Here is a 72,089-nt window from a genome sequence, read left to right as displayed (position 1 = left end):
TCCAGATGAAAATTTGCAAATTAACTAAATTTCAAGATGATGGAGTTACTTGTTTGGATAATTTTAATGACTTTGTAGGAAATTACTTGGAAGTTTTACATCTACTTCTTATCTTTAGAAATGATCAATATTTGCTTTACTGCATTTTTCTGAAATAAGCAGTTTGAATATCCATTCACGGTCTGAAAATGTTTGCTTGAAAATGAGAAATTTATATATTTCCAAATTAGGTTTAGGTATTCTAAATTTGTCTCTACACTTTTAGATTACACCTCTCCAATATAGTATGTGTATATTTATTGAAGTATAGAGTGTATACATGAACTTCTGTACTAATAGATTATATATCTAATAAGGCATTCACATAAACATAAATTAGTAAGATATCAGTCTAATAATAGTGGCATAAAATTAATGATAGCTAATTTCCCAAAGAAAAATATACATTTTAAGGTAAGGCTATTAATGTCCATGAGTGTAAATCTAATTTTCAAAACTATATTTCTGATAAAATTAAATTTTATTTATAAAAGTTATTAGATACAGTTATGCCACGAATGTTTTACCTCAGAATGAGGCAGACAAAGATAGCTTTGAGCAGTAAATTGTCTACTCCAACTATAATCTTGTTTTCTGCCTGTGCTTAAATCCTTGAGATTATTAACAACCCATATGTTGTAGAAATCTTTTTTAACTTACTTGTCCATTTTATGTGGGTTAGTTTAGTTAAAACTGAGTGATTAACTCTTACATCTATTAATTATGGAACTATACATGAAATATTCCTCAGTACCTGAAGCCCGTGAAGATGCTCCTTCAGCTCTTCTACGTTGAAGAAATTCTGCTTTTCTGCCAAATCCTCCATCATAAAGGCAACAACTGATGTGAAATAGACCAGAGTAATATTGACATGTCAATTAGTGCACTAAAGCCTTAAACAACTCAATGGTTATATTTTAAAAATAAAAATAAGTAGAAATAGACATTCTAACACTTTCTTTATAAGTCTATGTAGTTTGCTTTGCACAACCCCTGGAATGTTTTAATTCTGCTTTGAAATGAAATCATCGGATGCTTCTATTTGAATGCTGAGGTTCAATTTTCTTTGTCCAGATACCAGAACACAATACAAGAATTCTTACCCCTGGGAGAATGATCTTCCTCATTCATTGTTAACATGTTCAAACGCCTTGGCATTGCAGTTCTGTGTATCCAGTTATTTCAGTTCCCACTGCAATCATATTCCAGGGAAGCTGCCAACCAGAAGAGTCCTGACTCAGAACTGGTTACTTGCTTGAAACCTTAAAGGGTTTTGTTTCTCCCTTGGAGAATCACATCTAGCTTTTTTTTTTTTAAGTAAGATTGCACATGTATAATTCTGTAACAAATCTGCACGTTCTGCACATGTATCCCAGAAATTTAAGTAAAATTTTTTTAAAAAGTTTTTTTATTATCTCAATGATTTAAGAGTAAATATCCTGAAGTGTACCATGTTCTTAGAATAAATTCAATTGATTCTAGGAAGGCAGAGACAGAAGGTGAATGAGGTTAGGAATTTGATAGAGTAAGATGCTGGCTTCTTTAGAGTGAGAGAGTAAGACTTTTCCCCTTCAAAGTACAGCTGGGATTTCTCTGTTGGTCACATGGGATTGTAGAGGAGTAGGCTAAATGAATGCAATGGAAGAAAAGAGATTTCACAATTAATCACACTTAAAAGCAACATTAGGTCTTTGTAAACCCATGTTTTACTAGAAGAGAATGTGTATTTTATTTATTTGTGTTATTACTAGTGAAAATGAGTTGGCCTTAAAATGTATAGCTTCTAGAAGAAAGACCGCTTGCATATTAGCAAATTGTGAAAGATCCAAACCAGAGTAGCCCAACTATACCTGGCAATTTATGTGGTGCCCTTCTGTGCACAGACTGAGATTTACTTTCAAAGATTATTTGTATAGTTTGCCTCACATCACTTTTTAATAATTAAAACAAAGGTTCTTTTTATCTTCAGTTCCATTCCATTCCTATTTAGAACCAAGGAAAGACTCCTTAAATTACTCAAAGCGTGTAATATATGCTTCCAATTGATCCTCCACTTTCCTACTCAAAAGACCCCATTCTATGAATTCAATGGTTACATTTTTTGTTTGTTTGCTTGTTTGTTTTGTAGTTGTCATTGTTAAAGGGAAGATCTTCTAAATGATTCCAATATGTCACTACACTAAGGTGGCACATGAAGGATCATTGGTCATCAGAGGATGCTCTTTATGTATCCTCCCTCAGGGAAACTGTCCTTAGTGAGTACAAAATTATATTGTATCATATACTCATAAACGAGTACAAATGTGATTTCTGGAAGAATCAATATAGGAGAAAGAGAATCCAAGAAAGGTTTTTGTCATCACATAGGGCAACAGTGACAATCTAGAGACCAGGATAACCTACACATTTGACCCATATGTATGACCCTTTGCTCCACAAGACATTTTCTTTATTCTAAGACTATGGAAAAGGTTGAAAGGCTGGGTATAAAGCTTCTGAAAGTCAAAGCAAAATCTCCTAGAGTATAAAAGATAGGTGTTTAAAAACCAAAGATCCACTGTTGCAATTGGTGGGGGGAATGAAGACCTTAAACAAAGATGATTTTAAAGTCCTAGACTCTGAGGAACTATAGTCACTTTTCCCCTGGAGGTAACTTCCTGATTCCATGTGTATGTAGAGATCAAGAATCAAGACTTGGTCTCTGACAGAAGAGGGACTGATAAATCAGCAGAGATTTTGCATTTTCTCATGTTTACAGAAATAAAATTTGTGACTGAATTGGCCAGAAACATGTGGCACATCTGTTAATCAAGATATTTGCCAAATTTTGAAGATGAACTAAACTGAAAACTTCTTGAAGACATAACTGAATATCTTATTGTCTTTCCAGGGCAAGGAAACAAAATAATAGCAATTTCTAGGAACAGAAATAAACGACTGCAATCCAGTGTCAATCCACCAATATCATTGATTAGGTTGAGAATATCAATTTAATACTTTTTTTAAAAGTCTAAAACCAAATGGATAATGATGGACTTGAGACAATTTTTCTGGTTTTAGCCTATTATCTGAGATAGGTGGGAGACATTGGAGACTTCTTACCAAATAACTCAATAGATGAAATAGGAAAAATAATTCACCTGCAGGAATAATTATTGGAGATATTTATTCATGTTACCCTTGGATATTAGTAGATATTTTTCAAAGTCCTATAATCATTAATATATAAAAGAGTAATTAAATAGTATCACCAAAAATACCAACAATAGATGAATTTACAGTTATACTTTAGCAAATATTCAAGAGCTAGGTCATTTTACTTTTCAGACAAAATTATACACAAATGCTCAAAAAACAAAGCGAAGGATTAACTTCTAAATCTCTTTATGCTACCTGAATCCAACAAGAGTAATACAAGAAAAAAAAGGATCAATTTCCGCTTATACCAATCACATTTTCTATATTCTCTTTCAAGGATTTAGAGCCTAGAAGTGATGCAAGATTTTTCTTGGCCACTTTGCCAGCCGGGAACCTCCACTGCTGGTGACACCCCCCATCCAGGCCTCACTTGGTCCAGGACCTGCCCAGGAGGTGCTCACCCAATCGGCTCACCAGGCTGCACCTGGATCATGCACTGGCTCAGCCTGCAACTGGGCTGGGTGTGCACTCATACCCGGGTTTGGGGGTTCCCGAGTTCTTTTCTCACATCCAAGAAGAATGAGATTACACTGACGATTGAAGGGTAATGAGGACAGAGAAGAATTTTATTGAGTGATGGAACAGCACTCAGTGGAGAGGGAACACACCAGTGGTTCCCTACCCGAAGTTTGGTGGTCTCTCTCTGCGTATGACTGGGTCCAGGGCTTTTAACGGGGGAGTGCAGGCTGATTGATTTGTGAGTATGCAAAAAAAAAAAAAAAGGCTGAAACAAAGGCACCACTTAAAGGTGGGCATGGCAGTATAAAAATCCAAATTAGGGAAGAGTTTTAAAGATTGGGTTTCACTGGGGACTCACTCCTGTCTGCCTAGGATTTGTCCGCCTACTGCCACTGTCATAATTATAATGGTATCGTAAAACAAACGTATATGAAAGCCAGTGGTATGGTTTGCCTGAGTCCCTACCCAGGTCTCTTCTTGAATTGTAGCTGCCATAATTCTCATGTGTTGTGGGAGGGAGTCAGCAGGAAATAATTGAATTGTGAGAGCAGTTTCTCTCATACTATTCTCCTGGTAATGAATTAATCTCGTGAGATCTGATGGTTTTATAAGGGGAAACCCTTTTGCTTGGCTCTCATTCTGTCTTGCATGCTGCCATGTAAGACATTCCTTTCACCTTCCACCAAGATTTTGAGCCACCCCACTCCAGCCACATGGAACTGTGAGTCCATTAAACCTCTTTTTCTTTATAAATTACCCAGTCTCAGGTATGTCTTTATCAGCAGTGTGAAAATGGACTAATGCAGTAAACTGGTAGAATGGGCTGCTGCTGTAAAGATACCTGAAAATATGGAAGCAATTTTGGAACTGGGTAACAAGCAGAGGTGGGAATAGTTTGGAGGGCTCAGAAGAAGACAGGAAAATGTGGGAAAGTTTCGAACTTCCTAGCGACTTGTTGAATGGCTTTGACCAAAATGCTGATAATGATATAGACAATGAAATCCAGGCTGAGGTGGTCTCAGATGGAGATGAGGAACTTGTTGGAAACCGGAGTAAATATGACCCTTGCTATGTTGTAGCAAAGAGAATGGCAGCATTTTGCCTCTGCCCTAGAGATTTGTGGAACTTTCAACATGAGGGAGATGATTTAGGATATCTGGTGGAAGAAATTTCTAAGCTGCAAAGCATTCAATGGTGACTTAGATGCTGTTAAAAAGCATTCAGTTTTAAAAGGAAAACAGGGCATAAAAGTTCAATAAATTTGCCGCCCGATGATGCGATAGAAAAGAAAACATTTTCTGAGGAGAAATTCAAGCTGGTTGCAGAAATTTGCATAAGTAGCCAGGAACCAAATGTTAATCACCAAGACAATGGGGAAAATGTCTCCAGGACATGTCAGAGATCTTTGCAGCAGCCCCTCCCATCACTGGTCCAGAGGTCTAGGGGGAGAGAATAGTTTTGTGAGCCAGGCCCAGGGCCCCACTGCTTTGTGCAGCCTAGGGACTTGGTGCCTTACGTCCCATCCACTCTAGCCATGGCAAAAGGATCCAGGGTACTGCTTGGGCCATGGCTTCAATGGGTACAAGCCCCAAGCCTTGGCAGCTTCCACATGGTGTTGAGCCTGCAGGTGCACAAAATTCATGAAATGAGGTTTGGAACCTCTGCCTGGATTTCAGAGGATGTGTGGAAATGCTTGGATGTCCAGGCAGAAGTTTGCTCCATGGGCAGGGACCTCATGGAGAACCTAAGCTAGGGCAGTGCAGAAGGGAAATGTGAGGTTGAAGCCCTCACGCTGAATCCTCACTGAGGCACTACCCAGTGGAGCTATGAGAAGACGGCCACCTTTCTCCTGACACCAGAATGGTAGATCCACTGCTAGCTTGCAGTATAAGCCTGGAAAAGCCACAGACACTTAATGCCAGCCTGTGAAAGCAGCCAGGAGGGAGGCTGTATTCTGCAAAGCCACAGAAGCAGAGCAGCCCAAGACCTTGGGACCCACCTCTTGGATCAACGTGACTTGGATGTGAGACATGGACTCAAAGGAGATCATTTTGGAGCTTAAGATTTGACTGCCCCACTGGATTTTGTACTTGCATGGAGTCTGTGGCCCCTTCATTTTAGTCAATTTCTCCCATTTGGAATGTGTGTATTTATCCAATGCCTGTATCCCATAGTATCTGGGAAGTAACTAACTTACTTTTGATTTTATAGTCTCATAGGTGGTAAGGACTGGACTTGTCTCAGATGAGGCTTTGGACTGTGGACTTTTGAGTTAATGCTGAAATAAGACTTTGGGGGACTGTTGGGAAGACATGATTGGTTTTTAAATGTAAGGACATGAGATTTGGAAGGGGCCAGGGGTGAAATGATATGGTTTTGCTGTGTCCCCACCAAAATCTCACCTTGAATTGTAGCTATCATATTTTCCACATATTGTGGGAGGGATCCAGTGGGAGATAATTGAATCATGGAGGTGGTTCTCCCATACTGTTCTCCTGGTAGTACATAAATCTCATGAGATCTGGTGATTTTATAAGGGGTTTCCCCATTTGCTTGGCTCTCATTATCTCTTGTGTGCTGCCATGTAAGATGTTCCTTTTGCCTTCTGCCGTTATTGTGAGACCTCCCCAGCCACGTGGAACTGTGAGTCCATTAAACCTCTTTTTCTTTATTAGCCAGTCTCAGATATGTCTTTATCAGCAGCATGAAAATGGACTAATACAGCCAGCTTGTAGTTACAGATTGTCTAAATATTCCAAAGATTTGTTCCTGTCCACCTTGTTTCAAAGTCGGAAATAGCACAAAATATTTTTTATCTCTCGTTAATCGATTTTTCAGAGGATATAAATAACCCTTTGATGTCCTAGTTTTATAGAGATGTCTCCTATTAGAGATTTCATCTTATTTAGGTCTGGGGATTTATTTCTTTTTCCCCTGTAGTCTTTAAAATAATAATCAAAACAGAAGCTCAGGTTCTCCAGTATACATCAGATACCCTCAGATCGCATAATTATGATAAAAAGTAGTTTTGGTTCTTATTGGACTTTCAAGGTTCCCCTTTAGAGAGCTCTACATAGATCTTACTTTTTTTTTGGTCAAGCTACCAATTTTATTTATATGTAAAAATTTTTGAGTATCTTTTTCGGAATTTGTTTTCAATGTGGAGAGTAACATGAGATATGTAATCTCTCAACTAGGTATTATACACGAAGCTGGGATTTGAAGCCACTAAAAGTCCCAAGAACAAAAACAGTAGACTGTATCAGTACAGAGAAAAAAAACTTGTACTTTTAAACTAATTCAACACATTTTAAAACTGTATCACATAATATTTTTTAAGGATCATTTTAAACTTTTCAGTGGTAATTCAAATTTGGCAAAGTATCAGATTATTACATTCGACTCAATTTGCCTAATTAAATCGACCCACTTGCCTTACTTCTTTTACACACAAAGTTTTTCTATTTATATAATGTAACAAGATAGTATATTTCTATTAAAACAACAGATAACTGCATTTAACATGTATTAATTATATCAAAATGCCTTCTGAAACTGATTTTTATTTCCTAGCTGAAGCATTTAAGAAGCACCTGTTTTGGGGTTCTTTCTCTTTTGTCTTAATTTTACTAATCAATTCTCTGTGGTTTATGATAAACCAGAGTGTTTCTCTAATTAATGAAAATAATTGTTTTCATTCATCAATGCATATAGATTATATGACATTTAAAAATTGAAAAAATTGTTTTTAATATTATCATTTTATTGTACTTCCAAAGTCATCTACCAACAAACTGGCAATTTTCTTCTTTGAGCATGGATGATAGGAGTCAAAAGAGGAATGTTTGTCATTAATATAAACCAGATATTTCAATTCTCTAGCAACTGAGTACATGGTAAAGATTGCATTTCCTTGTCTCTTTCCATGGGCAGAGACTTTTGAGTTATTTTGGTGAACAAATTTTGAGCTGCAATAACGTGTGTCACTTCTGGGATAGAGTTTCCCTTTCCTGGTGTAGAAACCCAAACCCCACAAGTACTTTTTACTATCTCATAGCAACAAGCAATGAGATAATAGCTCTGTGTCACACTGCGTCACAGAGTGATGTAGCATTTGAATGAAATAAATCTTAAATTTAGGGCTTCTTTGGTATGACAGCATAACCTGGCTGATATGGAGGCCATTACAGCCTAAGAGATCAATTTTGTTGTTGTTGTTGAGACAGAGTCTCAGTCTCACTGTGTTGCCAGGCTGGAGTACAGTGGCACAATCTTGGTTCACTGCAACCTCCACCTCCCAGGTTTAAGCAATTCTCCTGCCTCAGCCTCCCGAGTAGCTGGGACTACAGGCGTGCACCAGCACACCCAGCTAATTTTTGTATTTTTAGTAGAGACGGGGTTTCTCCATGTTGGCCAGGATAGTCTTGATCTCTTGACCGCATGATCTGCCCGCCTCGGCCTCCCAAAATGCTGGGATTACAGGCGTGAGCCCCCACACCCGGCCAATAGATCAAATTTTATATCAAACCAATGCTTCAAGTATTATTGATTGAGGTAGGTAGAATAATGTCCTTTCTTCTTTAGTCCCAACCCTTCAATAAAAATGCTCATGTTCTATTCCCTGGAAACTCTGAGGCTGGAAACTGCAGCTAAAACCTATTAGGTCACATGGCAAAGAGGAATTAAGGTAGCAGATACAATTAATTTTGCTAATCAGTTGAATGTAAGATGGAGATATTTCTTGGAATTACACAACCAGGCCTAATGCAATCATAAGTGTCCTTAAAAATGGAAGAGGTGGCAGGAGGAGAAAAATAAGAGGAAATGATGACCGTAGCACATTGGAAAAGGAGATGCAATGTTAGCTTTGAAGATGGAGGAAGGGTGCTATGATCAAAGGACTGCAGGTGGCTGCTAGAAGCTGGAAAAGGAAAAGAAATAGAATCTTTCCTACAGCCCCCAGAGAAAGCTGCTCTGTGGATACCTTGATTTTAGGCAAGAGTTATCTGTGATAGACTTCTGACCTCCAGAACTATGAGGTAATACATTTAAATTGGTTATTTTAAGCCATTAATTTTGTGGTAACCAGTGACATTTACTGGTGTTCTTTGTAAAACTTATACTTTCTGTATTTTACATATTTTAACAGCATTATACAGAAATGTATTAACAAACATTTATAGAGTAACCATTGTGATACTAGATTCAAAACACTTAGCTGTAAATTAAAGGTACAATAGTGAATAAGACATACCTACTCCTTATAATCATAGAATAAATAATAATATAGAATTTCCAGTATATAAGCTTTATTATTAACCATAAAAGCAAGTTCATTGAAAATACTATTCAACGTAAAAAGATGACAGTAACGTCTCCAAAATAAGCCATTTAATTTATAAAATTTTGTTTATCTAAAGAAGATTTATTGGAGCAAATCCAAGGATGCTAGGCAGCAAACTCTTTGTCACACTGAAGTTTAATTGCAAAGTAGGCCTATTTGCATATTGTTCATCACGCTACATTTCATTCGCTGTCCTAGTTAGGTTCTCCAAATAAATGATACTGTGGGCTGGTGTGGTGGCTCATGACTGTAATCTCAGAATTTTGAAAGCCCAAGGAGGGAGGATGAGAACAATGGTTCAAGACCAGTTGGGCAAAAGAGTGAGAGCCAGAAAAAGAAAAGAAAGAAAGAAAGAAGAAAAGAAAGAAAGAAAGAAAAAAAGAAAGAAAGAAAGAGAAAGAAAAAGAAAGAAAGAAAGAAAAAGAGAGAGAGAAAGGAAAGGAAAGGAAAGGAAAGGAAAGGAAAGGAAAGGAAAGGAAAGGAAAAGAAAAGAAAGGAGGGAGGGAGGGAGGGGAGGGATGCAGGGAGGGGAGGAAGGAAGAGAAAATAAATTAACTGGGCATAATGGTGTGCACCTGTAGTCCCAGTTATTTGGGAGGCTGAGGCAGGAGAATCCCTTGAGCTCAGGAGTTCAATGCTGCAGTAAGCTGTGATCACGCCACTGTACTGCAGTCCTTTTATGTTCTGTTCCGTTTGTTTGATATGCTTCTTACTTGGCAATCTCTTATGCATTCTTCTTTTCCATTTCTACTCATATTTCACTTCTTCTAAGAGACTTCCCTGACCCTCTTAGTAGCTTAGCTTATCTAGTTAGGTTTATGTTCCGGTTTTTGATGCTCACAACTACCACATTTCAAAATAACATTAAAACAAAACATTTTTATGTGATATATAATAGAAAACAGGTACAAAAATAAGTGGGAGACATAAGTGAGTATTCAGAACATACACAGGAATATAAGATAATTGGTTCATGATTAAATCGGATATAAAGACCATATTTAAAAACATTTATGACATTGTATAACATGTGTTAAAGTATGCCAAAGGGAGGATAATTAGATAAAAGAATTTTCTTGGGAGTAATGTTGACATTCTCTGATGCTGAGACCATCTCTCAAACCCAGGAAGAAAGATAGAAGTTGCTATCCTCCTACCCAAGAACAGTGAGAGATTTTCTTTTAGGAGACCACTCAGGGAAATTGACATGCATCCCCTGGAGCCGAGGCACTCTGCAGGCTGGTGCCTCACTCATGCTTAAGCCAGCCTGTGTGGCCTATGTGGTGGCTGAATGGGCAGGTGGATGCTAAGTTTGGCTATAGTATATTTCTATCAGTGATGAAGCAAGGGACTCTGGAACCATAACAAGTTCTTTCTCTGGGTGACCACGTATTTATTGCCTTTTGTCTTTACTAACTCCTAACTCCATCTCTCCAGTAGAATCCTGTAGATATGTAGCTGTACCATATGACTGACACATAGTGAGCACACAATAAGTTGGACATTGAAGAATGAATTAATGTAAGAGGAGTTGACAAATTGATTTTAATCCAGAAAAATAAAGTAATCAAAAATAGGTGTTTTTTTTTAAGCCAGAGACTTACAAAGCAATCATAGATAACATATTTTTTCTAATTTTCCTAATACTTATATTAAGTAGATTAGTCATATTATTAGCACTGTGTCTCAAATCAGATAAACAGCTTAGAAAGAAATAACAATGTGTCTAGTAACAACAGGATTTTTCTATTTTTTTGTGTTTTCCTCCTTTATTACATCATGCTGACTTAAAACATCATTTGAATTAAGTGATATAAAGGTCACTATTTTGTGTACACGGAAGTACTAGAGGAAGCTTTTTTGAAAATTGGCATCTTTCCTTAATTATTCTTATTATTAATTGACATAGATGTGTGTATATCCATATAATCTATTGATAGAAAGTTGAAAACAATTAATTAAAAGCTGAAAACTTAATTTATCAGTCATAATATCACAAAAATACACATGACTGATAAAGCCCCACTTTAAATATTGTTTTCCATATTTTTTTTCATTAAAAGCATAGCTAATTTAATAGCCACACCTTGACCATGCAGCTTTTTTATGGAATCCGCTTTCATTACTAGTCACAGTTTTGCCAAGTAAGCTTCAGGGGGAAGTAATTAAATTTAATAGAAGCCACCTTCATTTTGAATCTGCCGTCAATTTAAAGGCATGGGGAAATGTAATTACATTTAATAGACACCATAGCTTCTAGACGAAGATGTACGGTATATGACGTTAATCATTAGCCCAACAGTCTGAAAAGTAAAAAATCACTTAGAACAAACTCCTTACAAGTAAACTAGACCACCCTTTTCCTTTTCAACTTATTAGAAGTAAAAAATGATGCTTATTTGGTTCTTAAATATGTTATTGAAATTTTATTCTGAAGATCCAGTTCATTGATTTCAAGCAATGAAATGAAGGTAGATAGCATTTATGAATCCCATTGCAGTATTATTAACTCTTAAGGAAATGTATTGATATACTCTTTATCAAATATTCTTTAGGCTCAATAACATCTTTCTCCTTTCTAATTGCCGAGACTGGCACAATAGAATAAACTGCTTTTTAAATCCATTCTTATATTAGTTTTTTTTAAAAAATGCTGTGCTTTATGTAAATTAAAGATGTTTGCTGAGTTTCAGTATATAGGAGTTTTAAATCAGTGAAAGATCATAATAAATATGAAAGCAGAACATTCCCTTTTGGTAAACACATCTACAAGCCTGACTGCATTTCACTAAGCATTTTATAGGTTCATTATGCCATTTGGCTCACATTGAAGTCACCTTAGGTTTAATTTTTATTTTTTTCTTCATGGTGTATGAATAATTTTTGGCTTCTGTTTAGACATTTGATTTTAGAAATAGTTTTTGAATCAGATTTGGATAATGAGCTCATATAAAGTTCTCATAAAATTAGAAGGAATTTCCCAAGGGTTCATGAAATTAAAGGTGCACCTAGAATTAGTAAAATTTACAACACTGTTTTAGAAACCTAGGATTATTACTTTCCATTGTCACTTCTATTCAACATGTTGTTACTTGTATACATTCTGGCTAACACACAGAGGGAGGCAAGGAACAGGGAGGTAAGCGAATGAATGAGAATTTTTTTTAGGATTACAGACAAGGCAAACGTTTCAATCAAAAATAAAATTAATCCAAGTAACATTTTTCCACTTACCTAAAGCATACTAATAAAGATAAATATTCACCAATTATTTAAGTAAATTGCAAAGGCATTCTTTTGTAGAAATAAAATACTGTAGACAGCATTTTAAGAAAATTATTTAAAATAATACATTCACCATGTTTTAAATTCATTTTTTTACATCTATACCTCCCAGTTATTCTTCTAACTATCAGTCTTTTATGAAATACCAATGTCGACTTCATGCAGTTATCAAGTACATATTCAGAATCTATTGGTTAATTATCTTTAATAATGTCACTTACAGCTCTCAAGGGATATATTTATAAGAGTCTCTCTAAGACTGTAACAAACAGTTATTGAAGGTCAGGTTTTACTGGATTTTTAAAAACATTCATCATCACGTTTAGTGAAGTAAATAGTTAAGATTAATCACATCTGTTGCATTGGTTAGGTATCTATTGACATCCCTCAAATTTTCTAAAAAAGACATCCAAATAATGTGCTTCACATTTTCAAAAATTTCTAAATTTTCAGTATTTCGTTTACCCAAAAGAACAAAATCTGAACAATTAAAAACAAACCCTCTGGTTTTCTCTTTAAATGTAAACATTACTTGTCCTACATGTTTGCAACAGCCCAAGGAATCATTAGAAATCCGTACATATTTAGTAGTAGTAAAATAATTCTATTCAGCAAACTTTCTAGAAATCAAATTATGTAATCTATGCATAAAGGGGAATTTTACGTTACTATTTAAAAGTTACTGTTTAAAAGTCTTTAAAACTTGTTCATATTTAAAAAGCTTTGTGTAAAACAAGAATTATATTTAAACATATAATTGAATATTTTTTCATTTAACTCACTATACACAGACTTTTCCAATTTTCAAATATTGGAAGATAATACACTTGTTGAATGATAGCTATCTCAGAACGACTCTTAACAGTTAAAAGCTTACCCTTATTTATTGTATTTTATTTTTGCTTTTCCCAAATACTCTGTGAAGAAATTGCTATTAAAAACAAATAAAGAACCACCAAAAATGATTTGTTAACCACATGCATTTATGAAATCCCTTCGATTTAAAATAAAGATGACAAAACAGATTATTTCTACTAAAATTACACAATGATAATTTAGGAAAAACAGTAATATTTTAGAAGAGCATTGTTGGTAATTACTTTTTGGTATCAACAGATATTGCTTAAAAACCAACATTCAAATAAGGCATCTAATATCATTATATGATAAAGATATATTTTACTTCTAGTGCTTTGCATAAATCCTTGACACCTGAAGCAAGTGCATCCAAGGTGCCTCATATGTTCTTAAGTTAGTTAGCTTATGAGTATATTGGAACTGAATAAAAGAAAAAATATAAATTTGCTAATGTTTAGCCCATACCTGCTCATATTCTTCCTTAGTGTTAAATATTTTCTGCTATCATTTCTATGTGAATATTGTCTTTACTCTAAGATGTCTGCCTACTATGTCATGAAACTCTGATACATTTCATTAGTGCTTTGCATGTATCTCCATTGGTCATATACCTCATATTTATTCACTTCACAAATTTTTATTAAAGACCTATTGTAAGCAGGAACTCTCACAGCTATTGACTACTACAATGAACAAAATAAAATCCATTCTCACATGGATCACATAAGTATTTTAATACTTTTTATGCCTCTGTTCAACTCATTCTTTGAAGGCTAATCTATCTTTGACTGCTATCTTGTTTATCTATTGTATTCATTTTTGACATGATTACCCATCAATTATCCATATATAAGTTAGTATACAGCATAATGTAAATGGGTACCACAAAGAGCTCCAAGAATAAAGTGCTCAGAGGAGACAGTAGTTTATTTCCCTGTTAAGTAATAGTGGAAAGGACAATGGGCAATTCTTGGCAAGTAGGAGATTTTGCTCCACAAGACTATCCAGAGACCCAAACTCTACATATACTGTTGCTACGCTATTCTATAGAGCATCAAACATCTAATGCAAGGCATAAATGCAAGCCAAATATGAAATCATAAATTTTTCTAGTAACCACATTTTAAAAAGTAAAGAGGTAACATTGTAATAATATGTTTTATTTATCCTCATGTATCCAAAATATTATAATTTCAATATATAGCAAATATAAATGGAATTATTTTACCTTTTTTATACTGTGGTACCAAAACTGAGTATATATTTTACACTTACAATCTTTGTAAATCTGAACTAGCCACTCAGTTCAGACTCGTGTCTGCCATATTGGAAAATGCAGTCATGGACCATTGCCCTTATCTCCTTTGTTGAATCTGGCTCGTTATCACTGTGTTTAGTGACACCTTAGATCCGGGCAAGAGGGGATGCTTTGTTGGGCTCTGGGTTTTAGCGGGTTTTGCTCTGGACTTCATTACTCTATGCTCCTGAGCACACGGAAGCAAACCCAAAACCAGTATCCCCAACTGAAATCTCTCCTCCTAATTTGACATTACTGTTAGAGTACTTGGGACCTCAGAACTCCCTGCCAAAAACTGTCTAAAACTGTCCAAAGCTGTCATTTTGAGGGTAGATTAGACACCAATGTGTGTATCAAAAAAACCAAGGATGACCATTTACTTGGGTTGTAGATGGGGCTTGGATATGTGATCTGGGACATCCTTGCATGTTTGGGACAGATTTCGCTGTGTAGAACAAAAAAATGAGGCAGAAATAGGATAATAATTATAGGCCTTGGGCTACATGCCAGGTTTTCTAATATTCTCATGTTCTTATGTAGAACTCATATGAGTCTGAAAAATTCTAAATTTAAACCTAGCCTTCCAGGTTGTTGGAAAGGTAAAATTGTCAAGGTAGGAAGATAGAGCACATAACTTTGTTATCTTGATTTATATCTTTTAAATATTTATACATGTTATGTGCATCTCCATTTGTATTCTTATCCCTGCTCCTACAAGTGTTAAGAAGTGTTTGGCTGCATTTGCATTAAGTAGGCAGAAGAGGGACAGAAAAAGAGACAAATGCATCCTCAATCATGTTAAGTATAATATCTGGAAATTTCACCTATGATTCCTACTCAAAACTCATGATAAAAAGCTCAATTACATAGCTTCATTTAACTGTGAAAGAGTAGAAAATATAGTATCCAGGTGAGAAGGCATGTGCCCAGTTAAAATATCTGTAAATGCATTACTAAATGCATACAAAGAAAATGAATACTGAGGGACAGTTAGAGGTATCGGCCATAGCCCACTATGTACTTTATATAGCACCAGACAAACCATGATAGAAAAGATATCATTAATGCCCTTAAAAAGTTTAAAAGCCTAGTGTGGACAACTAAATAAGCCATTATATTATAGCATAATAATTTTTAAAATAGGGTTACCATAATACAAGCTTCTTTGAAGGGCCAGTAAGAACAGCAGCCAATATGTTGTTGGCAGGGGAAAAATATGTCTAACTATGTTGTTATAAACACATTGCTGTACTCAATGAGTATTTTATGGGTAAGTTAGCTCTAATCGGACCGATTAAAAAATATGCTATACCTTTTTGTTTTTGCATTAAGTCATTTAGTCATAGATTCTCAGAACATGTTGAAAATTGAAGAGACATCCATGAAATAAAATATACATTACCTCACAGTTATAATCTTAACCAAAAGATAATTTTTCTCTATAGTGTTTGTTATATGTCCACTAAATTTTGTTTTAATTTCTCCAAACACTTTTATAAAGTGCATTCTTTTATTGATTATTCTGTGTTCTCAGAGTGTTTTGTATATTCTGCTAAGAGAGACACATTGTGTTGTAACACACTTAGCTCTCCGAACATCTGTTTTCCTTGCTTATGGAAAATTTGAGAACAGAGCTATATCCTATTCATTTTTATTTTCCTAGCATATTTCCCTTACTAACTACCTAGCATATTTATTTAAATAATCCATAACAGATAGATCTTTCACATCTGAGGGTGTGAAGGGTCTGATATATATCGTACTTGCACCCTAACAAATTATCCTACAGAACATCAACTTCTGCATAAGAAAGGAGAACTCACAAAGCAATCTTTTCTTTTTTCTTTCTAAATATTTATGAAGTGTTTGCTATAGGTCAGGTGACAAACTTTGCAATATAATAACAAACAAAACATATCTTTCCTCTCAATTAGTTGTATGTTGCCAATAACATTTCTGTGATCTTTTATTTTTCACGTGCCTTTTTATGAACAACATGGACTTCCCTTTTTTATTTCTGTCAAAACTGAAATATCTTTTAATTGGGGAGTTTAGATCATTTACATTTATTAAGATGACTGATACATTTGGTTTTATGTTGCTGTAACAGAATATCCAAGACTGGGTAATGTATCAAGAAAAGAGGTTTCTTTTGACTCACAGCTCAGGTGGTGGGGATGTTCAAGATTGGGCAGTCACATCTGGTTAACTTCTGGTGAGGGCCTCTTGCTGAGGAATTAGAGGAACAAAAATGGTCCTAGTAAGACTGCTTTGTGATAACATCTAAATTCCCATGGGACAATGTGAAGAGGGCAGATAGCACATGTTTGTGCATGGGTCGAATCATGGGAGAGGGACTCCAATGTTACGGCAATCAGAGCTTATTAGGGCATCTGGCATATCTGTTCCTCTGCTTCTCAGGAGAGGGAAAGAGAGAGCTTGGCTCTGGAATATAAACACATCATCTCTGGAGAGGAAAAGAGAACATATTTGCAGCTTTCCTTCACCACCATGGAATGTGAACAAATGGCTCCAGGGGAGAGGACACTTTAAATCTCTTCAGAGGAATATACAATCTCCAACATTTAAGACATGCTTGCCATTAAATCATCCTTAGTCTAGGTGCTGGATGTAGTCCTTTGCTCAGAAAGTCCTGACTATGCAAAAATGTGAAAAATACTAGTTTTCCATCCTAGTTTTTAATGGCTCTAAATTTCATGGTTTTTTTTTTGAACTTTCATACTTTTTTTAATGTTTTCTGAAGCTGCAGAAATTATATTTAATTAATCATGTATGTTGTATCTTTATTTGTTTGAAACTGTGAACATATTTTTAGTTTGATGGCTTAAACATCACCAGCTCTTTCCTCTACTTTTCACTTAAATTAGTATCCAGAGTTATCCCTATCTTTGTAGACCTCTTTCTGCTTATTAAGTTGTAAACAATTTATGTAAACTATTAACTGAGATATAGTTATTCGTTCTTCTGAGTATTCAAATTGTGGAGACATTTTGGTTTCTTAAAATAAACGTAGAAATGAACAAAATCAAAGGGTTTTTGTTTTTCTATTTTTATCAGATTTCAAAGGTTTTCTCGGTATAGGTAACCCAGGTTTCAAATTGTTTTCAGTGTGACATCTCCTGTCAGTGTTTAGATTCTTTTACAATGCTTCTTTTATGCCCCTAGGTAGCTGAGAATTCCCTGAAAAATAATAAGCATATAAGCTCCTATAACAGCAAAAGTAAATTTAAAAATCAAACAAAATGAACTATATCCTTACCATTTCTGGGCTAAATTCCTCAGTTGTTTTCAGTATTGGTCACCTAAATAGCAGTAGGTAGTCAATTGATGAACTGAACGTTTGTCTTTTTAAATCTTCCTGGAGTTAGGCAGCCAGCTTTTTGGTGCAATGAAACATGGGGACCTAAGTTGATTTTACACGAAAAGAAGATTCTAACTTGTGTCCCGAAACTCTCTTCTTTGGAACTCAATAAATGGGTGCCAATGTTACCTTCTTTTCCAAAGAGATGGCAAAGGAAAGGAGCTATGAAAACTCTCCTGTTCTACATAGAAATATACTCATATAACAAATCACAGTAATTTTATATTTACACAAATTAGTTTTTGTCAACTTTTTACTTTCTCCTATGTTGCTTTTGTATAGTCCATAGAAATCTCCTAATGATAACAGTAATAGCACAATAGGTACAATATTACAACTATGTTGTATGGTTGTTGCTAAGTATGAAATTAGCAAGTAATGTATTTCAAAAAAGAATAAATGTATTATTGCATTATGATAGTGTACTACAGTATTATAATCCTGCATGCTAATTTTTATGTCACTACGGGAACAATTTAAAAATAGAACTATTACTTCAAAAACAGGCTCTAAAATGTATCTTGGAAGATACGTTTATTACCAGACATTGATAATGTATATTCTCACTCAAATAGCATCTCCAGTGTATCAGTACCCCTTCCCTTATCAATGTCCTTAGGTAGATTGAGTACTCCATACAGAGAATGTCATTTCTTACTTTTTCTATATGCACGTTTTTAAATTATTAATTGAATTTAACTACTCAGGTCTATTTTGATATATTACAATTCTAATTTAAAATGAATGTGTAGGTAGAACCTGACTTTAAACTTCTTGCCATTTAATTAGTTTAACAATACTAAATAATGCATTGCTTTTTTAGTTCATAACATATAATATTCAATATTTATTATCAAGTATTCTAAATGTTTTAGAATAAATCATGAAGAACACATTCATCAAGACAAAATGTGACTTAAGGTAAAGGAAAATATATTTTCTTCTTATTGAACCGGGAAATATTTATATTTAAAAATATCAGTAAAGATCTAGAGCCAATAGCCCTATAGTAGCTCCACACCTTAATATTAAATAAAGCACTCATAAATCTATCAATGCCATAAATATCTTTTTAGAAAGATTAAAAAGTATAAAATGTGTGTTCTTTCAATTGTTCAACACCGGTGAATTAGAAAAGCTGGTTGTGCAATTAGCTGCTAAACTTATTGCTGAAACATCAGAATTAGTAGTGATAGCTTTGTCCTAATCTTACCAAGTGAGATGACACAACCATATTTTCTAAGAAACATATTAATAATTCAAAAATATGCATCATTTTACTTTTGAGAAAAAATTCATTTGATTAATATAGGCTAATTTCTTTCAGCAGAGATGATAAGAGAACTAAGATATACACCATGGTAAAACCAGTTTATAAAGCTTTTCAAATAATTCCATTTATAGAGGGATATAAAAGCACATAGTATTCATAAATATACTTACAATTCAAGCATCATTGTTGTACCACATGTTTTGGGTCCTATAAAATGGGGTTTTCTAGGTTAAAGATAGCTTTACCTATGTTTTAATAAAGTTGAACACATGTCATTGATTTAATAAATATTTGTTTGTAAATAAAAACAAGGATACACTTTGGAATCCAAAATTATTTAAACAGGATTTTTGTGAATATTGAAAATTTTTGTCAAATAATTGAGTTTGGGCAAACTGCCTTTACTGTTAAAGGCCATTAATATTTTATTTAATTATTTACCACTGTAGAAATAATAGCAAATATTCAATAGTTTTCACTACTAATTCTGAAACAGAGACTACACAGATTAAAAACAGACAAAAGTCGAAATATTCTCAGGGATACAGGTCACATTGGTAATCAGCAATGATTCAAAATGTAAGAAGAAACACTTAAAAACTTTTGTTTTAAGGGCTTTCTACTGTGTATGCATGTATAAGTAAGCATACGTATACCTACGTACATAAGTATAAAATATACAAAAAAAGTAAATAAATAAAACATAAGTACATGTATATTTTATATAGGCATTCTTATGTGTGATTGTGTGTGTGTTCTTATACATGTGTTCTTTACATGTGACACTATATGGCAATGACAAGAACAGGATAAAGGTAATACCTTTATTTATGAAGAGAAATGTCTATGGAGTTAAAGAAATATTTATCATTTGGAATAACGGAGGGTGAGAAATCCAGGTTAAAAAAAAATGTAGGGAAGAAAAATCACCCGAGAAGAAATGAGTATCTACCTTAAATGGTATCTACCTAAAATGGCTGTTATAAATCTGTCTAGAAGAGAAGCAGAATGGTAGAAAATAAAGAGAAATGATAAAGCACTAAACGGTTTAAAAGTGAATTTTGAAATCAGGCATTTGGAAATCAGACACATTTTGATTTTAGCTCTTGCTTCTTCACTTAGTAGCTATGCATCCTTGGACAATTAGCTTAAGCTTTTTAAAGCTGTGTTTGCACGTGTACAATGGGGATAATAATGATATGTACATCACATTGTGGTGTAGGGAGAATAAATATCATTAGTAAAGTGCTAGTTCATCTCTTGGTAATCCTAAAAGTAGCTTTTCCTCTTTTATATGTAAGGATAGCTTCAGAAAAATAAAAGAAGATGGCCACATATGCACAAACTCATCCCTAGTAAGCATGGACATTTTTTTTTCAATCTGGAGACTAAGCATTTGTCCTCACTACCACTTTTTCTCGCAGAAAATCAGGCAAATTATTTCCGACAAAGTATTTGCCAAAGATTGTAACTACATTCCTACGTTGAAGATATTCTTGACACGAGTATTAAAGAAAACTTTGAAGAATTAGAAGGAGAACTAAAGTTGCAAAGGCTTGGTAGCAAATGACATAGGGTATTATCCATCAAAACAGGTGAATATAGCAACAAGCAAGAGATGAATTTCTTGACTGATAGAGATTTTCAAAGTTTAATCGGGGGGAGAAAAAACCACAAAGATGTTTCAAATATATGCATCATTTTAACATTGAAGAGAAAAATGAACAGAACCTCAAATTATTTTAAAATGTAATAGTTTCCTAGTGATTTGTTGATTTATTCCTCCCAAATTAGCTGTTTGTTTTAGTATTATCTTTTATTAAATTTAAATTCTATTTGTATCATTTCCTCAAGACACCTGACACCAGTTTTTAAACATGATAAAATTTGTCTGCATTTTTATAATTGAAACACATATAGTAGAATGACAGAATTACTTTGTTTAGGCTGAAACTCATGCATTTTCTTTCTCTTTGAAAAATGGGACTTCTCACATTTTAATCATTTTTTTTTTTTTTGGCAAATGTCCTGTATCAGCAACACATATCCACATGCAAATTGTATTAAATTTTCTTTAGTCTTTATCAGCAGAACACTCTTCACTCTTGAAGAATTGAAGGATTATGTTAACTTCTAAACGAGATTCCTGACATTAGCAGGGTTGTGCTGAACAGGTCTTGTCCCTCTCTGCGTTCTGTTCTGTCAGAATATAATTAAGCAATTAGACATGACAGTATGTATTGTAATGTAGAAATAGCACAGATTCTCAGATACGTTATTCAGTACAAGTCTGAATTCCATTAGGAATTCCCCCAAAACAATTCATTTACAAAAATAAAGCGTATACTTAACTGGGAACTGCAACAACAAATCTATGGCAGGACATGTTTAGTAGATGACGGCAATGTTGCAGAAAAGCAAAAACTACATGTTGGTGGTGGAGTTGTTTTTTACAGAAATATTAAATATGGTTTTTGTGCCTCCAGCTATTATGAAAATCAGTTCTCACACTGGAGACACTACTTTAATTCATTCCACATCCAAGTGTGGATTTTCTACAGTTTCATAGGTTTCCAAGTGTACCTTTTAGGTATAATAATATAAATTGCAGTTCTTAAATCTTAAATCATTGGATCTTTTTCTTTGAAGCCTTGATTTTTATCCTGGTAAAAAAGCTATTAAAATATGTATCATTGAATTATGTTCCAAGTATGAATCATAACTAAAATAATATTTTATATGACTTCCCTATCATGCAGATCTGTTAAGAATTTTTAACTTTATAAAATGAATAAATGCATTCTATAACTTTGGTGAGATTAGATATATTTTAACAACATATGTATGTCCAACTTTACCAGCTCCTGAAAAATAGCAGTGTGAAAATTATGTAATATTAAATTATCACGGAGAAAAATAACAGAAGCTTACATATTTAAACATGTAAAACTTTAAATTTAATTATTATATTATATAGTTGCAATAGAAAAGTATGAGTATTGATAAAATATTAAAATAAAACGGCTTCTTTGAAATAAAATATTCTTTTCTGAAACTTCTAAATAATGTTTCCAGTTAACTTATTAAAAATAAAATAGACAAGAATAAAATTTACATTGACTTCAAAATTAGCCAACAAATTCATATCTCTGTGTGTGTGTGTGTGTGTGTGTGTGTGTGTGTTTAACAAGTGTTTATATAAGCATACACGTATTCCTGTACTTGTAGGCTATATATGTCCATATTTGTATATAAATTTATACTCAAGGAGAAAACAGTTTGACTGTGTGTATATATATTTACATATATTACTATGTGTGTGCACAAGTAATATACTACAGATTGAAAAAGATTTGTTAAATATATTTAGGCTAAATAATGTAATAATTCAAGTGCATAGTTATTGTTCATACTTAAGATGAAAATAATCTTCTAAGATCACTGGCTACTAGTGGTGGGACATTGAGTCAGTTACTAAGCCTCTCTGTGTTATGGTTTCTTGGTTCTATGGGGATAATAGTATCTACCTACCTAGAACAGTGACTCCAGATACTAAGAACCAAGACTACTTCATAGGCATTAAACAACAGTACAATCACTAAAAAGAGATTCACGCTTGGAGTTTTATGCTCTCTAGTCATGTCTTGAAATGCTTAATATTTTTCTCTTTGAATTTGTGCTTTGTACATGAAGCAGGATGAAAGAGCAACAAGGATGGGCACTAGAGCCTCTACTGAGGTACAATCGGCCTCTTTCCCATTTCCAGAGATGGGTCCTTGGTCTCTTGCTTCTTCCACGCCTAGAATGAAAACCCTGACTAGCCTCCTCCCTCTCCCTGTCCCCACCCCAGAACTACTAGGGGTCCCCTTTTCCTTCAAGTTGTCTGAGGGTGGGCATAGTGAGGGTCCACGTCAGGCACGTGAGCCAGGCTGCATCAGGATGCCTGGGGAAGGGCCGTGGCCACCCCTCCAGGCTGGCAGCACCACGGTGTATCTGGTCGTCTGCCTGGAAGCCACGTCAGGGCAAGGACTGGCCTCTCTCCTAGCCCGACCAATTCAATGGATCACTTGCAGCTCAGAATTTGAAAGATGCTTTAGGCTTGCCTATCTGCCCTAGGTTGAGGCGGCAGACCTGTGGGAAGAGAAAAGGGCTGGTTCTACACCCTCAGATTTATTTCTGAGCCTAGGTACAGCTGATGAGACCAGCGACTGGTTGGAGGATATTTAAGGCTGGATGTTTTATGGCATGGGCCCATGGGCCTATGCAGATCTGCAACCACCTAGGGAATATATCCATGCCAGGAGTACTTTCTGGTTCTTTATCTGGGAAGAGCCTCTCTTTCTCTTCTAAACCCTCTTGAATCTGGCTTGTGTTTGTCTCTGTTGCTCAGTATGAGGCAACAACCTCCAGCCATGGACTAAGAAAAAGAATTGTGTCATTTCAATAATTCAGCATACAAATACTCTGATATTTTCATTTTAAACTCTCATTGAACAATATAAAGATGAAAGGTAAAATCCATGTTAATAATTTAAATTTTTAATTGCTTTTTTCCTTAGAACAATTAAATAGTAAATAATAATAATAATAATAATAAAACACCATGACAATTTGAGAGAGGGAGGAAAGAGGAAAGGGGAGAGAGAAAAAGAAAGGAAACAAGCTTGTTTGTTTGTTTGTTTGTTTGTTTTAAAGATGAAGTTTCCTTCCTGTTGCCCAGGCTGAAGTGCAGTGTCGCCATCTCGGCTCACTGCAACCTCCTCCTTCCTAGTTCAAGTGATTCTCCTGCCTCAACCTCCCGAGTAGCTGGGATTACAAGAGTCTGCTACCACGCCTGGCTACGTTTTTCTATTTTTGGTAGAGATAGGGTTTCACCATGTTGGCCAGGCTGGTCTCAAACTCCTGACCTCCAGTGATCCATCTGCCTTGGCTTCTCAAAGTGCTGGGATTACAGGCATGAGCCACAGCGCCCAGCGAGGAAACAAGATTTATTTATTTATGTTGAGACGAAGTTTTGCTCTTGTTGCCCAGGCTGGAGTGCAATGGCATGATCTCGGCTCACCGCAACCTCCGCCTCGTAGGTTCAAACAATTCTCCTGCCTCAGCCTCCAGAGTAGCTGGGATTACAAGCATGCACCACCATGCCCAGCTAATTTTGTATTTTTAGTAGAGATGGGGTTTCTCCATTTTAGTCAGGCTGGTCTCTAACTCCCGACCTCAGGTGATCTGCCTGCCTCAGCCTCCTAAAATGCTGGGATTACAGGCGTGAGCCACCGTGCCTGTCCCCAGAAAATAAGTTTAATACATACCTTTAATAATACTTCCTTGCTGCTTTTTGAATAAGAAGCTAGGCATATTCATTTTGCATAGGAGCCCACAGTTTATGTAGCTGCCTCTGATAAGAAACCGTATTTGTCAGCTCTTATTATTATAAAGGCTCTTTTTCTTATTTAGGGCAGATTTTGTGGCAAATTTGCACAATTATTAGCACAATATTTACAGTAAAACTACATACATCTTTCTTTTCAATTTGATTGTTTCAAATTTAACACAATTTTCTTAGTTTTTTATTTCCAATTTAGTGTGAATTAATAAATTCATTGTTGTATACACAAATGTATAGTTGGAGTAATAACATGATTCCCATTTATACTTCTATTGAACACTGAAAGTTGGTGATGAGAAAATGGAAGATAAATATGGAATAAAGCCATAAGTATGCAATGCAAATTATGAATAGTAAATTGGACACATTGATTAGATTCCTAGAAGATGTAATATATTGAATAAAGAAGTCTGTCAACTAAGTTTTTGACAGGTGTCAAATACACAGAACTATTTTTTAAAATGAGATTAAGTAATTGGCAGAATATGCTATGTGCATTTTTTATGTTAAGTATAATTCTGTAACTTTATTAAAATGAAGACTACTTCAGCAATTGATAGTTTTTCAAAAATAAGTTACCTTAAAGATTCATCTCTCTCGTTGTGGTCCATATTCAGTCATGTATTCAAGATTTATTACATGGTTACCTTTATTTTGTAAGACCATAGTATCACTGCGTTCTTTATAATAAAGGACTGATGCATTCCGTGTAGGTTGAGGATAAAAGGCCATACTTTTTCTGTATTTTTAATATGGCCATGTGAAAGAATCAATTGTTTTGCTGCTTAGAAGTTTAACATTAATATAATAGGAAGATTTGTAGATATGGGCTCAAAATCTTCTTGAGTTAAAGTTGCCACCCAAAATCTTACGATGTAGGTGACTTCAGGAAGGAAATTAACATCTCTGAACCTCAGTTTTTATAATTGTCACATGGGGATAATAACACTTACTGTGTGGTACATAGAATGTGGGAAGCTATATAAAAAATAGTAAATAGGAAAACATTCTCTACACTTTGATAGACTAATCAAATGAAAGTTTCACTAACATTAATGGAATGACTTTCACTGTGGCTTGATTTGTACATATCCAGAAGAATAACATTAGTAGCCCAGTATGCTTCTATGACAATTTAGTGTATGCCAATCATTTTACATTTATCAGTTTCTCTCTTTGCCATTGGTATGTGAGTGGCAGAACAGTTATCTATATTAGATCTGTGAGGAAACTGGGTTACAAAAAGTGAAAATATTTGCCTGAGATCATAGAATCGTTGAGTTTCAGAAGTGGAAAAAGTGAATATGTACTCTAACTTCCTCATTTTGCAGATAAGAAAACTGAAGCCCTGAGAAAATCAATGAATGCTTCATGGTATATTGAAAGGGCAATTACATTACTACATGTTTTCATCTGGTCATTCTTTTTTTCTTTCTTATTCATCCAGTCCTTATAATGATAATAATTCAATTATGTAGTATCTTCTTCAGTGGAAACAAAGCTTATCAATCAACCAAATAAAATTATGATATATGTTGGTAAAGCACAAAAAATAATATTCATAAGTTTAAATTTTGTATTCATTCACTCATAACAAAAAAGTAAACAAATATAAGACTTGCTGTCAATTTTAAGAAGTGCCATAAAGAAAATTAATCAGTTGTCAAGACATGGAACAAAGGGATAGAAGGAAATAAAGTTGCTCATTTAAAATGGGTGGTTGGAGAAGGCTTCTTTGATGAGGTGTCATTTGAGTTATTTTGGATGAAAGGGTTAACCATAAAAAGTGAACTTTAAGTAGAAAAACAGTTATTGAAAAGATAAGATACTTTAATTGTATTTGAAATGCAATGGAAAGCTATGGAAGGGTTATACATAGAAAAATATCATGGTGCGTTGTACATTTTTAAAGGATCAGTAGACAATGATCAGAGGAAGCAGGTAAAATAAGAAACTATTGGAGTAGTTCAGATGAGAGGTGATGGTGACTTGGTGTGTATGTCTGATTGTGCAGCTTGTGTACTGCACACCTCTAGGTGGTGCCATTCTCCTAGACTGCAAAGTGTATGGTCTCCTAAAGAGTTGTACAATTAAAACCTGTAAAACTGTACACAATGATGCTGTTTACAGGGGCCGGGGGATGCAGCAGTGGTAAATGGACAGAATTGGCAGAACCAATACATACAGCAGAATAACTTATGCTTTTAATTGTATGGACATTGGTGGGGAGAAATGGGAGAATTTATATCTCTTTTACAACTTAGCAGATATTGGTGCTATTACATAGCTCTTGAATGCTTCTATAATTTCCTTTCTATATTCATTGTTTTCATAAACCATTGAATACATTATAAAATCCAATTGTTAAAATGGTTTCTAAATTTTTTAGAAGCCCTGGACTAATTTTTGCCATATGGATATGAAATGAATTTCATTTGTTAACATGAAAAAATTCTATAAAAGATTAGCTTAACAAATTGGAAACAATATGATCTTTCAAAAATTCAAGCTATACACAGTAAGTGGTCAATAGCTATTTATTGATGGTGATGATGTTGTCTGCCCTTTGAAGGGCTGTTAATAATACAATGCAAACAATGTGCTGTTAAAATCACTTGAATGGGTTATTTAATAATATGATTAGACTAATTTACTGCAAGATTGAAATTCTTATCTGGCATTAATATGGACACTAGACTAGGCCTTGAAAAGAGTCACATAATACACAGTACATTTTTCAGAAGATTTGCTTTTGTATATTCATGTAATTTGGCATTGAAATATTGGTTTAACCTATTATTGAATTCAAAATGTTGTGATTTCAGGCCTTCTCTATCGAGAAGTCACTTTTTTTTTCTTCCCAACAAAGCAAAACATATTGGTTCTTTGTAGGGTTTAACATATTAACTTGGTCTTAGAGGACTGGTATTTTAAAAAGGAAAACAAATAACTTCATTGTAAGGAGAATCTTCAGGGCTCTCTTTGAGAGGATTGGCAATTCATCCAATATTTTACTGCTGTCACTCTGTAATCTGTTGATTGGTGTTCATAATTCTTCACAGAGATATTGTAAAGATTAATGAAACAGAGTTTGTAAAGTATTTTATCTCCACAAACGCTAGTTCTGTGAGCTGAACGTTTAGAAGCCTCATTATACACAGGCTATACCGTGCCAGAACTCTTAAACTGTTAGTAAAATCTCTTAAGTGTTGTTCTTTATCATTGCTGTCTCAATAATGCAGGGCTGTGCCTATCATATCAGTTTTTGTCTCTTCAGGACTGTTTAAGCGTACTACTATTGATACTTGACATTTATCAGAGTTACAGTGATCCTTTTAAATTTGGAGGGTATAGAATTTGTATTTTATCTTTTAGTGTCGTCTAATAATGTCAAGCTCTATATAAGCACAACCCAGAATTACATAAAGAGCAATGCTCTTTAAAGTCTAGCCTCTGTATCATGAACCTCCCAAAGGTTTGCATTAAAAAATAATGCAGTATGTTCCTCTCCCCAAACAGCTTCAAAGTATAGAAAGCTTAATTAAAATGCCTAAAAGGTAGTACCTCATATCAACGCAACTTCTTGCATCATTAATTCCATAATATAATTTCTTCTGGAAAAAATCTTTAATTTCTAGAAGAAAGCAAACATAAACTTTCTTCATATTATTTAAGTCTACCTTGGAGTAGAAGGGATGAAGCATAGAGAGGTGAGGGAATTCTAGAGTAACCAAACAAACACTATTATTGTGAGTGATAGGGGAAGTGGTTGGATCCTCACTCACAGTTGCTCATAGGTTTCCAGGAACGGTCATGCTTAGGAGGGAATCAATACCACTGAGAAGATACCAAAATACACAACAATGTTCAGTCACTTACATGATAATGTTTCTTCGGAGGAGGAAATTTAAGCTAATCTTGTATAAGTCTCATTTTTGTTGTAAAATTTGATTTTTCTTGCTATGGTTGGAAGAATGCAATAACATTGTATGTTCTGAAAAATGTAGCTCTTTCAATTGTGTCATACAATTCATATAATGTATTTATTTGGCTTTATGATGTAAGAAATGTCGTCCTATTTCAAATAAAGAATTTGTGTAACTTTTTTGTAGTTTTCTGACTTGTTATACACTTGACAAAATATTTTCTAACATAAGAGTTTCTGATATATATATACATATCAGAATATGTATGTATATATTCCTTTCCCCAAACAGCTTGCATATATATGCATGTGTGTGTGTGTGGGTGTGTGTGTGTGTATACCTAAACAAACTGAGGAAGAAAAGGTAGTGAAGAAACTGGGGGAAACAAGATGAGACACATAAAAATAGATATAAAATGTGAAGATCTATAGCCATCCTAATTTTGTTATACTTTAAAATAATGCCTTTATTGTAGTCAAATGTTTGTGTTTAATAAAGATATATTTTTAAAATACAAACTGTCATTTTAATTAGAAAGTGATCATGTTGCTTATATTTTAAACCACTATTCATGCTGTAATCATCTTTTAAATAATCAAAAACAAAGACTATGTTTCTATAGTACATTATCTTAAAAAACAGTCTATGTTTAATGTGACTACCTGCTTTTTGTGAGAAGAAAACATTTTATGGACATGTCTTTTTAGTGTAAATTTAGATAAATTTATTCTAAATAAAATATTTTTATAAATACATCTATATTTCAAATTACAACATTATCAACTACCATTTACAAAGATCTTTGATTGCTTGTAATCCTCAGATTTAGTTAAATTAAAAGGACTCAGTGTAAATAAATAAATCCTCATAAAAGCAATCCAGATACAAAATTCTGTTTTCTTTTGATGAAATATTCTACTTACATTTACTATTTTAAAATATGTATTCTAAAAGCATTTTGCAATAATATAAATTTATGTTTCATTTTTGATAAATTTCCTGTAAATCTTAAAGTACGTTTATCATGATAGCAGTATTTGAAGGGACCCTATATCAGGTATTCCAAAATGCTACTTTCCAGAAGTTTTCTACCAGGATAAGTGGGGAATAATTTAAGGATTAAAGAAACTGAGTGATAATTTCTGAATATCGCTACAGGACAAATAACTGAGAGTTCTCTTTGAGTATGATCACTGGTAACGAAATTTGATGATGTATCAAAGGATAGTTTTTAAAAGCTGACAATAATTTAAAACCTTATAAGCTTGCAAAAGTTAAAAATCAACTTTTACTAGTTAGAATATTCGGCATTCTATCGGTAATATTGAAGATTTGTAACAATAAGTTTGACTCTAACAGGATTCTGAAAACGAGACTGTCAGAAAGGGGAAAAGCGCCACCTATTGATCCGAATATGCAAATTATGTACTGGTTTTTGAAGTAGCTGTGTAAAGCAAAAGAATTTTGGAGCTTTGCTTTGGAGCAAAAAAATTTACTAAGTTGAAAACTTAACTCCTTAATATAAAATTACTTAAGTCATAGTCATTCTCCAGAATATGATCTTTCATTTAAGGGTATATTAAATACGTCTTGAAACACAGTATTTACTGGCCTTCTTATTATGTTATCTTTGTAAGCAACAAATCACAACCCTCTCAGCAGTGTGTTTGATGAATTTTCTACTGAAATTATGAAACATAGGCATATTTTTAACTCAATAATGAAAGTTGTAATTAGAATGAAATTAGTCTTCACAATCCTGAGAAACTTGTGTTAAAAAACAAATTTTAGTTTAAGAGTCAGATGTGGTCAAATATGAACCATTTGACATGACATCATGCATGTAGCCTAATAAATGGTCTTAATATATGTAATTATAAATAGTCATTAGTTACATATTTCACTTTAGAATCTTAGAGCTTGATAATGAATAGTTAATTCATTGAGTGACATTTCAACAAATTGTGTTGAAATTCATGGACCATGTAGGCTGAGTGAAAAGGTAACTGTTATTATTTTAAAATAAGATTTTATGTCTTCATAGAATTGAGAAAGATTGACCTTCACATGAGATATCTCTATTCTTCTACTACATCTCCAATATCAATAGAAAACTGTTTTTAACTTACACAAGAGTGTCTTTTATCCTTTCAATGCATGGAAGATTATCAGGCTTAAATCCTGAACATATCTACAGGCTGAAACTGCCCCCAATCTCTGAAGTTATAGGGAAGCAATTTGGAGTAACATTTTAGAATAGTTCTTGCTCAGCAAAATGTTAACTGTAAAATCACTTAGCCTTCAAAAAAGAAACAATACTCTTATGTAGTTGAAGGAATTACAGAATTGTAAATACTGCTAATTAGATTAAAATGTGCTAAAAATTCCCATCAAATATGATTTCATATGCGCAGTATTAACTTACAAAGAAAGGCGATGTCCAAATTTCCATATTTTCCAAAGATGATGTATAAAGATTAGAGTTTGTGTATCTGTTTTACTAAAACGTAATTATAATGCCTCCATTTTACTAGCTTCACTGTGAAACTTTACAGGTTATCTTTGTTCTTTTCCAGATCAATAAGGTTACAGCAGATAACTATTAATATATTTCTTTGCATCCGCACAGTGAAAATTTTAAATATTAAAACGAAATATTGCAGCCCATATATCATCTACTCTTTACAAGACAGGAATGACAGTATTAAGATGCGCATTCAGGATAGCACTCTTTCTACTTTGAACGCTGTCAAGAACAAAGTGCTTTACAGACTTAAAATAAATCTAGGTACTAATCCATTGAATTTCTGACAACAGGAGCCCAAGGTTTCCATGCACTTAGCTGAGTACTGCATAAGAGCTTGTGCATTATTTATGTCCACTAATGGTGTTGCAATGCGCTTTGTGTGAAGCAGTGACAGTGCAATCTGCTAAGATAGCTGCTGCTGTGGACAAAGCCATACATTTTCTTGAGCTTGAATTTTTGACAGAATACTCTATTAATGCCAATTCTGCTTAAGTAAATGCTGAACAGGGGTCAGTTTTTCCTTTTTCCCCTTTTCTCTTATTATTTAAGAAAACAGTGCCATAAAATTGAAAATGATGTTCTAAGGTTTACTGAATTTTTCAGTACAATAGTGGCCGGTAAAGGTCACTCTACTTTTTTGTCTACATTTGTGATTTCATGTGATGGTCCACAGACTCAATAGGAAAGCTCTTAGCACTGGAAAAGGGAGGTGCTATTAATCCCAGTTTCAGTGCCATTATACTCTTCAGTGGATCAATAGAATTAAATGAGCTGAGATATTAGGAAAATATTGAAAAAAGCAGGAGGGCTGTATTGTTTGACCAGGGTTGGGATGAGTTGAAAATAAAGAACCATCTAAAGCAGCTGTCAATAAATCATGAAAACTATACTCTGAACCAAATGGAATACAGCATGAAGCCTCAAACTTTAAATGTCCATAATATCTGTTGTGGTTTTTTTAATTAAACATTTTATTTGAAATATCCTTTGCAGTTCTCTTTTTTCAATCACATATTTTTTAGAGAAAAAAATGTTCTTAAGCTGATATTTAGACGAGGGAAGTTCCACTCATAAATTACAAAATATATTTTGGTATATGAAGCACATTATAAAAGAAGTGGAAAGAGATTTCAAATATTGAAAAATGAAATGCAAAATTATTTTCACCTCTGAACATCTCTATTGGTCTCTCTCTCTCTCTCTCCTTCTCTCTCTCTATATATGTATGTATATATATATGTGTATATATACATATATATATATATATATACTTCTTGCATTATAGATATATGGCAAATTTTTCTCTTTATTGTGGCAATATTTTACCATTTAATTAAACAGTAATATTAAACAGTAATAAGTCAATACATTCTAGTCTTCTTAATAGCAAACATAACTTGTATTTTCTTTACCTTAGCCAAGAATAGGTATATGTTACATTGAACACTAATAATATAATGGTTTCTTCTTTGAACAAATAAGAGTAGTAAAGACTTATCAATTCCCACTAAATGAAATTGGAAGCCCTAGATAAAGGTTTCACAATCATATGTTTAATTCTTGGTTATTAAGCCTGATCAGATGTGGCCACATTGTAAAATTATCTTGCAGCAAATAAATTTAGGATATTGTACCATCTTTATTTTCAAAGCTAATCTCTAAGAAAGATCTTTACTTGAGAAAAATATTTTTAATCTCCGAATAATGTGATGGAGACTGCAAACTGTTTATTTAAATTTATGTTCTCTTCATCCTGGACATACCAGACTATGTGTTCCTTCCTCCCTTGCTGTTAGGTGTGGCCATTTCTAGAAGAAAGAATGTGAGAATGAGTGGCATAGCGCATTTCTAGGCTGAGGCGTTCAAAAAGTGGCCTTGCCCCGTCTGTGTCTTCTTTCCTCCCCTATGAATGAGTGCAGATTATAGGGATTATAGAAATAGTAGGGTTACAAAAAGCAAGAAGCATGGACACCGGAATAGCTGCAAAGAATTGCTGCAAATTGGGAACACGTGCCTGTGTGGTGAAGCAAGCAAGAATGATCATCGATGATGTAGGATTCATGATACCTATTGGGCCTATTTATTACCACTGCTTAGGCTTCCCAAAACAATAGAGATATCATTAAGTAAGGGTCAGTAATTTTTGACACGTAATGGCTGTCAAAGATAAACACACTACTGACTAGAGCACAAGAATTGCTTTTCACTTCTCTTCCACCTTTTCAGATTGACCTATATGTAGCACTCTAGTCTATAGTCTGTTTTGCTTTTGACGATCTAGAGGATGACTTCTCACAAAATGAGAAATTGTACTTAAGATGGCCCCAAAATGAGTTTAATTCGATACTATCCTTATTCAGTTGTGTATATCCATTGCTAGTAGAATACAACTTCATGTGACTATCCTGCATAAAAACAATATTCTTATTTTAATGAACTATTTTATTGCCTCAGAAATTATGATTCTATCCCTTGAGCAAAACAGAGAAGTTTTTATTTCCCTGACAACAACTTTTGCATATGGAGCACAAGATGGAATATTGAGAAAATTCAATAAGGATTTGGGGTCTCACATGATCTGTCTGACTTCATGTTGATACAGTCTAAGCTCTATTAATTATTATTATTGTTACTATTGAGACTGAGTCCCCTTCTGTCTCCCACGCTGGAGTACAGTGGCATAATCTCTGCTCACTACAACCTCTGCCTCTCAGGTTCAAACAATTCTCCCTGTCTCAGCCTCTCGAGTAGCTGGGATTACAGATGCCCGCCACCACATCTGGCTAATTTTTGTATTTTTAGTAGAGATGGGGTTTCACCATGTTGGCCAGGCTGGTCTTGAACTCCTGACCTCAGGTGATCTGCCTGCCTTGGTTTCCCAAAGTGCTGGGGTTACAGGTGTTACATCACGACCAGTCTAATCTCTATTGATTTTTGATAAGAATTCTACAAGTTGCTAAAGAAAAATTGCTTAATGTGAATGATCTTAGAACATGATACTAACTCTCACTGATCCATCTTAAATTGAAGACCAAATCTGAAGGGACAGATTGAACCTTTAGGAGAGAAGATCAATTAGATAAATCAGAATTGTTATTTAAAACAAGTTTATTTTTCCTTCAGTTTTAGAAAACAATAATTGTATAACAGAAAAGTAAGCCCTAAATTCCCATCTCCTCAACTTCTTCCCTCAATCCCTAATATTCTTTTTGTATGTACATCCTCAGTCAGTCCATATGTACTTCTATACAAATGGTAAAATTAATTTTTAGTATACATTTACATAAGTTGTCTTATGCCATATTTATAACATTTTCAGATTTCTAATCATGAACATTTAATGCATATTTGTAAAATAAATGAACAAATTTATAAAATAATATTGGCATGAACAAGAGCACTTGGGTCCAAAGAGATTTTGCTCCCCTATGAAGTTTAACCCTTAAACTTCCATATCTCAGAGTACAGAGTCAGCTTAACATCTTAAACCTAGTTGTTAATAGAATGAAATATATAAATTTCTAACTGTGTCTTTTTTCAGTCTGAAACTCTGCAACAAAGTGGAAACTAAGGATACAAGCATTCCTGTGCCCCTAATAACTTCTAATGTGATACAGCAACTGTCAGTCTTCAGAATGAGGAAATATTATTATCCCCCTTTACATTAGCCGAATTTCCAGACTTATAGATACATTAGGTAGATTCCAAAGAAAGAGGAACTTTAGGAAAATTAAGCAGAGTCTTAGAATAATTGAGATTAGTTAAGATTACCTAATTTGTGAGCAGGAAAAGCAGAACATGACTGTCATAAATTAAACAGAACATGATTGTCATAAATTAAAGGTGACATTTATTGGAAATACACTAGAATATTTTACAGATTAAAGGAAGAGTTGAATAAGAGAGATTTGAGAAGCAAAGAAGCCAGAAATAAACAGGGTTCTGGCAACAATTCATGAAGATTTTACCAAAGTAATATTGTTGGTCATGTCCCATTATTGGTTCCTGAATTCTCTTTAGTGGACTATGAGCAACACCTAAAATAATAGTATGCAATAGAAACTACAAAGCTATAATTCCCAGGGTAATTATTGACTTGTAAAACATTAATTTTTTTCTGAATGTATTTCTGTATACTAAGTCTGTTGTGTTACATATTTCTTACTGTGGTCTCAGTAAAAAATTTAAAAGTCGGAGGCTCCAAAGCACTGCATTTGATGTAACTCAATTTCACTGTATTCTAAATACCAAGTTGCTTGGGAAAACATTTGATTAATTTATCTTGGGCCATATGTCTTCCCAAATGTATTAATTCAAGCATGACTATGTATACAAAGTCCAATAATATGGACATGGGGGTGGCTCCTGAATTTCCCCCCATCCCCAGGATAGGTAGATTTTCCAAAAGATCTAATTTACTCTATTTGTTAAATTCATGGACTTTGATTTTATGAATTATTGAGATGATGATTATTATTACAATCTGCATTGTTCTTGGAATATCAAATCTATGGAACAAAATTGCTCTCTTCAAATGTGCATTTAATAACTGGGAGAATAGAACCATGGGTATATAGCAATGGTTAGAGTAACTTATTCAGTTACTGGAGTAGGAGAGATCACACTCTTCTTGTATTAAGTGAAAGGTAATGAAAAATACATAAATGCTAAGCCTCTATTTTGTTTTCCTGAAAGGGTCTTAGAGTGTAGCTAAACTCAAGAACATCTGGAATCTTGTGGTTGGAGATAAGAGTTACATTGCAGACTGAGAAGTGTGATGGGCAAACTATTTCCACCTATCTGCCTCATGATAATCAATAGATAATTAACAGGTTAAATTAATATGGTGTCAGTACTGGTTAAATCTACATGGAAGAATAAGCTGACATTATAAAAATTATATTCTACAAAATTATAGAAAGTTTTAAATGATTTAAAAATTCAAACAGGCAAGTCAAAATAGTAGAGTATGATCATGTTTTTAAAACACATATGTATGTGTGTGGTGCAGAAATATGATATAAATATGCAATCATTATTTAAAATGATGCAATTGTGCTTAAAACTTATTTTGCTTATGTCTGTTATAACCAAATTTTCTACAGTAAACACCTTCGTAGAGTAAGAAGAAAGACAATTTTACTTAAAACCGTATGTAAACCATACATATAAAATTGTGTGTGTATATTTATTTTATTTAATTGATAGCTTGAGTGGTCTTTAGAAAGCAACTAATTCAAAACTCAAAATAGAGAAATTAAATGATTTCCTCAAGCTCAAGCAGCCCAGAGATGACAGATTCTAATGCATGTCTTTACCTCTAGATCCTAAGTCAAGTACCTTTCAATTCTGCTACATATATAATATACATTTTCAAAATAAAGTTGTTGGGTATGTGAGGGTAAAGACTTAAATAATTGTTTTAAAAAATAAGTACAATTATGTTTTGCCTTTTAAAATTTAGACCTCATTGCTAATTGCTTTCAACGTTTTCTGTGCACTCAATTGCCACTTGTCCACTTTGTCCATATAACATCCCTTCTTTTGGTTTGTAAGAATCAGTTAGAAGAGCTGTCAGTCATGGTGACCAGTGGGGAAACTCATGCCAAATTTACAATAGCAACCCAACAACGTTATATCTAAGCCACACAATTAACATTGGGTGCTATTCTAAATATCCACGTTAAAAATCTTTTTTTTTTTTTCCCACGGAGTCTCGCTCTGTCGCCCAGGCTGGAGTGAAGTGGCGCGATCTCGGCTCACTGCAAGCTCCGCCTCCCGGCTTCACGCCATTCTCCTGCCTCAGCCTCCTAAGTAGCTGGGACTACAGGCGCCCGCCACCACGCCCGGCTAATTTTTTGTATTTTTAGTAGAGACAGGGTTTCACCGTGTTAGCCAGGATAGTCTCGATCTCCTGACCTCGTGATCCGCCCTCCTCGGCCGCCCAAAGTGCTGGGATTACAGGCATGAGGCACCGCGCCTGGCCAAAAATCTTTAATGTCATAGTTGAATCTGATCCCTAGTAAAATTTAAATGAAGTTAATTGGAATGTATTTATTAAGCCATAACCCAGACCTTGTAACACCAGGGCCAAATCCATAGATCTGGGAAAATAGAAAAGTAAACTTGGAATTATAACTTAATAAAACTTATTTACATAAACCTGTATCTCTAGTAATATATAGCAGATGTGCTAATGTGTCCTAAGATAAATGCGTAATGGACAAAGATAACATTTTCTCCCTAACAACATTTTATTTCTTTCACCTGCTCATCTTTTATGCACCTGTGTCTTGTTGGCAGTTTGCTCAGCTTGAATTTGGAAGACGTAAGTATCAACAAACTATATAACTACTATTTCCCCTTGTATGTTTAAAATTGTTCATAAAATGTTTGCATAGAGTTCATGAGCCCTTATACTTATAATAAGAGTGAAGTTTCTGAGCGTTTATAGTTTTTCTTGGGTTGCCCGATTTTTTCATGTAAAAGAGGAAAGAAAGTTAAAAGGATACCTAGTATGAGGTAGTATGTTTTATAGTTTTAAAAATGCTTTGCAGCCAGACGCCTTGGCTCACGCCTGTAATCCCAGCACTTGAGGAGGCCGAGGCGGGTGGATCACCTGAGGTCAGGAGTTCTAGTCCAGCTTTGCCAACATGGCGAAACCGCGTCTCTACTAAAAATACAAAAATTAGCCCTGCTTCGTGGCGGACGCCTGTAATCCCAGCTACTCGGGAGGCTGAGGCAGGAAAATCGCTTGAACCCGAGAGGTGGCGGTTACAGTGAGCCGAGATCGTGCCATTGCACTCCAGCCTGGGTGACAGAGGGAGACTCCATCTCAATAAATAAATAAATAAATAAATAAATAAATTATAAAATGCTTTGCTTTTGCTGAGTTTGCATTTTTTGGGATATATTCCATTTTTTTAAATCTTACTCTCAGCAACTATGATTTTAGGACACCTTCTTTTGTTCAAGAGAAGAGCGAGATCAGATTTTTTTTTATTGGTTGTAAATCTTATTATTCAATTTCACAGTTTTTATGCTTATGAAGTGAGTAATGTTTTCTGTCCAGTAGCCTAGGTCCAGATTATCTAACTCTTAGAGGAAAAAAATAGTTTGGAAAAATATGATTTTTTTCTAGTCATAAATCATGCTCACTTGGGGATAAGTTAAATGTTGTCATTGGGTTCTACCTATTTATTCACATATGTAACCTGAATTTTAGTATTAAAATCTGAGCTAACAGCAGTATTAAAACTGCATGAAGAAACTATATTAATCTTTTTTTTCAGATATATGTCTAATTTGAATCTTGGAAACTAAATGAAATATAACTACCAAATTGAAAACACCAAAAGGTAAGGTATCAAGTAAACTTCTGAATAGAGCAAAAATAACTTGTATTATTAGTCATGGAAAATAAATGGCAGAGGGCAACTTTGTTGTTACTTTTTATTATATAACAGGATATTGCATGACACATTTGCATGAGCCATTTCTACATAGAATATAGAAAAAAATGAAGTTATATAATATTATACATGATGTGATTTATTTGCTAATAATATCAGGTTAGATGCGCTATAGGGAAAAGAATATATTCAATAATCAAGAAGAGTAGAACATGGTTATACATTGAGAGAATCGACTCAATAAATATCTATTGACAGAAGAAAGAGAAGGAGTGAGAAAGAGAGAAGGGGGTGAAAGAAGGAAAGAGGAGAAGGAAAGGAAGAAAGAAAAAGAGAGAAAGGAAGGGCAGAACAAGTGATCAAGAAATAATCTACATATTCTAGGAACAAAAATAAATATATCTGAAAATAAAAAAAACAATAATAATCTACATCGAAAGGGGTTTTAAGACATCATGGTTACTTTCTTATATCATAACCATTTCTCCTATAACAATTCTAAAAGAAAAATTATTTTATGAGAAGCATTCTTTTTCTGGAGTTTTTTTATATATTAGACAGAATTTTCTGACCTCTGATTTTAGTTTCCTTAGCTTGTTTTAGTCCACTTTTTATTTTTATTTTATTTGTGACACTGCTGAGTACCACCTGGTTCCATTTTGTCATCTGAAGTTGGACTAATTTTCTTGGCCCAACCAATCTTGAAAATATTTTCAATACCTGATGTCACAGGCTTATTTCTACCATTTTGTCCACACCTCTTTTCCTACATTATCTTTTGCCCTGCTGTTTATATATTTAATATATGTCTTTTTGCTCAGAGTATAGACTTAATTCTCTGCAATCATAAATCCCATATGATTATTTATTAGTTTAATGATTCCACATTTCTAGATAATTTTATAAAATAATGCTAAACTTTTCAACAGTCTGTTCTTCAAAATTATAGATAACTCAAGCACTGTAATAATGATGCATTAGTACTTTCTAATAAAGATATAATTAATAATTAATAAGATGTTTCTACCTAATTTATAAATTATTTTAAGGTGAAATTTAAATCAGTGTTACAAGTTTTTTGTTCAGATGAACAAGATGTAAGATCTATTTTCATTCATTCATATTTTTATTTAATTTCTACTGTGTTGCAAAGGACCACAACAATCTTTGTAAACAATGTTAAAACTCCAGTAAGTTTAAATAAGGAAACAAAAATAATTATGGCCAAATTTTCCTTTGCAACTACAGTCATGTATCACTTAATGGATATACATTCTAAAAAATGCCTCACTAGGCAATTTCATCTTTGAGTGAAAATCATAGAGTATACTTTCACTAGACCTACTGCTAGCCTAGATGGTACATGGTATAGCCTACTACTCACCTAGACTTTCTGGAATAACCTTTTACTCCAGAGTACAAACCTGCACAGTGTGTTACCATACTGATTACTGTAGGCAATTATAATCCAATGGTAAGTATTTGTGTATCTAAACATATCTAAACATGGAAAAGGTACAGTAAAATATGGTATAAAAGATTAAAAATGCTATTCCTCTATAGGGAACTTACCATTAATGGAATTTGAAAAACTGGAAGTTGCTCAGGTGAGTCAGAGAGTGAGCAGTGGCTGAATGTGAAGGTCAAGGACATTACTACACACCACTGTAGACTTTGTAAACACCATACACTTAGACTATGCTAAATTTATCTGAAAATGTTTTTTTCAATAAAAACTTAAACAGCATACTATAACTCTTTTACTTTATAAACTTTTTAGTTTTTTTAAACTTTTGATTCTCTTATAATCATTTAAAACACATATTGTATGACTGTATAAAATATTTTTTATATCCTTATTCGATAAACTTTTTGTTTAAAACTAAAACACAAATGCACACATCAGCCTAATCCCGCACAGGGTCAGGATCATCAATATCACTGTCCTTCACCTCCACATCTTGTCTCACTGGAAGTTGTTCAAGGGCAATAACACACATGTAGCTGTCATCTCCTATGATAACAATGCCTTCTTCTGAATCACTCTTGAAGGCCCTGCTGGAGGCTGTTTTACAGTTAATTTTTTAAAAATAAAAGTAATAATATACACAAAATAATAGTAAAAACTATAGTACAGTAAATACATCAACGAGTAGCATAGTCATTTATTATCATTATCAAATATGCAGTGTACATAATTGTATGTGCTATACCTTTATATGACTGGCAGTGCAGTATGTTTACACCAACATCACCACAAACATGTAAGTAATGCATTGTGCTATGATATTATGTCATTAGGCAATAGGAAATTTTCAGCACCATTATGATCTTCTAGGACCACCTTTCTATATGGGATCTGTTGTTGATGGAAGAATTCATTATGAGGTGCATTACTATATTTGCTACTCATTTAACTGAACACTTTAATTTTCATAAAATGTCATAACCTCTTTGTAAAGAAACTGTTAATTATTTACTCAATACAATTCAACTAATAAGTGGTAGAGTCAGAATTCAAACAAAACTACAATGACTGGTATTCCCACTATTTAACTTAATTTAATGAAAAGAAAAAATAATAAATGTTTACAAATCTCTAAAACACAGGAAACTGCCCCATCATTAAAATGACTGTTTAATTTTCTGTTAGAAAAATTGATAGCTCCTAATATATTTCAGAGTTTGAACCTTGAGATCCAATAGGCTTGAGTTCAAATCCTGCCTCCTCCTCCTATCATATGGATTTTTTAAACCTAATCCTTTGACCTCATTATACTCCGGTTTTCTTATATATACAACTAGAAAAAAATGATGAAATGAATTGGAAACGTGGTGTCTGACATATGTTACATGTGTAAAAATGTATCTAATCATTATTATTTTGATTTGAGACTTAGATTTTTCGGAATATAAAAAAAGAAACTGACCAATAGGCAAATGTCTTTACCCTTCTCTTACTTTCTTACACATGCTTCTACCAGAAGGAAAAAATACTATATTTATGTGGCCATTGACTTACACATTCCTGTAAACAGGATTTATTCTTTCTGAACTGTAGATAATCTTTTTACATCTGATACATTATGAATAATATAAAATGAATTACCATGTCTGCATCCTTCCCCTCCATTCCTAGACAGATAAATTCAGAGACTTATATAAACCACATATACACATTTTTATGCTTAGATGTTATAATCCAAACCCCTATAAATGTCAGTTAGTTTGACTCAACTAATTAGAGAGGGTTAAATAACAAGCAGAAAAGTAACAAGAAATCTCACTTATCACCTGGTTATTTTATTCAGATTCTAGAAACACTCTAGCATCAACAGAGTAAATATTAGCAGGAATTAAATTTTTCCCATAAGTGTAATATTTAATCTTATCACAACATACTGTCTATAGAATTTCATAGTGCATCTTGGTAGAAATTTGGCAAACAACTTTGTTAGAAGTAGTTTTGTGTTCACCATGTTCATTTTTCATGAGGTTTCCAAGGCAAGAGGGGTTACAAGCTTGACTAACTCACAACCAGCAGAAACTTTATTGCCATTCTTTTTTAGTAGTTTTAACTGGTAGTTATCCCAGAGGGATGTACACTAAAAGACAGATGTTGGTTGATTCTTTTTCTTTTATCTTCCTTTTCCTTAGGCTAGAAACTTTTCTATTTATTAATCAAGAGTAACACATATGCTGACTAATTACTACTCAGAGATTCTAAAACTGGATACCTTTTATTATTTTATCTCCTCAAATTCTTTCTGTTATATTCAGAAACAGTAAACAAGAGGCATGATCTTATAATTTAGCTTAGCATAAAATAGCTTATGTCTTTTGAACTGGCTAGCAGAGTACCTAATTTTTTTGTCTTCAAATGGTGACTTTTGTATTATTAAAATAAATGTCCTCTGATTTATTTAGCTTAATATTCCCATTTCCTATTTTAATTTCACCTTCATATCCAAGAGGAAGAATTCTTAAGAAATTTGATTCAAAATATGGAAATAAAAATGGTAATGTCATAAAATGTTAGAAATTTTATTATTTTTAGGTGAGACAGAGTATTTATTCCTCGGCAGCAAACACAATGTTTCTCATTTCTCAACCAAAGAACATTTCTCCATCAACATAGGAAACCTGTACTTTTCCTTCCTAAGATGAAACATTCACATGAAACACTGAACAATAAGAAAGAGGATATTCTAAATGATTAGAAAATTTAAACATTTTGGATATGATTGTAAAGTCAGGAGTGTCTCAAAATATCTAACACTGCTCTACTCTTCCATAATAAAAATAACATTATTTTTGACATGAAAGCTCAAACAACACACACAAACCAAAACTCTTGTGCTTTACCTAGGAGAATCTCACTTGCAAAAGGTATGTAAGATAACGCTAATAACTAGAAAGTGAAAGTCTTTTTAATTGCACAAGTATTTGCCTTAAAATGAATTTACATCAGAAATATTTCTTTGATTCTATGCTTAATGAAATATAGAACACAGAACATTTTCAGAATTAGATCTTATATATGTGTATATATATACACACATACATCATGTGTATATATATGTATTATATTACATTATATTATATTAAAATTTATGGCAGGTTATATGAATTTTTAAAAGGAATTATTGATAAAAAATGGTTCAATATTTTTCTTTATAGTATAAATCCTAAAATATTTTTACTGTTTGTGCTGTAAACATTATACAATAGCTATATACTTATGAGAGAAAACATATTTTATGAGATATAAAGCGGTTGATAATACTGAAAATTATGTAATCATATTCCATATTTAAAATAAACTTCTGAGAGGTAATTAAACATTAAACATTTATGAAATAAAGTGTGACAGTATATATAAAATATTTTCACTATGGATTTAATGTCTTGACTTGGATGAAGAAAGCATTGAATTATACAGCAAAACATTTTATACTAAGGAGTAGAATTTCATAAAATATAAATAGTATGGGTAGTTCAGTTATTCATTTATTTTTTTAAGACAGAGTCTCGATCTGTTGCCCAGGCTAGAGTGCAGTGGTGTGATCTCGGCTCACTGCAACCTCCGCCTCCCGGGCTCAAGTGATTCTCCTCCTCAGCGTCCCGAGTAGCTGGGACAACAGGCACTGCCACCACGCGTGGCTAATTTTTGTAATTTTGTGAGACGGGTTTCACCATGTTGTCCAGGCTGGTCTCAAACTCCTGACCTCAAGTGATGCACCTGCCTCAGCCTTCCACAGTGCTGACATTATAGGCATGAGCCACCACAATCGGCCTAGAAGTTCAGTCAAATCTTGAAGACCTGTATGAGAATGTATTTACTTTAAGTTAGTTCACTACTCCTTCATTTTTTGTTTTAATTGAAACTGAATGTGCTTTGTTAGCCAGGTAGTGTCGAACTCTGACTCAAGCGATACTTCCTCTTAAGCCTTCGGAACAGCTGGGGCTATAAACACATGCACTGCTCCTGGCTTTTTAATGTTTACAAACTTTTTAGCTTAGATTCTTTTACAAAGATTTTACAGTCCTTCACTGAGAATATCCCATGATTTTTTTGGGGGTGGGGTTTGATTTGTATTTAAAATCTGTACCATATCCTTGAAACCACCAAATATGTTGTATTCCATTTATTTTTAGAATTAAACTTTTTTAGTAAAATGTTGAATAGGACTGACAATATTTGTAATTGAAGTTAGGAATATTTTTAGAAGTTCTAAAAATTAAGCTTTTCCATTAGTCCAAAGTAGGTACACACAGAATTCTACATCACACACACAAAACCAATTCTAGTTTTGCTAATTGATCTAACTTAGGTTGCATTTTTTTTTATTATTATACTTTAAGTTTTAGGGTACATGTGCACATTGTGCAGGTTAGTTACATATGTATACATGTGCCATGCTGGTAAGTTAGAATTAAAACCTCAGCTAGACCTGCTATCAGAACAGACATGTGAGAGGTAAAAACAAAAAGCATACTGAAATTTCTCTATGGGAAGCAGTGTCTTTGAATAGCCAACAAATCAAAGACAAACACAGAGACTAGTCAAAAATCAATCACTAAGGTAGTCATGCAGATACTTACAGTCATGAGGAAAAAAAAAAACATACAAATGAGGGATATGCAAAATTTCAATTTGAAATTTCCTGTGATCATTGGGGAATCTAATGTTTCCCAGCCGTTTAAGAAAAAGTCAGCAGCCTTGTGAGAAAACAACTATTAGGAAAAACCCCACCAAAATATGTAATAGGAGACAGAATAACAGCAAAGGCTTCATGCTGTCCCCAGACAGCACCTAGGTTAATATCTCAAGCAGCTGTCCTGATCTCTGTGGTCTAAGCTTTTAACTAACTTTAATTAAATGGAACCTTTAGTGTGCAAGGGTACATATGCCTGGGATATGAATAAAAGAAACAAACAGCAGAGCCTGGCATATGGTTGAACACACATGCATCATTTGATTTTTGATTTTTTGCAACTATATTTTAACATTCATGAGAGGTTAAAAAGATGAGAGCAGAAATAGAATTGTCTCTCTGGACTTCAACTTTTTGCCTGCTATTTCTACCATCACAGCTAGTATTAAAAAACACTATAAGTCTTAATTGTCAGTTGCACAATCTGCAATGTTTAAATGGACCCTGTGGATTTTGGTCCAAAACCAAACCAATTGGTTGCAAGCTATTTTTCTCTTCCTTTAGATGTTCTGCTGCAATATTTGCATAAATGTAACCGTGCTGTCCGTCTTTTAACTTTCACTCAATTAATTATGCTTCCAGCCCCCTGCTGATGGACAAAAATGAGACTTCATCTGCAAATAGCTTCAGCAGTTTACAGCTTATTAAATGCCAAAATCTAGTTAAGACAGTTTGAGAATTCTCATGTCAGGCATTTCAACATGCCATTTTTAACACAAAATTCTTATTAAAAAAGTGAACCCACTACTCCAAGTCAAGAAAAAAAATCACTGGTATAAAGGTAATGAACAGATTAGAATTTTATACAAATTGTGTACTTAGCATATGTGGCTTACTTTGAGCACACTTAATTGGTTTGCCTAATAATGAAACAGCTATGAGAAAGACTACCAAGTTGAGAAGAAAATGGTCTCTATAAATTACAAACTGCTTTCATCTATAGAACCACCTTTTATAATTTATATAAAAATCTGTGTATAGTCTGAAAGAAAGGCAGATGAATAGGAATTATATACTCAAATATTCTTTTAAAAATAACCTTTCTTACTTAATGTGACAGGCTTTACATATTGCGTCAAATATCTGGTGCATTCACAATCTAGTAGTCTTTATACCTTTTGGGGTTAGCTCCTTATTTAAGTCAGAAAAAGAAAGAAAGAATATGTCTGTTAAAACAGAATGAATAGATAAAACTTCCTATATCTTTTTGCATTGTTATGAAAGGATTGAAATAATTCCATAATTCTATGTGATATATTTGACCTCCAAATGTCTCCATGAGTAGTCCTATAAAATCAGATTAAATAAAAACTTCCTTGAGAAATGTGTGTGTGTGTGTGTGTGTGTGTGTGTGTAATCGAGTATCTGGAATACAGTTTAAGTGTTCTGTAGATACTTTATTTTCTATGTCTGCTTTTTAATGATGCTTTTATTGATAAAATATGTGCTTACATTTCCTCAGTTTATGGAGAGGGGGAAAATTCTATTTATTCCACTAAAAGAATTAAAATCTTTATTATAGTAAAGAATATTTTCATTTAATTCAGCCTTAAGAATATTTTAGTTATAGTCACAGAAAAGGCAGGGTAGGTGTTTATGGCAATTGACAATCAGTTTCAAATCTGAAGTGGTTGATTTTTTTCTTCAATCTTATTTCATATTATATGGGACTCTATTGCATTAGATTTTATTGACAAATTGTGTCATGTTTATATTCTCCTCTTATAAACCACCATGATAGAGCTGAATGTGACATGATGATTTATGACAGAAATGTCAGAGATTATTTTAAAATAATTTCTTTCTGATCATATACCAATTAACAGCTTTCATAACAAATCCCCAAATTCGTAGTTGACATTTGATCAAAAGGAAGATATTTCATTGCTGATATTTGAATATTTGGGATATATGAAAGAAATTTGTTATTCACTCTTAAGGGCTACTATTGTGGAAATACGTACAACAACTTTAAAGATTGCTCTGGCACAAAATATTATGCATTACACCAAACACATGATATAGCCCCCCTTTCTAGAGCTTCTGATGAGAGGGAGAAAAAGTACCAAAAAATTACGTCAGTATTTTCTTTAAGTTTTAATGAATGCTGCGTGATTTCTTAAATATATTTGTTAATAGCACATAAAAGTGTAGACTACTGGAACCAGATGAAAATGAGATGATATTATAGTCTGAATGTGTCCTCCAAAATTCATATGTTGAAACCTATTCCCCAACGTGATAGTAGTAAGAGATGTGGCCTTTAGGAGATCCTTATGAATGAGATTAATGACCTTACAAAAGAGACTTGAGGGAGTCTGTTTCCGTGCTTCCACCGTAGGAGAACACAGCAAGAAGGCATCACATATGAGGGCCTTCATCAGACACTGAATCTGTGGCTCCTTAATCTTGGATTCCCAGCCTCCAGAACTGTGAGCAATAAATTTCTGCTGTTTTTACAAATTATTACCCCATCTAAGACATTTTGTTATAAGAGCCCAAATGGACTGAGACAGATGATTTTGCTAACTTGGAACAAAGGAATATTTAAAGTAGATGAAGCTTTAAGTAACATTCAAACTTTGTGACGATATATAAATTGTTTTTTGGACATGGTTAAGCCACTCTAGGTTAATTTGGGATTTGTTTTTCTATGGATAATTAATATGTGGCAAGTGAGAGATGGAAAAGGCTTTGTTTGATTGACTTTTTTTGTTGATGTCTCTTGGTTAAAAAATGTAAAATTTTTAAATTTTCTTATTTCTTAGAAGGACAAAGAATCTATAAAATTCAGTTGTGTGAGTGTGGTTGTAATAATATGGAGACATGTTAGACATGTTCTGAAGATATTTTGTGGGGGCCTGTGTATTGGAATATAATAGAGTGTAGTGCAACTACAACTGATATGTACAGCTGATGACCATTTTATCTACCACGATTAAAATTTGAACTAGTGTCTGACAAGAGTGTAACAAATACACAACTCTAGTGTCACAAACAAAATGATTTATTAGGAAAAGAAATAGCTTATTAGCAGAGAAGTAGAAAAGCGGATATGATTCAGTCCCATGAATTCTCATTTGTCCATAGTGTAGACTAGGCATAGTGGTTCTACATGTGCCATGGCCAAGATTCTAGCAGAGGAAGCCTGCCTCAGTCACAGGCTGGACATGGGATATGTTATGAAGAAAGGGGTTCTTCAAGAGGTAACCAGCTTCTCCCATGCTTGTGCCCCACTGTCTTACATATTTACAGGTTAGCCTAAGGGGTAAGGAAATGCTGAAGTAAAAGAAATGTATCATTAAAAGATCTCCACACTCAGAAAAAAAATACTAGAGTATGAAGACTCAGGGCCCTTAACTTGCCTGCTAGGAAGCTGTTATCAGCCCAAGGCCTTCTCTCTGCAGACTGCCGTAGCGAGCGAGCTGAGCCAGCTTTCTGCTAAGAAACCCCAAAGGGAAAGGAAATAAACCACCAGGGACATCCAGACTTGTCTCCAGTCAAATAGAAACTTAGTCTTGGCCTTTTAATTTCCTTTAACCATTTTTAGCTCCTTTGGTTGTTGAAGAACTGTACATGATCCATTATTTTTCTTGTTATAAAATTATTTACTTTCTTCTTATATTCTACCAGCAAATGCCCTAGTTTACTTCCCTCACAGTCAAACTACTCTGAAGGGTTGGCTGTCCTCACTGTTCCTGTCACATTACTATCCCTTACATGGTCTCTAAATCAAATCTGGCTTCTGTAGCTTTTGTAAAACATACACTTCTCTTGGTTGCCTAAATGCCACACTCCAGGTTTTCCCAATTCTTCATTGGCCACTACCCTATAGATTACTTGGCAAATTTATTCTCTATTAACCGACCAGTGTATATTGGACATCTATAAGATCCATTGTATTGATTGATTCTGTTTCATTTTTTTTTTCACTTTTATACTCCAACTAATTTCATTCATGCCAATGGCTTCTATGACTGCTTACAGGTCTATGGCTTCCAGTTGTGGCTTCCAAAGCCATAGCCTCATCCCACAGATCTTCCCTGAGTTTTAGAAATGCATATCCTTCTGCAAATGGATACTTCTATTTAGATTTTTAAAGTATACCTCAAAATTAATAAGTCCAAGGTAAAATTCATAATATTCCTCTCAACACTGGTTTTCTTATGTTCTCTGCAACAGTGAGTGATATTATAAAACCTTCAGTTGGAACTCTCTCCTACCATGTGCTCTCCCATTGTGACACCAAAACTCAGCAAATTCTGTCAATTCTGCCATTTTAAATAATTCGTAAACTTATACACAACATCCCTACATACATTATCTCATCTTTTGCATTTGTCTTAACAATAACATTTGCTTAGATACTTCCCATAGCCTGGCGTTTTCTCTTTTAATATAAGTACCTATGTTGCAACTGGACTTACTTTTTCAAAATAAAATCACACCATTAAACCCCACACATATTAAAGCCCTTCAATAATTTCCCAGTTTTCATAAAAAATAATTTTCCTAACACAGGTGAAGTTGTTTTTTATTTTAACTATGTTTATCTCTTCAGTCTCCTCTTGTACCACTTTACCCATTGCCCTTTGCCCTCTGGGCTCTTTGGAATTCTTCCTGTTCTCTAGGTTACATAACATGTCTACTCCCTACCTTCGAATCAACACCAAGGTCTTTCAGTGTTGTATATTCACTTTGTCAGGGTGAAAGTCAAGAGCTAACCACTAGTTTTACAGCCATTCTTTTAACTTGATGGAAGCCTGAAGATTTGACCCTTGAGCTAATCCTCATCACAATGTAAAATCAAGGCATCTATAGACAGATATGGAATCTTAGATAAACGAGAAGCTGACTGAGAATACTACATCCAGAAGCAAGCACCTGTACCTCATTGTTGAAGTAATTTATTGAATAAAGGAGTAAAGAGTAACTGGTAATAATGAAGTACAGCTGCATTGGAGAATGGATTCCATTCACATATCCCTGAGGGGTAGAGAACCAGTAAAATATAAATTCCAAAGAATCCTGCAACTGACTGAATCCCTGACCTGCTATTTTGTATCCACCAATTCTTTGGCACTGTAAGCATCCCAAGTGTGGAGTTCCAGAGGGTTATGAGACTTCTATTATGCTTTTGTCATGAACTTTGTGATCCTGTTTATCCTGTTACCTCTCTTAAAGCAAAACAAACTGGTATTGGGTGTAACCTATTGTGTCCCACTAATGTATTTATTATTGATTGAAATTCAAGAAAGCCACGGCTAGACACGCAAATTAGATGTGCCACAAGAAGAGTACTTGTATGTCTACTGTGCCACTTTTCAAAATTTTGGGGGGACAGGGTCTTACTCTGTCACCCACTGCAGTGCAATGGCATGATGACGGCTCACTACAGCCTCAACCTTCCAGGTTCAAGCGATCCTCCCACCCTCAGCCTTCAAAGTAGCTGGAACCACAGGCGTAAGCCACTACACCTGACCCCATTTATTTAAATATTCCTTCTCCTCCTGATCTCATCTCCATGAATATTTCCTCTGCAAAAACTGCACTTAAACACAAGTTGTACAACTTTCTTTCAGATCCAATACATCTAATTAAAATCTTATAAAATGATTCTTCTAACATATCATAGTCATTGATTTAAGCTCCAGGAGATTGTTCACCATATCTGTTCCAGCTCACCATTATATCCTCAAGTATCCTCAAACCCTAATATCATGCCTAGTATGCAGAGAGTAAGTGATTATCTGTTAAATGTAAGTATGCAGAGCAGGTGTTGTGAAACAAGTATCAGAGGCATATGCTCTAGTCTAATAGCATGAGGCTTAGTTCTACATCCCAGGATGTAAAGTTTGCATAAGTGACTGGACAAATTAAAAATATTGTATTTGAGGCAACAATAATGTCCAATAAATCTGTGATATGGTGGCAGAGGGTGGAGGTAAACATGTAACATTAAAGAAATTGAAACAAAAAAACAGTATGGTTGGATTATAGCTAATATAAGCGTGAGGTAGAAGGGGCAGCAGAGTTCACAGTGGCCAGATCAGGAAAGCTTAATGGCCCTGTTAAAGATGTCATTTATAACTTAGTTAATGGGACTCACTGGAGAAAAATAAAAAAGATACTTTTTCCTTGTACCCAACTTTGGTTCTAATTCTTAACCTAATTCCTAACCCATTCCGCTTGCAACAGCCTCTGCAAATTCTTAGCATCCCATTTCCATGTCTATGATCGGTATTTGCTACTTTAGGTAATCTAGCATTAATAAACCACAAAATTTGAATGACTGAGTACAATGGGAGTTTGTTTTTTTCTTGCTTAATTGTTGAAATACAGCTCATACGTAGGAGACTTTCTTCCACTTAGTTTTTCAGGAGACTACAATCCTGTCTCCTTTTGAGTCTTCTACTAGCCAAAGCTTTGGCCAGAACAGGACACATTTTTTCCCAATCGTATGTCACTGGCTACGTCATGGTAACACAATAAATACAAGTGGACTTGGAAATGTCTAGCTCTGTGCCCAGGAAGAAGAGAGAAACTCTGATCTTGGAGGAGATTTAAGTCTCTGCCACGGTTCACCACAAATATCTGCGCAAATTTTACTTTCCAGAGACAGAAAACAATCATTCTTTCCCCAAAAGACTCAATCTAAAATCCCATTGAGTTCATGACTATAGTTCAGGGTCATGCATCCCGGTTTTCTTCATCACGTCTGAATACGGGTCCTCTTGACCTGGGCTAAAACACTTGTTACCTACTCCCATCCTTATACCTGTCCCCTCATTGTGCTCCCCTCAAATACTTAATATACTGTTTTGAAGCAGAAACAAGAAAATACAATAAAAACACTTTTTCAGAAAAAGGAAAATTTTGTGAGACCCGAAGAAGTCACTGTTAGCAATAACAAAATGCTGATGGCAAGCCTTGTAAGACACCTTCTCCACCAGGGGCAATTTCCTTGATTAACTCCCTAAGGCTCTAATAATTTCCTGAGTATCACAGGCCCATGAATCATGCATATGGAAAAGCTGTTTGCTTGTTCTAAATACTCCCATTGAATGGTTATAAGAGGAAAAAAAACAAACTTCAAATGTATTTGCGACATATATTTTGGGGTCTATTTGTTACAAAAGCTAGCGTCTCTCAAGCTAATCACACGCATTCAAAAGCAATGTCAGTTTGTGACTGAGGCCACATTAAAAGAAGAAAAAAGCATTTCCTATGGAGGGTTTAGAAGTATATTCAGGAAGAAATAGGAACATTAATTGTGTGACTAATTCTGCTGACCAGTTTACAACAGATAATGTGGTAATTGATAAAGATGATAACTTAATTTATTTAAGGATTGCTGTGTGGTTTTTAAAAAGAAAAATAATTACTTCTTACAACTAAAAGCTTCCCTCTCTTAAAGAGAAGCTGAAGTCAGTTAATAAAAGTGATAAGCATGAGTTGATTAATCACTGGTCTATTGGGGGAAAATGATAAATGTAGGCCCTGAAACTCATAATATTTTCAAGTTGAAACTCAAATTCAGTAATTTTCTGAATTGAAAAATAGGATATTAAAAATGTTTGCAAGCATTTGAAGAAAAATAAAATGTTTTCATAAAATTGCAAGATTGCAGATTATTAGAATGTCATGTATTAGAACTTTTTTTTTTTTAATTTTGCCTGGATTAGTATAAATACTCTCTTTGCTTGTAGGTAGAAGTCTGGAAGGTTTTTATCACAGTTGCTCTGGGAATATAAACTACCAAAGCAAAGCGAAGACATATTTTGGGGACTAGTTACAATCAGGTTTAAACTCAACAATAAAGAAGACAATTTATTTTTGTATTATCCCCAATTTATCCTCAATTCTAAACGTTCAGAGCCCACTACTACCTATTTATGCAACATCTCTTTCACATTAACCTTTTTGGGAAACAATTTACGCAGTAGAAGATCCCAAATGTGTTCGTTTCTCTCCTTCAACTTTAACTACCTGCTGTCTCTTTCATTCAAAACTCTGCATTTCTTGAATAACAGTTAATTGGATAAATGTGCAGCGTTTGAGTGACTTCATATATTAAAGTATCTTCTTTGTTTTTATATGTAATATTTGTGTATCATACAGCGTTCCTCTGAAGACACAACATTAATTCATAAAAATAACACTAAAGATGCCGGGCGCGGTGGCTCACGCCTGTAATCCCAGCACTTGGGAGGCCAAGGCAGGCAGATCACCTGAGGTCAGGAGTTCAAGACCAATATGGTGAAACCTCGTCTCTACTAAAAATACAAAAATTAGCCTGGCGTGGTGGCGGGCGCCTGCAATCCCAGCTACTCAGGAGGCTGAGGCAGGAGAATCACTTGAACCCGGGAGGCAGAGCTTGCAGTGAGCCAAGATTGCGCCATTGCACTCCAGCCCGAGTGACAGAATGAGACTCCGTTTAAAAAAAAAAAAAAGAAAGAAAAGAAAAGAAAAAGGACTTCATATCTTCATATGTCTTCTTTTCTAGTCTACTAATTCGTTTTGAGCATTGTATCACACGTACAGGAGTGTGTATTAATGAGTTTAATATTATCTTTCTACACCCGCTAGCCAACATATGCTTTTATAATTTCCTGTGCATGCCATACTATCTTTCCTACATGCCTTGTCCACATCTTTTCCCCAAAGTCCTCTGCAATGATTCTTATGCTTGATATTCAACAAATTTTTCAACACAACTCAAGGTCACTTCTTTATGACAGCATCTTTCATTCTTGCCTGCCTGTCAACATCCGCAAGCCCTATCCTCTAATTCATTGCTTACCAAATTTTATAATAACTTTTCTAATTCATTTATCTCACAACTAAACTTTGCAAACTTATTGAGGGCAGAAATTTACCATTGTATCTTTGTAGAAACCAATAATTCCCTTAGCTAGGTACAAAGAAATGTGTGTGGAGTGAATGAGTAAATGCGGGAATAAATGCAACAGTAAATTTGAAGTGGAAATATGATGGTGGATAAGTTATTGTAATAATAATGTCAGAGCCAACATAAGAATTAATGAGAAGTGACACACGCAAATTATAATGTTTGATCAATTGAAAGTAACTGAATTGTGGTTGATCACTTTTTTCATGATTATGATGTAAAATATTTCAAAGTGTACCTTAGTTGATATTTATAATCCTTCTGAAATTCACAATGCAGTATTATTACTATTCCTTTTTGATAGACTCTTTCCCAGCATCAAAATAACTTCATTCTTTTTATTTGCTTGTTTTGTTAGTGACACAGTAAGTGCAAATTGACCTCAGGCTCATTTCCAGAAATCCCCAGTTCAGTGGAACCCCTATTAGATTCACCAATTTTTTCCTCCCTTGAGCACTAAAATGAGACTCAAAGCTTGTCATAGATATTATAATAAAAGTGTCACCTCTACTTCCATCCCTGTTATCTGGATTTGGGACAAAAGCAAATCATATTCTCTGCCTCAAAGCATATACTATATGTCACAAGAAAGTACTTTAGCCTCACGAGATAATTGTCTGCCTGCTGTTAACAATAGCCAATTTTTAATTGTCCTTTCTACTGTTTTACAAGGCCATTTGGTTCTGTATTAGATAACCAAGTGCAAGCTAAGACAAGTGAATACCAAGGTGGTTCCTATTACTTCACACCGTGAAGTAAACTTGGATACTATGTTTGGCAGGATGTCATTCAATGAGTATTTCTAGGAAGGATAAGGCAGGAAAAAAAGTCCAAATTAAGAATGAATGTGTGTTACTATGAGAAGAATTGCTAACTAGGTCTTTCCCCCTTGGTGAAGGGGGCTATAATATTGTCTCCTAAGGCCCAGATATATGGAAACTTACCACAAGCTGTGGGCTGCTCCATGTTTGGGAACTCAGCAGTGACTCTAGTCAGCTCACCTTTGGTAAGGAAATGTCGTAGAGTCTGTTTTTTTAAACCATAAATGTCCATAATCCACTGTAACAGAATTTTCAAAAGAATAAGATTCTTTGCTGTTTTGTCTTTTTTAGTAGTTTCATTACTGTGTTATAAAAATCAAGAGCTAGGTCTGGCACAGGACAGGAATTTAACAAATATTTGTTGACTAATGATATTCATCCCTGTACCCATGGATGCTTTGTTTATGAAGTCATTTTTTGGTACCACTAGGCTGGCAGAAAAGGCAAATTACAAACACCCTTAAAATAGTTTATCTTCCCCTCCAAGCACTAACCAAGCCCAACTCTGCAATCAAAGCCATAATGAAACCATCTTATACCAGGCAGAATGGCTATTACTAAAAATAAAAAAAAAAAAACAACAACAGATGCTGGCAAGACTTGGCAAGATTGTAGACTGTGAAGAAATGGGAACAAATGTATACTGATGGTGGGAATGTTTTCAGCCACTGTGGAAAACAGTTTGGAGATTTCTCAAATAAATTAAAACAGAACTACCACTGAACTCAGCAATCTCATTACTGGGTATGTACCCATAGGAAAATAAGTAGTTTTACCATGCGCTTGTATATTCATCACAGTACCATTCACAATAACAAAGACATGGACTTGTATGTTCATCACAGCACCATTCACAATAACGAAGACATGGAATCAACCTAGGTGCCCATCAATGGTGGACTGCATAAAGAACGTGTGGTACATATACACCATGGGATAGTATGCAGCCATAAATCATTCTACTATAAAGACACATGCACACATATGTTCATTGCAGCACCATTCACAATAGTGAAGACATGGAATCAACCTAAATGCCCATCAATGGTAGACTGTATAAAGAAAATGTGGTACATATACACCATGGAATACTATGCATCCATAAAAAAGAATAAAACCATGTCCTTTGCAGCAACATGGATGCAGCTGGATGCCATTCATCCTAAGCAAATTAATGTAGAAACAGAAAACCAATACCACATGTTCTGACTTGTAAGTGGGAGCTAAGCATTGGGTACATGTGGATATAAAGATGAGAAAAATTAGACACTGGGACTACCAAAAGGAGAAGTGATGGAGAAGGGTAAGTGCTGAAAAACTACCTAGTGGGTGCTATGCTCACTACCTGGGTGGTGACCATTTGTACCCCAATCTCAGTGTTATGCAATATACTCATGTAACAAACCTGCACACGTACTCCCTGAATCTAAAATAAAAGTTGAAGTTATTTAAAAATTTGTTTTTCCTGACCATTGGGTTATTTAAAAACGTATGATGTCTCTGGTACATTTCTTTGTGTGAGAATCTACAGTAGAGATCTATAATCTCAGATGTGATAGCCATTCCAAAGTATCTATCTTTAGATTACTTCTCCACCCTCCTTTTCACCAATCATTGTAAAATATTTGCCACTACTCAATAATCTGTATATAGCTCTATCCAATCCTGTCTTTTTAAATCATTTAAGAGCAACATACACTATTGGAAGTTATGGTTATCTAAAAATTTCCCTCTCCACTAGTCAGTACAGGCTCCAGAACCTAGACTCTTAAGCCTAGTGGTATATTATTAGCTTTCAGCTAATGCTGCGTTATTGTCCAAAGACATTTCTAAACCAAACTTGACTTTTTATTTCATTATTAGTCTAGAGAAAAGAGCTAAATTCCGTATGAGAAATAGATTGAAGGGATAACCTCTAGAACAGTTTCTCTCTGTTTTCACATGCCAGAGGAATGTCAACTGATAAAATGGAACTGAAATGGCTTCCCCAATGTTAATGGAAGAACAGACTTGTCACAGACTACCTGGTATGGTGGCAGCAGGGTAAATTTAAAAATCACATCTCTGGGATTGGGCAAGGTGGCTTGTGCCTGTAATCTTGGTGCTTTGGAGGGCCAAGGAGGGAGGATTGCTTGAGGCCAGGAGTTAAAGACCAGCCTGGACAACACAGCTAGACCCTGTCTCTACAAAAAAAATAAAAATTAAAAAATTATCTAAGTATGCACCTATAGTCCCAGCTACTTTGGAGGCTGAGGCAGGAGGATTGCTTGAGCCTAGCAGTTTGAGGCAACAGTAAACCATGATGGCACCACTGCATTCCAGCCTAAGCAATAGAGCCAGACCCTGTCTCAAAACAACAACAACAACAAAATCACATCCCTGGGGACCAACTGACACTGACATCCCTGGTTATATCCCATGAATTATGGGATTACCACAAATAAACTTGACAAAGTACTAGCACTTTATATATTGGCCACAGAAAAGGAAAGAAACAAACTTCTGGTTTTGGCAAACAGAAGACTTCAGACACTATATTAGACGTTCATGGACTTTTCCCCAATTTTAGACATGAGTCAGGCACCACCCTGAACTCTTGAAGGTTAGGAAGGTGCCCCTGAGGAAGGACTCTGTATTTATCTTTTAGACGTATTAGAACAGGTGCCCTCTTACTTTATGCCTTTTGCCTAATATATACTCTCTCTGGTAGTTTAAGGGAAATTTCAGCCCATCCTTTCTGTATAATAACTAAAATTTTATTTCACTTTTGTCATATTGAAATTTTCTTCATCCTTATTAGATTTATATTATCCCCCCACACAGTTGTGATATCTTAGAAATCTGTGATAAACTTTTTAAATTCAATATTCCAACGTCAGCATCTTTCCATATGTTTGCTGTATTGCACTGAACTGAAAACATGTTATTTCAAAGCATTTTTCCTACTAAAACCAATTAATTATAATGAAATGTATTTTAGAAATATGTTTTCTCTCAATTCCTTTATGTTTTTAGGCTTAGCAAGTTCATAAATAATGACAAAATTGAAGAAGAATATGTGAGACATTCCCAAATCTTTGGATATGGTGAAAAAGGTTTATTATTTTAAATGAAAACAAATACTTTATAAAAATATATATAAATGTTCCATATATATTTTTCTCTATTGACACTGTTGGACCATAGAGAGGTATATTGGTCAATTATTCATAGAGACAAACTGTATCACAGTGGTAGCAGGGAGAGCAAACAGAAAAGGAAAAAGAAACAAATTCTGTTCTCTTGTTATGCTACACTTACACCATTCTATGAATCATAGGTATGACACAATCATAGGTATACTTTTTTTCATAATTTGTAAAATACAAATCAAATATTTATCTTTCATTATTAAAATTATTCATTGTCTGACAAAATCTCTATTCGTTAGTATCAAATATGAAGCATGTCACGATTCAGTCTTTACCAAAATTCTCTGGCTTCATATCGCACCACAAGACACCTCTTCATCCCCAGCTATGACGATTACTTGCATTTGCTTGAATCATGCTCCTTTGACATCTCTATATCTTTTGCAGAGGCATATATCTTTCATACCTTCTTCATTTTTTCAACTTCTGTTCCTCTCATCCTTTGTCTTATGTAGGGTTTTCTAGAAGCAGATCTTGAGATGAGATTTAGATAAAACTAGTAGTAGAGAGGAAAAGTGGGAGAGGGAAGTTATGCGAGGAAATAAACTGTGTGCTGTTAAGCAAGTTAATACTGAAGGCAAATGGAGTTTAATCCTGTGGGATCTTTGGAAATATGTAAAACAAGCCTGAGAGCTATCCCACAGGCCACATGCAACTGTGGTGCTAAGGTAGTCACTAACTCCCTAGTCACTGTTTAGTCATTCGGTCATTTAGTTTTAAAAGTTTGTTTACCTTAATTTTCTCTATTGTACCAGCAATATTTATTGCTGGATCCTTATTTGACTTTTTTCTCCCATTTCCGCTTGTGGAGAAAGGGTTTCTGAAATTTAGTAACTACACTATGACAAAATGTAACTCTACACTGTGTCTGAAAATGGGAATATATACCTTCAAATATTTGTTTTTACCATAAAATGTATTAGAGAGATATCCATAAGAAACATTATGGAAGTCTATGTACTGACCATATCTTTTCGGTTGTTTATAAGCCTACTTTAGAAAATTAATTTGAGAACAAAGTAAGCAATTTTAGTCAAGGTGCTATTCAAGTTTCTGTTTTGTTTTGTTTTGTGTTCTCAATGAGAGTTGAGAAAAGCTCTTCATTATTTTAGTTTTCATTTGCTTTTTACTGTTATAATGTCAAATCATATACAGTATATTACAGTAAAAGCAAACATGTTAACCTTATGGTTCTTTTTTGAGTGTTAATGATGATGTTTTTCATTATTTGTTTTTGTAACAGAGCATTACGGCAACATTGGAAAAAATAAATTCTGTAAAACATTTTATCACTTATTCATCTTAAACAAAAGTTTCATCATATTTCAATATGGTACAATATTGCAGTACAGAATTATGCAAACTAAAAGGCATTTCCACCTGCAGAAAAACTGATTGTTATTACAGAAGCTGAGGAATGAAAGCAGATGAAGAAAGTTACCTGTGTTGTATTGCAGCAATAAGTTTTTAAAACACTCACAATCTAGTGTTGTCAATAGCTCAGTGATGATCAAATATATATTTTCATTATGTGCAGATTTTCTGGCCAGTGCTGAAAACAAGTAAGATACCACTCAGCATAAAGGGAGAAAAACAAATCTGAAAGCAAGTGACACAAAAAACTTGCAATCTAAAAGCAAGTGACACACAAAAACAGGCTGTTATTGTGTACCAGAAAAGCTTGTAAATCATTTTGAAAGATGTGAGCAAGTGTTAGATGTCTTCAGAAGGGACTATATAAAAATATAAGATCCAGATATCAAATTCAAGCCATGCTGTAAAACATTTTGTTCATGTGGACTGTGATTATCGCATTTAGAACTCTAGAGTTCCAACACTTAGTTGGTATTAAGTGTTGGAACTTATACCATAGCGGAACTTACCACTATGAACCCACTGCCCAATCTGTAAAATGTGAAAAATGAAAGCCTTCCCCCAGAACTGTTGAGGCTCTCTTCATAGCATGATTTCTCAAGGTAAGCAATGTGGGCCACCTGCCTCATATCACTCAGGAGTTATCCAACAAATGATGGCAGTTCCCGTCTCAGACCTACTGAATAGAAATCACAAGAGGGCAGTGGAAGAGGCAGAAATCCACCTTTTTAACAAGCTCTGCTGCTGATTCTGGAGCCCCCATGACTATAATATGGAGTGATTAGATGTGAGTTGAATTACTTTAATTTTTTATATCCTAATGTTTTTTCAAGTATTTGGACGTTGAAATTACAAAACACATTAAAATATCTTTTCCCAAACCAAAGGCCTTATAAAGTAATATAACTAATAATAAAATTTTCCTCATAACTGCAATAAGAGAGATAATATTTCAAACCTATTATGAATGAATGAAATTTCAAAGTATTTTAAATTGTCTCTAAGGAATGTTCATTGTCTTATTGATTTTTATCTCTATCCATTAAAAAATATCTCTGTCTATGATTACTAATCTGTTAAACTTTGGTTCTAAAATCACAAACTGTTCCTCTTCAGACATCGTTCTACTGCATCTGCAAAATTTCAGGACTTGTTGTGAAATAATCTGGTTGGGTGTTTAGAACATGATTCGCTAATAATAAAAATAACTCTTTATGTACCAATTATTTTCTGTCTTATTCCAAAATGTACTTAAAATATTACACATGACTTCTAGTGAATATCTATTTTTAAAAGTTAGTATACAGGGAAAATGAGAAGAAGATAAAGTATATTACACAAAAATTCATTTTGTAAGTTATTGTGCAGTTATTACAGATAAGCACCAAATTTAACTTACTTACAAATTTACTTGACCCAGTCAAGTAAAGAAAGAAAGAAAAAAGATAATGAATGAACAAATAACAAATAAATAACAAGCCAGGTAAAAATTTGATTTAATTATATATTATGTTAAATCTATATTAAATCTATCTATCTATCTATCTATCTATCTATCTATCCTTCTATCAATCTATGTATCTATTTTTTTCTTAACTTAAAAACTCTGCTCCAGAGTTGGATCTTGTGACCCACTTTATACACCTTAACACACAAATACTAATAACACATAACTCACAGGTAGAGGATATTTAAGCCAAACTTTGTGACCTCTATTATCCTCAGGGACCCTCTCTGGTAAATTGGATAACATGACAACTGGCTTCCATAATAACCTGTAAATAACTCTGTTGTAACACCCATTCTCCACCCAACATTTTAATTCTCTCTCAATTTCTGTCATCACCACTGGAGTATAAACTACCAGACATAAAGAATTGTTGCTCCTTTTCTTGGTATCTCCAGCACTATTCTATCAGGGTACTGCATGAATGTTTGTTGAATGTTAAGATTAAAAGAGCGTTTTTCTACAGAAAATTGAGGGCTACCTTCATTTCATGTCTTGTTTGGAAAAAATAATTTCGGTGTCCCAGTTCCCATGCATCAGTCACAAGCTCCTCTTTTTTTGCTGAGATTCATTTTATCCGTATGCAAGCTGAATTTCTCTGATAAGTACGAGTTCACAATTTGTGTGTGTATATTACCTTCTTCAGAGACCTTTATTAAATTCACATAATGTAATATATGGGAGTTTAGATTATTTAATTCTCTAAAACTTATACTATGAAGAAAATAAAGCTTAACTTACCATTGCTGAGTTGCAACCTTAATCCATTCCAGGGGATTTTCTTTATTTTCATAGCTTAGATTAATATATAATTAATTTTACAAATGTAATGTATTTTGCCAATAATTTTAATATAGATTATATAATTTCATAATGGTACTAAAGACTTAGTCACAATACTATGTAATTTACTAAAATTAAGAAATTTGTGAGTAAATTAAAGTTAGTGAAACTTGGTTGCAAAGAGAGAGCAGAAAAAAAAATTACTCCCGTGGCAGTAATTTCAGTTCCTGCTGAATAGTTCAGGTCAGCATATTCTATGAACCCTGAAATATCCAAAGATACTTGGATATATAACTCATAACACTTGGGTTACAATTTTTTTCAATTTTTTTTGAAATTGAGCTTTCACAAAACTAATAAGTTGATTGGATTATATTTCTTACTTTTTACATATTTCTTACATGACATTTTGTAAACACTTTTTTCTGTTGTTAGAATCTAATACTTTCCTTGTAGTTTCTAGATATGAATAACTTCCACTTTCATTGACTACTTTTCTTTTAAACTATTGACACTGGTAAAAGAAAGGCAATTAAACTGATTTTTGCCATTTTACCCCGTAATTTCTTAAATTTCAATTTCACAAATACAAACATCTTGAAATTTCAGCTTTCCTTGCATGCTATGGAAAAATGTGTCACGTATTTCTCTTTAGTAATGTCTGCTGTTTCCATTAAAGCTTCTTCAAAATGGGTTAAGGGTGGTTAAATGGATCAAGAATATGTTGTAATTAGTAAAATTGAATATTTCTTTGCCTAAATCACAGTATTCCTTTCCTTGATTTACTTTCATCAAAGAAAGTCATTACTCAAGAACATATAATTAGCTTGTTTTAATCTTATTATTTTCAGTCACCTACTAAAGTAATTAGCTTCCTCTTTTCTTTTTAGTTAGAAAATTACTAAACGATCAATGCACGATACATCATTTTCTACTCTACAGCACCAATTACTTTGATGGTCAGTGTAAATTTATTGATTTTTCTTATTAGTATATTATCACCAGATATTCATAGCATGGTGTTTGTTATTAGCAAGAGAAATATAGATTTATTTGTAAATAATTCTCATTCTGTTAAGTTTCTTGCCTAGAACATGTACAGTTAGTATGCTATCCGCTAATGGGATGTGGAAAGAGGTTAAGGATGGAGTTTACTTTTCATTCCTGCAGTGTCTGTAATTTCCCCATTGAGACGTGTCATGAAGTTAGCACAAAATAAAAAATAAACCTGCTTGTGTAAATTGCAAAGTTAGAAAAAGTTGTTTTTCTGGCCTTTGTTCTCAAATTGAATTTATTTATTTTTTCTTATGATCAAAGAATACAACGGCAGGAACATTGTACCCTCTTTACAATGGTACACACTTTCTTTATGTTATTGATTATTAACAGATCTTAAAAGTTACAAAGATGAAGTAAATATAATGTGATATAATGATGGATATATTTTTTGGTTATTTGTATATTTGTCTTATTCACCTACTAGACCAAAACTTCCTGAAGAGCAAGAAATGGAAGTGAAAGAGAAGGGAAATATTATTACGCACACAATTATGCATGCCATTTTGTCAAATGTTCTTATATGTCATGTTTTAGTCATTTCTCTTTTATTCATTCATTCAACAAGTATGCAAAGGGCCTACTATATGCCAGGAAATCTAGGATTCTGGGATATGGTGGAGAACAACATAAGAACCATGCTTTAGTGAGTCCCATATTCTAATATGGAAGACAATTATAAATAAATAATTATATAACAACACAAGTAAAGTTCCAGACAATAAAAGAAAATTGGATAGGGGATTAAAAAGAAAAAAACAAGAATGATATTTTAGATGGGGTAATCAGGGAAGATCTCTCTTTGAATATTAGCTTAGAGCAGAAAAAAGATTGAAATATAAAACATATTCACGAGAATATCTGAGTGAACAGAATTCTAGAATTGGGGTCCAGTAGCACAGATGTCCTGGCTAGAGCATGGTTAATGGAAGAAACATCAGTAAGAACAAGAGCAGGGTGTTGCCCCTACTGTTCTTTTTTTCTTTCCTTCTATTGGTTCATTTGTTCTTTCCTACTTATTTGCCCATTTATCTGTTTCTGTGTTGATGTCCTCATATTCATAATTTTTTTGTTTGTTTTTTTAAGGGGTTGAGAAGACTTAAAAAGGCATCCCTCAACCTGTGGTTATACATATATTCTACTATATTTTAAAAAAAATTATAGTTTTATATATTTAATTTTTAAAACATTTAGAGTTCATTACTGAGTGAGATATGAAGCAGGTTTTGTGATTAGTATTTATTTTGTTAAATAAATATCCAACTAATCTAACCTCACTCATTGTCCATTCTTTCACATTTGGTTTGAAATAATATCTTTATCACATACCAAATTCCAGTTCACCCATATATCAATGTCTGTGCTCTATTTATTATAATGATGCCCATTCTTACATAATTATTGTATTTTTAATATGATATATCTGTAATTTGCCTGAAATATAGTATACATGTTTTTATTTGATTTTTATTTTTTTAAAATTTTAAAGTAATGTAATTTTAAGACTCATAGTGTCAATTGATATAAAAAATTCCTAGATTTAGTTTGGAAAGACATTGACTTAATAGATTAATTAGTCAATTCTCATTTCTATATTTTTTAATATTCTTTTTTTAAAATTATACTTTAAGTTCTGGGATACATGTGCAGAATGCACAGGTTTGTTACATAGGTATACATGTGCCATGGTGGTTTGCTGCACCCATCAACCCGTCATCTACATTAGGTGTTTTTCCAAATGCTATCCCTCCTCCGGCCCCCCATCCCCCAACAGGTCCCAATGTGTGATGTTCCCCCACTGTGTCCATGTGTTCTCATTGTTCAACTCCCACTTATGAGAGAACATGGCATGTTTGGTTTTCTGTTCCTATGTTAGTTTGCTGAGAGTGAGGGTTTCCAGCTTCATCCATGTCCCTGAAAAGGACACAAACTCATCCTTTTTATGGCTGCATAGTATTCCATGATGACATGTGCCACATTTTCTTTATCCAGTCTATCATTAATGAGCATTTGGGTTGGTTCCAAGTTTTTAATATTCTTATGTGCAGTCAGGACTTCAGTCTTCTTTGTCAGTAAAGATGTATAGTTTTTGCAATGAAGGCTTAGACATTTCATATTTAGTTTATTCTTAGGTACTTTATTAATGTTGCTGATATCATATATGGAGTATATTTGTACAACTGGCTATTTTTGTGTTATGTAATTTTTTGTTGTTTTTAGTAGATTTCAAGGGAGAAGAAGAAAGCACAATGTCTTTATTCTGCTTTTTGAATCTCTTATTTTCATCTAAATGTGAATTTGAAAAGTAACATTATGCTTTTGATGTAAATGTACTCATGTATAATAAATTAAAATTTAGATTGTTTCAATAAGCTGCAGAGGCTGTATGTAATTCAACCTTGAAGGTAGCTTATGGCTTTAGCATTCTGCCTTGGTAGAATTAAGTTCATATATTTAAAACGTTAACATTAGAGCTACTAGTATCTATATATTTTGTATATTATATTTTCCTTGGTTAACTAAGAAGAATAAGTTCCTTTCATGGAACTTAGCTTTGAGGGCTAACGTGCTCCATATTCTCTTACATACATAATTACTTACTCTATTGATCTTGACTGGGATTTTTATTTTCCCCTGCTGCTTAAATCCATTATTATTGATGATTATGTAAAACACAATTGGAAGGCCCATTGAATGAGCAAATAACGATATACTCAGAGATTCCTGAACATAGTATAATATTTTTCTTATTTTAATACATTTTGGTTACTAAAAAAAGTGTAACTTGTATGCATATGTCTTAACAACATAGATAAATATTCATGGGCTTAGTACCCTAAATTAAATTTTAAGCTAATATTAACAGTTAACCATTTAGGTTTAGATAACAGTGTCAACTCAGCATTTTGGTTTGTTTGAAGTAATTTTGAAAAAAAAAATCTAGATCCTATCATGCACTTAGTAGGATGCTAATTGATATCATTGATTCAGAGAATGGCTTGTTTCACCACTCTTTTTTTTTTTCACCATCTCAGAAAGGCTTTATTTCTAATTCATCACAATCTCATACAGACTCAGAGCCACCATCATGTGTTTCCATTTGGTATCCTCGTGACTTTTCGTAGTGTTTTCCCTTAAACAAGAACATTTTGAGTAAACTCTGTACATTGCCAGTTAATCTTTTCACAAATAATTTAAAAATGTTGTTGCTGTTGTATCTTCGATGCAAGAAGACCAACAATAAAAGTACAGTACAAGGAAATTCATAACGTATTACAGTGGAACAGACTGAGTCACATTTAGGTGATGGCGAGGACACAGTAGCAGTATATACCTGCACTGGAAGATGTGCAAGCCAAGTAGGATAATATATGGATCATACAGTGAATTTTCTAAGCCCTATGAGGACTTTGTACCTTTTCAAAGATGTCCTGTATGCCCTCAGTATACAGAATATCTGTCTTGTCTACTGGCTTCATGGCTTTTTCACTGCAAAAAGTTCACTGAAGCAGATAGTTTGAAGCTTTAAAAATTCTTAAAAAACAGTAACACTGACAAAAGAAAATTAACTTAATCCACTCTAATTCAACATAGAAATAAACCGAACCAAAATGTAAAGGTGCAAATTTAACAGAGAGGTAGTCAGGTATTCACAGCGAGGGTGACCAGAATCTCTTAAAGTGTACATTTTTTAAACTTTTATTTTTTAAATCTAGTTATACCTTATTTACCTTTTTGTTTAATATACTGTGTGTAAAAAAAAAGATGGAGACAAAAATAGTTTTCTGAGCTATTTATTTATTTATTTCTGAGTCACATTTACTGTGTCATTTTAGAAACATCTCAGTTTCACAGGTTGAACATTCAGCAGCTGTGTGTTTTTTAAAAAAACATTCTTTGACCTTGAGAAAACTAGATCTCTCCTTTTGGGCAGAGTTTCGTTCATGGCGATGGTGTGGTTGTGCAAAAGACAGTGAATTATACTGTGATAATCCATGCAAGCTTGCATCATGATGTGGCTTCTCCTCGGACGGCTCCTCGCCACTGTGCTGCTCCAAGGGCGTCGGGTCTCCGGGTGACTGAGGTTGTGAGGCAGCGGGGGAATATGGGGCCCAACGTGACGGAGGGCGACTGTTTGCTGGCCTCTCGGAACTGGAGAAGCAGGTCTCTAGGGATCGAACTAGTGCAGAACAAGGTAGTTCCTCCATGGCCCCTGGCTCGGCTGTGTCCCTCAGCGAGTGGCTGTCGCTGTGGGGCCCCGGAGGCCCGTGGGCAGCCTGCCTCCTCTCCTCCTTCACGGCATACTCCAGCAGTTTCCTGTTGAGGATCCGGGCCACGTTCTCAGTCAGTGTGTAGCCACGGGGAGCGGGTAAGTCCTGCCTCGCTGGCGTGCCCTCTCCCCCTTCCTCCCTGCACATCTCTGAGCCCACGCCAATGGGGCTAGGCGACCTTTCTCGGGAATTGGTGCCTTTTCCTGGCCTGGGCCCAGCTCTGGTAGGTGTTCTGCTGAGTAAGACCGACTGCCGGCCCGCATCCCCTTCTGGAAGGGGTCCTGCACCACAGGGCCGTGGTCCATGATGTTGAAGAGGCTGGAGAGGCCGTCATTGATAGTGGTGTGCACGGGGCTCTCCCTGGTGGTGGTGGAGCGGGCCCAGGCTGACTCACTGTACCCTTTCTGGGCTGTCCCTGGTGACGTCCTGTTATTTGGCTGGTCAGCTTTGGGGAGGGGCTCCCTCTGCAGCTTGGGAGAAACGTACTTGGGGGAGCAGCATGTGCGTTCAAACTTGGCCTGCACCTTCTTGATGGAGGGGCCCCCTGTCAGCTCCTAAGTCTTCGGGAAGGAGAGACATGGGTGTAGCACCACCCCCAGCCTTTGGCGTGAGACACTTGTGGGGGCTGCTGGTGACACCCCTGCCACGCAGGGCTTCAGTCTGCAGGCCCACAGTGATGGTCTGAACAGTCTGGGTCCCCATCATCCATCACTTCTCTTTTTTAATGTGGTCACCACCACCTTGAAAGTGCTAACTTGTATGAAGAGATACTGCTGTACTGCTGTCTCTCACATTTTATTTCTTTTCTATTGTGACTGCCTTCTTGGTCCAGATTTTAAATGTAATCATTTCTGAATTACTTATGTTGGTAATATTTCAGAGTTTGGGCTCTAGAGTCAGACTGTATTTCAATCGGAATCCCAATATTTCTCAAATGCTTGAACTTCAGCTATTAGGTTTACTACTCCATGCATCAGTTTTCTAATCTTTAAAATGACAAAGCACACTAATTACTGCGTGTTGCTATTATCAAATATATTACCTCACTTTTATTGATGGTACAGTGTCAGGCACTATTAGCAATTATTATTATTATTATTTCTGAAAATATTCCCTCCCTATTAGGGCTCTCACGTTGTTTCAGCTTGTATTTTTGTAAGTAATTCCATCAAATGACAAGATGCTTTCATAAATCTTGCCACCTCGAAATTTTACGGTGCAGTGAAATATAAGTCCAGTTGTAAACAGGATGCCAAAATCTTGTCCTCGAAATTTTAATCTACTGGAAATGTCCATTTAGTTATATATATTTAATATAATCATTTCATATCCTCAAATAGGTTCTCCTCATGTTTTTCCGAGTTTAGACAAATTTTTTCCACTATTTTCCTAGTTACTCAAGTTTTACATATTTGCTCACGTTTGAGCCACTTATTCCCATTGCTTTCCCAGCTCCATAATTTTTCTGTTACTAGAAACGTTTACCTTTACTGGATTACTCACAGTCTACTAGAACCAGAATCCTAAGTCTCCAGTTACTGTAGCTTAATATCATTTAATTGATACCTTTTGCTTTAGAATTTCCACACTACAGCCGATCCTGGTCATTACTGAGGATTAATTCCCCCAAGGGGAAGTTCAGGTCAAGCCTCTCCCTTTGAACAAAGCTGAAATTGCTTCACACTCTCCCAGGTCTTCAGCCTGGCATTCACCACCCTGTGTGCCTTTGCCTAATTTACTAGTCTCTTTGATTAGTTACTCACTTTCCCAGTTGTCCCATTTATAGTCAGTTCTTCATCCAGCATGGTCTACTTTCCCGTTTTTATTTCCCTAATTTTTTTTGCATTCCTGTTATACCTTTATTGAAGCTTTTTATGGTGAGTGAAAAGCCTTCTCACTACATTCCCAACTCTTGTGGGAGATCTGTGTTCTTTGTCTGCCTACCCAGTATCCTAATTTCATCATAGTTCTTAGATGTGCCACGGAGAAAGCTCTCATTCCCCTGTTCCTGGCCATGAAAATTGGATGGAGCTGATTCTATGCTTAGTTCCAAGAGTGGATACAAAACTTAGGAATGGCTAAGTCATCAACTGTATTTATTTTGCTTGAGTGATTGGTTCAGGAATGGACACATGGTCCCATTATAGCTAATAGTATGTATTTTCTGAAGGTAAAAGGAAAGAAGCTCTTTATTTTCTGGTAGATCTGCAATGGATCACGAAATGGATAAGCCTCTCTCAGAGTTAAGCCTACATGGAAAAAAGCAGAACCCAGCTATGGGGAATGAGAAAAAGAGATAGCATAGAAGCAGAAGTAGAGCAGAAATAAAAGTAGAAGGAGAAAGGGAGGGAAAAGATCCATGATACCTGGTGATCTGGTGAATCCTCAAATCTAGTATATCCGTAGATTATAATTTATTAAAAAATATTAAGCCTTTTTACTTGAGACAATGTGGGTTGGTTGAAATTTGTTGAAGTTTAGACAAGGATGAAGAGGAAAATTTTATTGCTAAACATTAACATAATAAATATGGAAGTGCCTAATAACTTGTATTGTAGACCCTCAAATTTTGAACTGAAAGACACGTGTATACATATTTGAAAGGTTAAAAATTTATATGAAGAGAACAACTTCAGGGTTATTTTTCTTTCTAATAACATGGATGATTATGTAAAATAAATAAAAATATCTCATTTTATTATACGTTTCAAACTGGCTTATAGATTATCAGTAGAAAATGTTTTCTTAAGTAGGCATGTTATATAATTTATATGACTACAGTTTATTTGAAGAGGTAGTTATTCAAACTTAACACAGACCATCTTTTTTAAGCAAATGTAAAGATTGTCAAAATAACTAGACTAAAAATTAAAGTGAGCGTATAACACAGGAGGAGGCACTGCATGAAAAGTGCATGTGCTTAGTCTTTGATGATCAGCTCCTCCAAATAATGTGTTTCTGTAATTCTATTTCTTATGTGGCACAATCTGTTTATGATAAGACCATATAACTTTTTTTTGGAATGTTACTTTATCTTACTATGTTGGGAACTTTTGTTCCACACTGTCCTTTGAACTATTTTTTTTTTTTTTTGATGGGCTATATAGTTCATTTCCTAATAAAGCTGATAGGCACCTGGCCTGGGAGGTTGGTTTTTGTCTTTGGCTGTGTCAATGAAGACAATTAAAATGAAAAGCACATTTACATAAGAGTAGAAAATTGAGATTAAAGACAGCAGTGTTAGCTTTTGTTATCTTAGTAATATTCTAAATTTTATTTGCTCTAGTTGTCAAGAATAGACTTGAGTTCAGGGATTTTTTTTTTTTTTCCGCAGAAGTCAGTTCACCTGAAAGTGAGGTCGATTTATTTAAGAGACAGGAAGAACATAATTGACAGAGCCTGTGGCCCTGCTATCTTTTTTGTATGCTTGCATGATTTTGTAGGGTTTCTACTATAAGTGTGGCTGTTTGAAATGGTTGGGGTCAGGTAAAACAGCAGGGAAGTTTGGAGAAAAGTAGAAAAGTATTGAAAAAACACATAATCCCAATGGAATTGTTACTCTGGGTAGTTGCCAAACTCATTTCTGTCACACTTATTTGTTGTACATGGTCTGTGCTTTCATTATGAAGTGATTTTGCAATGGGGTATACTAAGCATAGCTTTTTTATTTTTGAAATATGTTTTCTGATATATACATACACATACACATACATGTATGTGTGACAATATTCTACACAGGCAAAATTTTCCTGCTTCTGTCTCCCTGAATGCATTATTACATTTCCTCAAATTATAGTATTACATGATTTTTCCCTTTCTTGTCATAAAGAGGGATGTAGCAAACAAATGGAATGCTAAACCGGTGTCAAATTATGTTTCCACTCTAAATGATTGCTAGTAGTTTCCCAAATGCTTGGATTAAGAGACTATGTGGCCATGTTTGGGTAAAGTGGGACACGGCTGTGATTAATGCTCCAATGTGATATGTGTACAGCACTGAATTATATACTTCCTGCACATGTGTAGAGAAACAAGCATTGAGCAACTGTTCATTTCTTCATATTTAAAACATTAGTTTTATTTTACTCAACATAGCCTAAGTTTACATGCATATTCCATTTTTTCCATAATATACTTTCACAAATATTTCTCACAGATATTTAATGTCTACAACTTCCATATCTGGAATCATTACCCTATTATTGCCCTAAGGGTAACCTTTCATTGTGTGTGTGTGTGTATACATACATATAAGATGGAATCTCGCTCTGTCACCCGGTCTGGAGTGCAGTGGTGTGATCTTGGCTCATTGCAACTTCCGCCTCCCAGATTCAAGCAATTCTCCTGCCTCAGCCTCCTGAGTAGCTGGGTTTACAGGAGTGTGCCACGACGCCCAGCTAAATTTTGTATTTTTAGTAGAGATGGGGGTTAACCATGTTTGCCAGGCTACATATATGTTCTATTCAAGTGGTGGAACACACACACACACACACAGACACACACACACACACACACACACACACACACAATTTTGCATTATCTTGTTCATATGTTGAATATAAAAAAGTTAATCTAATAAGTAGAGGGTAGAATGCTGGATACTAGAGGCTGGGGTGATCAGGGGTAGCAGGAGCTGTGGAGATGTTGGTAAAAAGATATACAATTACAATTAGGAAGAATACGTTTAAGAGGTCTATTGTATGATATATTTTATTCTCAAAAATACTGGGTGATATTGTTTTCATGACAAAAAATTACTATGTGAAGTTATACATGTGTTAATTAGCTATACTTAACCATTCCACAATGTATGTATACTTCAAAATATTATCTTGCACACATACAATTTTATACGTCAGTGCAAAAAATAAATGAATTTGAAAAATAATGGTGGACTACTATGTGTCTAGGTATGCAACTCATAAACCTAACTCATCATCCTTGACACAGCCCACTCTGTGATTCTCCCATCTTATTAATTACTGAAGCACATAGATGTAACCTCTAGATTAAGGTCCACAGATGTATAGATGCCATCTTACTGAAGACTCATGTCACTAATCAACATTATGGCCTCATCAATGGCAATTTGTGTTTGAATTAAAATTTATTTGTCATTCGGATTCCAAATATTTATCAATTATGTACATGTGTTTCTAACTCAAAACCCACTGTCCTCATTCAGACCTTCAGTACCAGGATTATGGTAGCACTTCCCTCATTTTCTCTCACTGCCCATCTGCTAATCTCCAGAAAGCCACTAGACTAACCTATATAAAGCAAAACCCTAAAATGATATTCCCTCTCTTAAGACACTTCACCATCTCTCTATTGCCATGAAATACAGAAAAACTCCTTAATAGTCTCCAAAATCCCACCAAGATTTAATCCGTGCCACCTTTTCATTCTCATCTCAATGTCCTGCTTCACTTTTATTCCTTCACTTTACGTATTTCATGTTATTTGTCATCTGAGTTTTGGTTGTGTTGCTGCTTGTCTAAAATGCATTTATTAATTTATTTAGTCATTCATTCAAAAATATATATTAAAGACCTTCTTGTTTGGGACATA

The 72,089-nt window shown here is 34.4% G+C and overlaps 1 pseudogene, besides 1 other annotated feature; it reads right to left on the bottom strand.

Moving 5' to 3' along the window:
- Positions 30,821-31,979: an enhancer, noted in NCBI's record as "VISTA enhancer hs882". NCBI's record gives its function as "enhancer in: neural tube[8/8] | hindbrain (rhombencephalon)[8/8] | midbrain (mesencephalon)[8/8] | dorsal root ganglion[8/8] | trigeminal V (ganglion, cranial)[8/8]" and the evidence as "EXISTENCE:transgenic organism evidence [ECO:0001131][PMID:17130149]".
- Positions 65,274-67,225, bottom strand: MTCL1P1 (MTCL1 pseudogene 1; annotated as a pseudogene).

Source organism: Homo sapiens, chromosome 13, assembly GCF_000001405.40.
Source record: "Homo sapiens chromosome 13, GRCh38.p14 Primary Assembly".
NCBI lineage: Eukaryota > Metazoa > Chordata > Mammalia > Primates > Hominidae > Homo > Homo sapiens.
Note: the sequence above shows the minus strand (reverse complement) of the source record. Positions and strands in the feature narration are given on the sequence as shown.